Source organism: Aquarana catesbeiana, linkage group LG02 (genome assembly GCF_042186555.1).
Source record: "Aquarana catesbeiana isolate 2022-GZ linkage group LG02, ASM4218655v1, whole genome shotgun sequence".
In the NCBI taxonomy this organism is placed as follows: domain Eukaryota; kingdom Metazoa; phylum Chordata; class Amphibia; order Anura; family Ranidae; genus Aquarana; species Aquarana catesbeiana.
Window position 1 is genome coordinate 403,165,977 of NC_133325.1, and position 72,089 is coordinate 403,238,065.

The following is a 72,089-nucleotide window of genomic DNA, read 5'->3' on the forward strand; positions in this document are numbered from 1 at the left end:
TGGGTGTGAATGCCCATGTGATCAGATTCCAGTGCGGACCAAAACATTCTGCACTATTTTGGTGCTAATGCGATTTCAGCTATACAGTTTCTATGGCTGAATTCACATCGCATGTGATCTGCACAGCAATGTGCGAATCGCATGCGAGGTCTGTGTTCGCACCAGTGTAAAGTAAAAATCTTTTAAAAAATCGTTTAAAAAAAGGTAAAATCTAGCTTTAGTACTCCCAACTGCTTATGTGTTGGGTGCCTGGTCCCCTGCTGTGGTGCTTCTGCAAGCCCTTATGTTGTGGTATCCGGAATTGATGTAGGTGGCTGGTGTAGAAAACTTTTGTGCCCCAGGGGAATGGGTATTTAGCACTCCTGCCAGTGTTAAGCTGCCCAATGCTGCTTTTTTTTTTTTTTTTTTTTTTTTCCTTCTAGGTGATGAAAAAAAATATCTAACAAATGCCTCTCTCCATACTTGACAGTACTCAAAATACAGTGCCTACATCTGATTGAATGCAGGAGCTGTTCAGTTACACTTGCTTCCTTTCACTTTATCAATGGAAGGATGTTCGATGGAGAGGTACTACAAGGCCACCCACAGTGACTTTGGGTGGCTCATTAGGAACTGGCAAAATATGCTTAGTGTTTGTCAATCCCTAGAGGTTATAGGTTAAGTTCATCTTTTGCAACATGTATGCCATGTATTTAGGATGTAACATGGTGCAAATGCTTCCCCTTCTGCAAGCAGGTGGTGGACTTCCCCATAGCTGCTGTTGCATTTAAATTGCAATGGCTATGTGGAGCTGCTCTTGCACATCTCTGTCATTTGTTCACGGGGATCTGTGAATGAACTACAAGTCTTGTTTGCCACTGCTACAGATATGGCTTGTAGTTCTCAATGTACTAAAAGTGTGGTAGTTTGCCCGCTTCTTTGTTAAATCCTCCTCCAGGTCTTCAAGTGACAATCTGTACAGCGGTACACCTGGAGGAAAAGTTTGCAAGTGCCTGCTGTTGCACCTGTCATTCACAAATTGTGTGTGCAATGATTCACATGTTCCATTGGGCTCCATTCACATTTGGGATCTCGGGCAGAATATCTGCAATCCTGCCCATGACCTCCATATAGCAACTGCAAAATGAATGTTTAGGTTTTATTCATTTTCAGTAATACTATAAAAAAAAAAGTGTGGTTTTGCAAATTATTGTGCAGAAAACCACAATGCATGAAGCTTGTCACCCAAAAAATGTTCCCCCTTTTTTTTTTTTTTTTTTTTTTTTTTTTTTTTTTGTGTTGAGCTTCATGTTGTGGTTTTTCTGATAATCACAGCAAAACCTCACCATGTTTTAGTTGCCATGGAATTGTGAAGGAAATGCAAATTTGAGCTTGTGGGTAGACCCCGAATGGCAAAAGTAATTGGGACCTATAAAAAAAAAAAAAATAAAACACCAAATAAAAATAACACTACACGTGCACTTTTTATATAACTTTCTAAGGTGAGCCTAGCTTTGAAAGGTTCTTAAACATCTGCAAGCTTAGATTGGGTGGCTAGCTAGCCCCTTAAAACTGCTATTGGCTCACAATGACTAGGAGCTAAAAGATCAGAGTTCATTCTTTATCACAGAAGTTTTTAAGTTGAGAATAAGTAGTTATCTGCTTCTTGGCTAGCAATGAATGAAACTAACTGCTTCTGCATTACAATAAGGTTCATTCTTCCTCCCTAGGAGGGCTGTTACCTTCTCTTCACTGAGAACATTCATGCCTAAGTCTGGTATTAAGTAAAAAGACTCCCTGCCAAAGCATCTGTTTATAAATATGGTTAACAGGTTCGCTTTAATACGCTGTCAATGAAAAGGCTAGGGGGGCGGTTTGCCAGTACTAAATATGGCAACCTACACGCCTTCCCAGCACTTCTAGGATCAGACACGTCACGTCGCAAGTTCCGGTTCCATTAACTTGGATAGCTGGCGATGCTGGGGAATGTGGATTAAATGTAACTTCCGGTGCGCTTACCTGCCAGTACTAAAGATGGCGGAATCCGTGGTGGAAGTTGTGGAGAAGCTGCAGTCAAGACTCTCGGCCAGTGCTGAGCCTAAGAAGGTAAGATTTGGGATATGTACGGCAGTCCGAGTAAAGGCAGGGAGAGTACGGCAGGATGCCTGCAGTGTGCGTGTATGAGGGATCGTGTGATCAGGATTTGTGTATATGTGTACAGATGATACACTGAGTGATCGGGGGGGAGCTCGGAACACTCCAGCTTATGGCGTGCTGTTACTGGGTAATGTGAGGGTGGTACTACATCCCTATCAGTGTGTGGGGGGGCCCGGAGCCTTGTCATTACACAGAGACCCTGATCCGGCCATATGCTGGAGGCTGACCAGACACAGCTTCTCTGATGTGCCTGGTGAGGGCTGACTTACTAAAGTACCTTCATTAAACTTTATCAACACACACACACACCCTCTCTTCAGGACAACTGCCATCATCCTCTGATCTCCTGAAGTAGAAGATGCTGGCTCTAGCGTTAGATTTCTCTGGGTTCATGTAAAGTGTTGGGGCTCATTCACACCATAGTGCATGTATGCAGCGCCATGCGTTCTTCCATTTGTACTGTAATGTGATTTTATTTATTTGCTCTGCTTAACCCCTTATTTATTCATATTTTGTTTACTGCTAACATGTGACACATTATAGTGTGTCAGAACGCGCAGCCCAAAAAGACACTACTTGTTCTGTTTTATTTAACGCACAGCAAAGTGTTGCTTTGGGCTGAACTGAACCAGATTGCATTGGAATACAGTTGAGTGATGTTGCAGGTCCAAAGCTTAACTCTAGAAAGGAATAATGCATTAATCACATATGTGTGTGTGTGTGTGCGCCTAAGGAGGGCTGTGTTTTCCAGCACTAGTATTCATGCGCCCCTGTCCAGGTGGTCCCATTCACTTCAGTTGGGGCACAGCAGCTGCCCCCAGTTTGACAGCTGTGGTGTACAACCCCGAACGCACGCTATATTCTTCACACAGTTATCAGCTTGGGTCTGTGCAGCCGCTGGGTCCCAATTGAAATGAATAGGACTGCCTGCACAGGGATGCATGGAACACACTGGCATACACTATAGTACGCCTGCGTGGATGAGGCCTAAAACGTCCAGCTTTCCCGCCTAGGTTTTTATTTTTTTTTATTTTTACGTAAGCATAGGTAAAGCCCAACTTTAGACAAAAGAAGTCCCCCATTCCACCCTCTCTAACAAATGAAATTGAATGGTATTTCCACTGGCATGGCTCTCAGCTTGGGTCTGTGCAGCCGCGCCGCTGTGTCCCAATTGATGCGGGGATGCATGGAACAAGTTGGCATACACTATAATACGCCTCTGAGGATGAGACCTAAAACTTCCCAAGCCTCGTTTCCTCCTAGTTTTTAAAAATAATTTTCAGTGTGAGTAAAGCCCAACTCTGGGCAAAATGGGATTTCCACTGGCACAGTTATCAGCTTGTGTCTGTGCAGCCGCTGCATCCCAATTGAAATGGATGGGACTGCCTGCATCGGGATGTATGGAACACGTTGACATATACACTATAGTTCGCCTGAGTGGATGAGGCCTAAAACTTCCAAAGCCCCTTTCCCACCTAGTTTTTAAAAATACATTTCAGCATAGGTAAAACTCAACCTTGGGAAAAAAGGAAGTACACACACACACACCCATATTACCAAAAGTATTGGGATCTCTGCCTTTACATGAACTTTAATGGCATCCCAGTCTTAGTCCGTAGGGTTCAATATTGAGTTGGCCCACCCTTTGCAGCTTTAACAGCTTCAACTCTTCTGGGAACGCTGTCCACAAGGTTTAGGAGTGTGTCTATGGGAATGTTTGACCATTCTTCCAGAAGTACATTTGTGAGGTCAGGCATTGATGTTGGACAAGAAGGCCTGGCTCACAGTCTCCACTCTAATTCATCCCAAAGTAGTTTATCGGGTTGAGGTCAGGACTCTGTTCAGGCCAGAGTCCTGACCTCAGCAAGAAAACAAGGTCTATAAAGATGTGGATGAGCGAGTTTGGGGTGGAGGAATTAGACTGGCCTGCACAGAGTCCTGACCTCAACCCAATGGAACACCTTTGGGATGTGTTAAAGCGGAGACTGCAAGCCAGGCCTTCTCGTCCACATCAGTTCCATGACCTCACAAATGCCCTTCTGGAAGAATGGTCAAACATTCCCATAGACGCACTCCTAAACCTTGTGGACAGCCTTCCCAGAAGAGTTGAAGCTGTTATAACGGCAGAGGGTGGGCCAACTCAATATTGAACCCTACGGCCTAAGACTGGGATGCCATTAAAGTTCGTGTGTGTGTGTGTGTGTATGTACGTAAGTAAAGGCAGGTGTCCCAATACTTTTGGTAATATAGTGTAAGTACCTGTAATAAATAAAGCCTAGGTCACATAATTGTTTGGGTCCCAAGTCTTCTCCTCTCCTGTTTACAGAAAGCAGGGACCGCCTTTGGGCGACTACATGCCTGCCTGTGTGATCTGCACATTTCCAGTGGTGGGATCTCCTCATATCAGTTTTAGGATCATCGGGACAATAAGGGGACTGGTCACCAAAGCAATCACGAGCAGGCAAAAGTAACCAGTGTGAAAGACAGAAAATTTACACTACTGATGAAAAAATTCATTCACATACATTGCACTGTCCAAAATGTAATTAAAGCCCAACTCTGGGCAGAAGTTTATTGTAAACGATCACCTTGTAAAACAACCCATTCAGTTTAAAATAGAAATGAAAGGCGCAAAACCATTTGTGTATAGATATAAAATGACATTATAAACACTTTTTTTTTCCTTTTTTTTTTTTTGGAGGAGAGCAGGCTGAGTACCCAACATAGCTAGAGTACTAAACACGGTGTGCTCAGTTGATAGGAAAGCAGAGGGACAGGCAGGAACACCAGGGATGACAAAGGTAGCAATACAAAGAGAACCAGATACTTTCCCATACAAGTACATGGTACAGCAGGCACATGTCGGGTATGTGAAATTTTGGGTTATCATATTGCTTTAAATCCCAATCACTAAAAGTCTCAGGGAATTTTGAAAATGTATTGGTTACATTTTCAATCTGCAATTTTTTTACTTAAAATACCTGTTAATTTTCCCATGACGTTCCTGACTCGGGCACCTCCTTTTTAAAGTGACAACACTCTGTTCCTGTCTTCCAATTGCTCTCCTGCATTGTCACCCTGCCACATGCGATCAGGGAAGGCTATAAGTAGCTGTGCTAATGCACATGCATATTTATTTAGTCTTTTGCACAGTAAGGAAGGCTGCCCTGAGAAATGCCATGCATCTGCCGCTGGAGAGTATACTTGTAGGCAGAAAGTGGTTGCAAAGAAGCTGGAAGAAATTGGCAAGATTGGGAAATGAAAAACAATTTTGTCTAAAAGGAAAAAAAAAACACAAATGGTTTTAGCAAACTAAATGTCATGCACTTAGGGGTGAGCTGAACATTTAGCCCTGGTGCATGGGGCTCTGGCTTTTAGGCGTGGGCAGAGGGCACTGGTGCCTCGTCAAGCCTGTCAAACTCTGAGAGGCTGACAGCTGTTGCCACTGGATGGGGCAGCTAGTGGTACTTACTCCGAGAGCAGTATGTGCCCAGACATAAATGCCTGGAATGTAAGAAGGCGATAGCAGAGAGATAGACAGGCTGCCAGCAGCAAGGCTGGGCTAGCCATCTGTGCCATCTGCCCATCCACTCGCAGCTAAGTGCCATCAAATAGCTGATGTCATAGCTGACCAGGTGCAACACCATCACGGGCTGAGAATGGCACCTTCCTCGGCTGTAAAGGATTAGGAGGCTTCAAGTCTGCTTTTGGTTGGTCAAAGTGGTCATGTGCCAGCACATGGCCAATCAGAATTGCTCTGATCTTTCTCTGAATCCTTAAAGCTTTTGTTACCCCAATATTTCATATTCTTGATATGTGCCTGCTGTATGAGAAAGTATTCTGTTCTTTTTGTATTACTCCTTTATGTGAAATCCCTGGTGTACCTGCCAGTCCCTCTGCTTTCCTGTTAACTGACCACACTAAGCAGGAGAGCACATCGTGGTCAGTTCTCTAGCTATGCTGGGAACTTGGTATGCTCTCCTCCAAAGATCATACTTGTCCTGGCACGCCTCCGCTCCACATCCATTCACTGCTGCTTCTCCTTCCCTAGCTCTTATGCAGCTGAAAACAAAGGGAATGTGATCACTTATAAAAAAAAGGCCACCCACGGGTATTTACGCCACTTCCCCCCCCCTCCCCTGCTGTATTCTGGGAGACACACGGGTCCCAGGAGGGACGAGTGGGAACGCGCATGCGCAGTAGGGAACCAGGAAGTGAAGCCGTAAGGCTTCACTTCCTGATTCCCTTACCGAAGATGGCGGTGGCAGCACCTGATAGCCGAGGGACAGATCGGCTTCGGGTGCTGACATCGCGGGCGCCCTGGACAGGTAAGTGTCCTTATTTTAACAGTCAGCAGCTGCAGTATTTGTAGCTGCTGACTTAAAAGGAAAAAAAAAAAAACAGCGGAACTCTGTTTTAAGGTTGATTTACTAAGGGAGAATAGGCTGTTCACTTTGCAAGGGAATTTTTAAAGCTTATTGAATGTGGTGAGATTTCACTTTGCCAAGAATACCCAAGCGTGCAAGGAAAGAAAAAAGATGGCCTTTTTATTTGCACATGATTGGATGATAGATTTCGTCAGCGCTCCACCCCATTCACTAAGCTCTGTTGAAAATCCCCTTGCAGATTGCAACTTCCCCTGCAAAGTGAACAGTCTATTTGCCTTTAGTAAATCAACCCCCTTGAGTCACTACCATGGAGCAGCTGTGAATATTGGAAAAGTCAGAGTACAATTTGTAGTAGGAGGGTAGAAGTCCCTTTTTTGCTTACTTTTGCCAGGTCTTTGGTTCAAAGAATTGAAACCAGAAAGCTTTATGGGCATTTGACTACATTTACAGAATGGAAAATGGCAGAGGCAACCTTCATGGTTCTTTCAGAAAAGGTTTGTTAAAAGCCCAACTCTGGGCTCAGCTCCAGGCATCCTTTCTCTTTTTCACAGGAGGGCCTCTGCATATATGTAATACTACTTTTTTTTTATTATTTATTTTTATCTATATATATCTTCAGGCTGGTCGTGTTATGGGCCGGTTCTTCCTTTTTACCTCTTCTCCGGCTTGGGGCAGTTCATTGCTGATGCAGAGAGCGACGCTGAAGTAATGACATCAGTGATGCTCTCTATTTTTAATACACTTTGAAAAAAGGGCGCTTTGGTGATGCCCTTAAAAGGGGTGGGACCATGAAATTCTTTCATAGTATATCCACATCATCTAGGTTGAATGACTCCCTCTGGGATCCTGATTACATCTTGTGGTGAAAGAGAAGTACTACGGGTCGCTGCTTTTGATTAATGGAGAGTATTGCAGTCTGAGCTGCATTTTTTTTTTTTTAAGCTGTGTCTGAAACAGTGTGTTTTGATTTAGTTATATATATATATTTTTTTTTTTGTTTTTGTTTTCATTTTGGAGCTGTAGGTGCCCTTTCATGTGTGGTTTTTTTTTTTTTTTTTTTTTTTTGTTGTTTTTTGTTTTTGTTTTAGGCTATCACTTTCTGCTTTGCTGAAAAAAAGTCTACTTGTGGCGTTAAAATAGCTCAGGCTCCAATTAGCGAACACAGCGGAATCTGATCCCCCTTTCTGCCTGTTCTGTTCAGATTGACAGTACAGTTTCAATTGGAGAGAGGGAGCCTAAAAGTGAACTGCTGCCACTGTGCTCTCTCCTTAGAGCACCATTGCTTGCTATGTAAATCCTGTGAATGCTGCACACTGCTTTTAAGGTTTATTTGTAAAACAAATCACTTATAAAATAGTTGTAATATCTTAAACATAAATTTAAAAATGTAACCTAAAAAAAATCTTCCTATTCCAGCCAAGTGTGGGAAGGTAGGCAGGACTACTCTTCTTCTTAGGGTCACAGCAGAGCCTTCGTTTCTCTCATGCGCTTGGCTGGGTCACTGAAATCAACAGACTGCACAGACAAGAGCTGACATTGTGCCCTTAGTTGCCTGAATGACGATAGCTGGTGGGAGGGCTTGGGTTTGCTCATTCCCAGGCTTCTGTGCACCCAGTACAAACATGACCATAAACAACATATATCTTAAAAAAGCCATGTGACTGTTTATCAGTGACACACAAAAAAGTTCATTCATTTTGGAAAACCGTGCTCTGTCTTTGCAAATCAAAGAAATCTAAGAATAAAGGTGTTTTAAAAAATAAATGTTTATGCAGTAAAAAAAAAATTAAAAAAATTAATGCAAAATAATGGTTAAAAATGAGAAATATTCATTAAAGAAAATCATCAGAAAAATAACGAAGATGAAAGCTATTTTAGAGCAGAGTTAACTAATGGTTAATAAGGGACTATATTTAACAGATTTCTTATGAAGCAACGTAACAGTAATTTTCTTACATGGTGTTTCTAACGGAAACAAATGAATACCCTCTATATGAAAATTTCTTACATCACCTTATAATATACAAAATATAAAAAATTTGAGAAATTGCACATATGATAAAATAACTACTGTTATACAGTGCATCCGGAAAGTATTCACAGCGCTTCACTTTTTCCATATTTTGTTATGTTACAGCCTTATTCCAAAATGAATTGAATGAAATGGTTTCCTCAAAATTCTACAAACAATACCCCATAATGGCAATGTGAAAGAAGTTTGTTTGAAATCTTTGCAAATTTTATTAAAAATAATAAACCAAAAAAATCCCCTTTTACATAAGTATTCACAGCTTTTGCTCAATACTTTGTTGAAGCACATTTGGCACCAATTACAGCCTCAAGTCTTTTTGAGTATGATGCTACAAGTGGGCAGTTTCTCCCATTCTTCTTTGCAGGACCTCACAAGCTCCATCAGGTTGGATGGGGAGCATTGGTGCACAGCCGTTTGCAGATTTCTCCAGAGATGTTCAGTCTGGTTCAAGTCTGGGCTCTGGCTGGGCCACCCTAGGACATTCACAGAGTTGTCCTATAGCCACTCCTTTGTTATCTTGGCTGTGTGCTTAGGGTCATTGTACTGTTGGAAGATGAACCTTCGCCCCAGTCTGAGGTCCAGAGTACTCTGGAGCAGGTTTTTATCAAGGATGGCTCTGTACATTGCTGCATTCATCTTTCCCTCGGTCCTGACTAGTCTCCCAGTTCCTGCCACTGAAAAACATCCCCATGGCATGATGCTACCACCACCATGCTTCACTGTAGGGATGGTCTTGGCCAGGTCATGAGTGGTGCCTTGTTTCCTCCAGACATGACGCTTGCCATTCAGCCCAAAAAGTTCAATCTTTGTTTCATCAAACTGGAGAATTTTATTTCTCATGGTCTTTAGAGTCCTTCAGGTGCCTTTTGGCAAACTCCAGGCGGGCTGTCATGTGCCTTTTACTGAGGAGTGGCTTCCATCTGGCCACTCTACCATACAGGCCTGACTGGTGGAGTGTTGCAGAAATGGTTGTTCTTCTGGAAGGTTCTCCTCTCTCCACAGAGAAACACTGGAGCTCTGTCAGAGTGACCATTGGGTTCTTGGTCACCTCCCTGACTAAGGCCCCTCTCCCCTGATTGCTCAGTTTGGCCTGGCGGCCCGCTCTAGGAAGACTCTTGTTGGTTCCAAACTTCTTCCATTTACAGATGATGGAGGCCACGGTGCTCATTGGGACCTTCAATGCTGCAGTGATTTATTTTTTTTTTTTTTTCGTTTTTTTTATTATTAAATTTGCAAAGATTTCAAACAAACTTCTTTCACGTTGTCATTATGGGGTATTGTTTGTAGAATTTTGAGGAAAATAATGAATTTATTCCATTTTGGAATAAGGCTGTAACATAAGAAAATGTGGAAAAAGTGAAGCATTGTGAATACTTTCCAGATACACTGTACACTTAAAGCAGAGTTCCACCTGGAAAAAAAAAAATTAAGTCAGCAGCTACAAATACTGCAGCTGACTTTTAAAATAAGGACACTTACCTGTCCAGGGCGCCTGCAATGTACTCACCCGAAGCCGACCCATCCCTCGGCTCTGGGTGGAGGCACCGTCATCTTCAGTAAGGGAATCGGGAAGTGAAGCCTCGTGGCTTCACAGCCTAGTTCCCTGCTGCGCATGTGCGAGTCACGCTGCGCGTTCTGAGTGGTCCCTGCTGTCTTCTGGGACCTGTGTGTCTCCCAGAAGACAGCGAGGGGCACGAGGAGGGACCGGACCTGGCGTAGATCGCTGCAGATACTGCAGTGATCTTTCACCGGAAGTGGGAGCAAATACCTGTATTAGACAGGTATCTGTCCGTCCCCCCTCCCCCCTGAAAGGTGCCAAATGTGACACCCGAGGGGGGGAGGAATCCAACAGCGGAAGTTCCATTTTTGGGTGGAACTCTGCTTTAAATAATGCAGTAATTCCTAGTGAAGCAGTACCAGTGGAGTTTTACTCCACTGGTACTGCCATACAGTTCACTTACCTGGGAGGCACCATCTTGGCTATTGATGGCGTATTTGTGAGACTTGCATGGATTGATTTACATGCATTTTAATATTGTTGCATTGCTTATTCCTTGTCCCATTTTTTTTTTACTCCTTCATATACATGTGACCTGGGTCATACCACCACGAGATTTGTATTGAATCTGCCAATGCTGGTTATTAGGCACTTTGGTACCGATACATTGGCATGGTGTTTTTTCTTTTAATTGTTTTTAGGTTTGCATTTCTTTGAGTGCATTACTGCAGTACACCATTTATCATATGTACAATTTCTCTAGTAACTTTTTATATATTATATGGTGGAGTTTTTTTGTATGAAGGGTATTCTTTTGTTTCTGTGGGTTGTGTTTCCCTCCAATGCGTGCACAATCACTGGTGTAGGTTTTCTGTAGGACTGTACATGGTCCAAATGAAGCTTGTGAAATGTTTCGAACACAGTTTAGAAGCTCAGTATTGTAAAGCAGTGGCTGCAGCTGCTGCTGTGATACAAAGCAAGTCCCAGCTGTTATTCTGACAGCTGGGAGTTGCCTGCAAGAGTAGTGGAGGAAAAGGAGCAAGGTTCAATGGTCTCCAAAAAAAATAAAAATAAATGTTGGATGGCACTGCTAGACTACCGAAAAAGATCACACTGCAGCACTATCACTTTTAAACAATTCACCTAGAAACAGGACAGAGTGATTGTCACCCTAGGACAGTGTGTGTGTGTGTTATTGGCCAAAGCACCAGGTGAAAATAAAGGAAATAAAATTTAGAAAAACAGAAAACGAATGCAGCCACGATAGCAAAGGACTGATGGATTGCAATGTATTACATTTATTTCTTTAATAGTACATCACGGGACACAGAGCCATAGTAATTACTATGTGGGTTATAGTCCACCTTCAGGTGCTGGACACTGGCACACCCTAAACAGGAAGTTGCCTCCCTATATAACCCCTCCCACTACTGGGAGTATCTCAGTTTTTTCACCAGTGTCGGTCGCGAGTGAAGATGTGCTATGCTGAGCTCACCTGGAGCAATCCTTGCTGGGGCTAGCTATGCAGCCAGATCCACTCAAAGTGTCTTTTAGGCCAAATTGAATGGTACCCGGGCCTCGTATTCGAAGAAACGAGGTTTTGCCTGTAACGCTTCTCTTTTTAGAGAGCTGGACCCCGGGATCCAGTACTTTTGGTATTAAGGCCATAAAGTTTTACTGGTGGGGTGCTTTTTACAGGTCCGGGATTGTGGGTTCCTCGAGGGTCCCCGGTTCCTGAAGGTTTAACGGAACCCACCGTGAAGGGTGAAGATTGGGTCTGTTGGTTTTACCACAGAAAACCCTGCGACGGGAAAGGTAAGTGGAGTTTTTCTAAGGAACTTGTACATTTTCTTACGAAATGTCTCCTTTAAAGTAAATGTTGTCATGCCTAAGTGTCACCACTGGGGGCCGTATAGAGCACGTACCTTCTCATGCTTTGCTCAGAGTCACGCTGTGTCACAGAAGCAGCAGACTTTTTTCCTCCAGCTAGCAGGCAGACCTCCGGTAAGTTTGGGGGGGGGGTTTGCTTCCTCCAGAGACCCCCACCTGAGCTGAACTCTTCCCCTCTTCTAGAGGCTGAGTATAAGGGAGAACTAAAAATGATCGGCAATGCCGTTTTCCTTCACCGCCCCTACTCAGTGGCAGCTTCTAGGTCTCCTCCACGCCATCTCTCCCTCACTCAAAAGCCGATCCCGTTGCATCGGAGGTCCGTGCTTGCACGGGAAAACTTTTTTTTTTTTTTTTTTTAAAGAGGGGGGTGCGATGCGATGGTGGGGGGCAGGGCCTAGCGCGGCATTTGTGTCCTCTAATGCAGGAGTGTGTTTTTAAAAAAGAGAAACTCCATTTATGCTGGCTGCAAAATTGTCGGAGAGACATAAGAGCAAAGAAGAGTATGAAAGAGGTTTTGGTGATACAGGCATTTCCTTTTTGACACATTTACTGTTTGCATCAGGCTGAGCATTAATAGCAGCGGCAGTAGCTGGACTATTGCTCAAGCAGTGGATGCGATTTCTTCTGGTAGTACCTCTGTTTTGTGCATCGGCTATGGTCAGAAGGTGGGGTTGAAACACCCCCAAAAAAGAGCTAAAAGGGTCTCCCTCAAGCTCTGGAAAGCCTACTCATCTCTACAAATGGCATCCTGCCCTGAGAGGTGGTGGCTGGTCAGAGTGAGCACCAGGGCCATGAAATGTCTACAACTGTTTTGAACACTGCAGCCCCTGTTTAATTTATGATAATTAAAGAAAAAGTTTAGCAATTTTAATTGCATCCCAGAGTGGGTTAAAATGCGACAGGTTCTCTTCCATTACCCAGAACCCACAAACTGAGGAACTAGGGGCAGGAGAAGACGAATTTCCTCAGGGACCGTGGTGAGGCTGATGACTCCTCTTCTGAGGTGTCAAATGCGGGAGAATCAGCTGTTCCAATCTTAAGATTGATGGTGCAAATTCTTGCTGAATGATCGCTCCACATTTATGTACCCTTAATTGAGTGTTTGGGTTCGCTAAAGCCTCCTCAAGCTGTGCATGATTTTTCCTGTCCATTCATTGCTGGAAAAGCTTTTTTGTATCTGAGAGGATCACCCAGAGCATTTTTTTTCCCTCCTAAAAAGTTTTCACACTTTATCCTATGTTGGAGGAAATTCACTAAGTGGGGTATACCGGCAATTAACTCTGCTATATCCTCTGTTATTAAGTTTGACTTGTCCAGCAGACAATGCTCAAATGCTTAGGGATCCAACGGATAAAAAGGTGAAATTCCTATTGGAAAAAAAAACAAACACTTTTTTTCTCTCTGGCAGATTGAGTGTCTCAGCCTGCGCTGACAGTAATTGCTTAATCGTTGAAGGACCAGTTTAAACAGGTGTTCAAGGTTATCTTGCTCAGCAGGCAGCTTTATGTTTGCAATAGTTGCTATGAGAGATTCTATCCTTCAGGCCTTGCGTCCCTCGCCTTGTAAGAAGCTCCTGGCTAGTCTTCCTTTTTGCGGTGAAACAGCTATTGGGGTTGTTTTGGAATACATCCAAATAAATTCTAGTGGAAAGCACCCCTTTTTGCTATTTAAGAAAAGAAGTAAATGTATTTTCGTTTTAAAGCTCCTTCCTCCTGTGCCAGAGGCATCAGCCTCCAGGCAGTCATGGTGGCTTCCACTGTCAGATTCAATCGAATAGGGGGAATTCTTCTGCAGTTTTTAAGGAGATCAAATGTTTCTAAGGATCCAGAGAAAAAGAAAAAAGTGATCATGGGGGTCCCCATGTTAATACAGAGGTTGGGGTTTCATCCAAACCTCTTTTTTTCACGGTGACAAATCTGAATGGACATTCTGGATCTCAAAAATCTAAATTCAATTCCTGAATATAACCACTCTTTTTTTCGTATGGAGTCAATCCAAATCAGTTATCTCCATCCTACAAGGAGGAGAACTTCTGGCGTCAATCGACATCAAAGATGCATACCTCCATATGCCTGTTTCCTCGCTCACTAGTAATACCTACCTTTTCAAGGTGGAAAATCTTAATTTTCAGTGTAGCTCTGCTTTCCGGTCCAGCTACTGCACCTTGAGTGTTTACAAAGGTTCTGGCCCCTCTTCTAGCCAGATTAAGGGCCTAAGGTATAACGAATATGGTTTACCTAGTCGATCTCTTCTTGATAGACCAGTCGGTAGCACGCTTAGACCAAAGTATGGTCACCACATTCAACTACCTGGAATTTCTAGGGTAGATTCTCAACCTAGGAGAAATCTTCTTTAAAACCATGAAGAAGGCTAAAATACTTGGGTCCGATCATAGGTACACCCAGAATAGGGTATTCTTACCCCAGGCAAAGATCAGCGCCATAAAGGAACTGATTTAGGAGGTCGAAGCAAGATGAATTTCTTTTATTCAACTTTGCACAAGGTTATTGGGAAAGATGGTGGCTTCATTCAAGGCCATTCACTCAGTTTCATTCGAGACTGCTGCAAAACAGTATCCTATCGGCTTGAAACAAAAGGTTCAAGCTCTACACTCCCAATCTGTCTGACTCCAAAGCCTATGGACACATCACCCTGATAGCGCCTGATCTCATCTGATCTTGGAGCTAAGCAGGATCGGGACTGGTTAGTACCCGGATGAGAGACCACCTGGAAATACCAGGTGCTGTAGGCTGGGTGCGCCGGAGCCTCCGTTTAGGGTTAATATCCAAAAATCTACTAAGGGGAAAATCCTTCCTTCGGTTACCTGGGAAGTGGTAACAACATATGCCAACCTTTTTTGTTTAGCTTGGGGAACAGTCCTGGGAGAGGCAACTTTCCAAGAGAAGTGGCCCAGATCAGAAATGGTCTTGCCCATTGACATTTAAATTTAGGCAGAACTCTTGGTCCTGAGGGCCTGAACATTCAGTTTACGGTATTGTCCTGCCAGGATTCAATACGACAATGCCACAGCAATGGCCTATATTAATCACCAAGGGGGCACAAGAAGTTGTGCGGCCCAGAGAAAGGTGAATCAGAAAACAATGTACTTTGCCTATCGGCAGTCTTCATTTTAGGAATAGAAAATTGGGAGGCGGACTACTTGAGTTGCCAGCAGTTGTTCCCGTTAGAATGGTTCCTTCACCCCGATATCTTTTTGTCAATATGTCAAAATGGGGGATCCCAGACATCTTTTTGCATCCAGGCTCAACAAAGAAATCGACTTTGTGTCAAGAACAAGCATGCGGAAAAGATGCCTTGCTATTCCCGTGGAATCGGTTCTCACTAATTTATGCATTCCCTCCTATTCTGCCTGTGTCTACGACTTCTTTGCAGGATCAAGCAGGAAGGGAAGTCGTTGACTCTTGTGGCCCCCAGCGGGGCCCAGGAAATCTTGGTATGCAGAGATTGTAAAGATGGCAGTAGGGGACCCATGGACCCTACCATCATGGCCAGACCTTCTCTCGCAAGGTCTGGTGTTTCATCCTACTTTACAAACGCTAAATTTAACGGTCTGGCTATTGAGACCCATACTCTGAAAAAGAGTGGGCTGTCAGGTTCAGTAGTTTCTACCTTGGTTAATGCAAGGGAGCCGGCCTCCATAGTTATATATTATGGAGTCTGGGAAACCTATAACTCCTGGTGTGAAACCAGGGGTTGCACCCCAGGAAATAGGTCAAAAGGTAGAATCCTTGACTTTCTGCAGATGGGGTGAGAATTAAAGCTGGCCTTTAGTGCTTTCTAAGGACAGGACTCGGCCTTATTGGTATTATTTCAACGACCACTTGCTTCTCATTCTTTGGTTTGTATCTTTATTCAGGGGGTAACACGGCTTAATCTCCGGTTAGGTAACTCCTGAACACTTGGGACTTGAATTTAGTTTTGTTGGCATTACAAAACAGCCTTTTTTTTGGACCGATACGACATATTCCCTTGGTCCTTTTTTTGACAAGGAAACTATTTTTTTCTGGTAACCATATCTGCTGCAAGAAGGGTATCGGAATTGGCTGCTCTTTCTTGTAAAGAGCCATATTTTTATTGTTCACAAGGATAAGGTAGTATTGCGTCCTCATCCTAACTTTTTACCGAAGGTAATATCAGGTTTTTATCTAAACCAGGATATTGTTCTACCTTCATTTTTCAAGAACCCTGTTCTATGGAAGAAAAATCACTACATTCTCTTGATGTGGTGAGAGCAGTTAAAGTCTACTTAAAAGCAACTTCGGAAAACTGATGTTTTGTTCGTGTTGCCTAAAGGTTCTAAAAGAGGACAGGCAGCATCGGAATCTACTATTTCTAAGGATTCGACAAGTAATCGTTCAAGCTTATGGTTTAAAGAGGTAGTTCTACCCTCTCAAATCAAAACGCACTCCTCTAGGGCTGTTAGTGCTTTGTGGGCAGTGCATTACCAAGTCTCCATGGCTCAATTCTGCAAGGCCGCAACTTGGTCTTCAAATCCATACATTTACCAGATTCTGTCTGGTGGATGTAAAAAGACATGAGGATGTCGCCTTTGGGCGCAGTGTACTGCGGGCAGCAGTGTAAATCCTCTGAACTCATGGTGCCCTACTTGGTTGTGTCTCCCTCCCCTCAGTTGGCATTGCTCTGGGACATCCCACATAGTAATTACTATGGCTCGGTGTCCCGTGATGTACAATTAAAGAAAAAATAATTTTTTAACGGCTTACCTGTAAAATCCTTTTCTTTTGAAGTACATCACGGGACACAGAGGTCCCGCCCCTCTTTCTAGCACCTGAAGGTGGACTATAACCCACATAGTAATTACTATGGCTCTGTGTCCCGTGATGTACTTCAAAAGAAAAGGATTTTACAGGTAAGCTATTATAAAAATCCTATTTTTTGAGGGGGGTTAGATACGCTTTAAGTTCAGAGATGACCAACATTACACCTCTGAGCTGAGGATCCAGCTATAACCGTGGTCACAGTGAAGGGAGATGTAGTTTCTAGGCACCATAAATCTTACAGGATGATAACCTGCAAGTGCCACAGGGGACCACCTAAATATACATGTAGCTTAGTAAGCGGTAGTAGATCTTATAACCACTAAGGATATTGAGTAAAAAAATATTATTTATTTAGTTTTTTTTTACCAGTCACACTTTTTTTTTTTTTTTTGCCATGCAAAAATGCTTTTTAGGCTCCATGCACACTAGCATGTTTTTTTAAGCTCCTAGCAGCTACTTTGAGTGTGTGTTTGTTTTTGTTTTTTTGTTTTTGTTTCTTTGTTTTTCTGCCCCTAGAAGCTAATAGTGTGCTAATAGCATTTCTCAAGCTTCTAGGAGCAGAAAAAAAATGTTTTTAGGAGTGATTTGCCAACAGAAAAAAAGCTGACAGCTCCTAACTGCTGCTAAGCACCGGTTTCCAGCATTTTTTTTTTTTCTTCTATCCTAGCCAGGGGCCCGCTAACGTCCTTAACAACCAGTGTATAGCTGGTTGTTCAGGAGTGGGCCGGCAAGCTGTGTCCTTAACAACAGATGACTCTTTAACTGTCAATGGTGTTCCCTACTGACAGCTGAACGTAAACCTTTGCCACCAATAAAAAATTGAGACAAAAACAGTGTGGATCCCCATCCCCCTCAATCCATACCAGGCTCTTCGGGTCACTATGTTGAGTGAATGTGGCCTGGTATAGTTCATGGGGAGGGGAGGGGGGGTGCATGCTCAGAATAAGGGTCTGGTATGGATTTTGGGGGAGACCTCACACCATTGGGAAAAAAAAATTGGCTTGGGGTTCCCCTTAAAATTCGTACCAGACTTGAAGGGCCTTGTATGGATTTGGGGGGGAGGGGGCACCCCACGCTGTCTTTTTCTAAAAAAATTTATTGCTATCAGTTGTTTTTAGTTTTTTTTTTTTTTTTTTTATTTAAAAAATAAAAAACAAAAACAAATGCTTACCTGCTCTGTGCAGTGGTTTTGCGCAGAGCAGCCCTGATCCTCCTCTTCTAGGATCCCCCACTGGTGCTCCAGGCCCCTCCCTCCTGCCTAGTGCCCCTATAGCATGCAGCTCCAGAGCTGCTGCTCCATGTGTCCATCCACACATGGAGCGTAGCTCGGTCCTGCCCCTGCTCTCTCCTCATTCAATCACTGGCTATCATTGACAGTAGCGGGAGCCAATTGCTACTGTTGCTGCTTCAGCCAAAGAGAAGGGAGAGACCCAAGAGAGCCGAGGCACATCGATGGATCGAGATGGGGCTCAGGTAAGTTTTGCACACAGAAGGTTTTTTACCTTCACGCATAGAATGCGTGAAGGTAAAAAACCTTGAACCTTTACAACCACTTTAACGAATTGTGCGACAATGTGCAATAACACAATGCAAAGTGTGAATTGGCCCTGTATGTTTTCACCTGTAGCTTGACTAGTTCCAGCCATAGGCAGTTCAAAGAGTAAGTGACATTGACCAAATGCTAAATGCACTCTTTTTCGCTTTATTTGCAGAACAGCACATCATGTTGGAGAATCCCTGTTACTAATTTTGTATCAATCTCATTTTCATACATATGGGCTAGCAATATTTCTTCATGATAATATGTAGAGATTGGTTATTCACTGTCCATTTGGCAACCTCTAGACATGTGTAACAACTACTTCCATTTTTTTCATTTGCAGCTTCTGAAGACACTGAAGAGATTATCAGAACTGCCCATTACATTTGACATATTGGTGGTAAGGTTATTCATATTTTATGCTGCTTTTTGTTATGTAATGTATACATTAGTAAAATAATAATTGTATTGGTTACATGAGCTGTTAATAAATTATTGCTCTTCATACCTTTCAGTGGGGACTGGTGTTGGTGACCTCACTTGAAAATGCTATTTGCCTGGTTGTAATGCTTATTTTCTGGACCCTATACTTTCTAAGATCAAGTATGCAGACAAGGTCTTTACTTGCTGCAAAACTTTTTTTTTTATTTGGGTGGGGGGGTGGGGGGCAGTAAAGCTTTTAGACATACCCAGTCAAATAGCATATTTAGTAGTTACTGCTTCCATATTTATTTTAGTACAGTAAAAGTCTTAACAGGGGACTTTGTGTTTCTGTGATAAAACTGAAGTTTGAGAGGAGCATTTCATCCTATATCTTGTCTGTCATGTGTTTAATTTAATGTAGGACACTGGGATAGGAAAGACGGTTAATGGACTGCGGAAACATGAGTTTGTAGGAGAGCTTGCAAAAAACTTGGTTGCTCAGTGGAAGAAATTGGTGCCCCAGGAGATCCCAAGGTAATTATATATAAAAACATAACTACTATTCTGGTAGCTAAAGAACGCAAGGCTGTTTTAACATCCATACTGTATAATTAACATTTACCTTTCTATACATTTTCATATATAGAACTGCTGAACCTGAGGAGCGGGAGTACATTAAAAGCAGTTCTAAGAAAAGACCCCGATCCCGATCCCCATCACCAGAAGAAGACCTTAATGAATATGAAAATGAATTTGATGACAGTTACAGGTCACCTAGTGGATCAGGAAAAGAACAGTATTCAGACCAAGAGGATTCTGAAGATGGCAGAGGTTATTCTCCTGAACCCACCTATAGTTCACCAAATGTATCCAGGGACAGAGTCCTCAACTATCCCCACAAACTAAGCAAAGATCAGAAATCATCCCATAAAGAAAAGCACAAGTCAGAGACTAAAAGTCACAATCCAGAAAAAAAGAGAGAAAAACCATCTTTAAAGGAAATGCCTGACTTTCCATCCTATTCTGGAAGTAGCCGAGAGAAGCTGCCATCTCCAGAGAGCAGAGAGCACAGCCATAAAAAGGAAAAACATAGGCACACCGTTTCAAAGGACCAATCCGAGGATGCTTTGGATAGTAAAAAAATAAAGTATCATGAAAAAGCAAAATCTGATAAACATAAAATGGACCATGAAAAAGGCAGAATGTCAGAAAAGGATCATGAGCCACCACACAGAGAAAAATCGGAGAAGAGTAAAAATAAAACAAAACCGGGTGAACAAGGATCTCGGGAAAAGAAATCCATCAAGATCTCTGTTCCACCAGCAGAACCAGGCTTGGATGAGGATTTTGAGCAACCAACTATGTCTTTTGAATCCTATCTGAGCTATGACCTGCCCCAGAAAAAGAAGAAAAAAAACATTCAGAAACCGGTAGCAAGTGCACCTGAAAAGAGCAATAAGAAAGTGAGTGATGGCAGAACAGAACGTAAGGAAGTTTCCAAACATAAATCAAAGGCATCCTCTGACAGAAAGGACAAAAAGGAAGCCTCATTAGCCTTTCTAAGCAAGGTCAGATATTATGTCTTCTAGAATACTGCTTTGGTTTTGACAAGTACAGTATGAGAATCCGCTTTATTGGCCAAATATGTACAGGCATACAAGGAATTTGCCTTTGGTTTAATTTTAAAAGTTTAAAATGGCTCTCAGTGTATTTTGCATATGCGTGTGCCCACACACATACACTACTCTCAGTAAAGAGTACCTGTCACTGTCCCCAACTATCACAAGGGATGTTGTTCATCCCTTCTGATAGCAATAAAGTTGTTAAAAAATAAAAAAATTAAAGAGACAGCATGAAAAAAATGTAAATAAATAAACCGATTTAAAAAATAAATAAAAGTGCCCCCCCCCCATGCTCACATGTCGGTCCCACAAATACACTTTATTGTCAAAAGTATTGGGACACCTGCCTTTACACGCACATGAACTTTAATGGCATCCCAGTCTTATTCAGTAGGGTTCAATATTGAGTTGGCCTACCCTTTTTGCAGCTATAACATTTTCAATTCTTCTGGGAAGGCTGTCCACAAGGTTTAGGAGTGTGTCTATGGGAATGTTTGACCATTTTGACCAGAAGTGCATTTGTGAGGTCAGGCACTGATGTGGATGAGGCTTGCAGTCGCCGCTCTAATTCATCCCAAAAGTGTTCTATACGGGTTGAGGTCAGGACTCTGCAGGCCAGTCAAGTTCCTCCACCCTAAACTCGCTCATCCACGTCTTTATGGACCTTGCTTTGTGCACTAGTGCACAGTCATGTTGGAACAAGAAGGGGCCACCCCCATACTGTACCCCCAAACTGTTCGCACAAAGGTGGGAGCATGAAATTGTCCAAAATGTCTTGGTATCCTAACGCCTTAAGAGTTCCCTTCACTGGAACTAAGGGGCCAAGCTCAACCACTGAAAGACAACCCCACACCATAATCCCCCCCTCTACCAAATGATTTGGACCAGTGTACAAAGCAAGATCCATAAAGACATGGATGAGCGAGTTTGGGGTGGAGGAACTTGACTGGCCTGCACAGACCCTACGGACTTAGACTGGGGTGCCATTAAAGTTCATGTGTGTGTAAAGGCAGGTGTCCCAATACTTTTTGGTATTCCATTTATTTGGTTTACGCATATTTATACATACATAAATAAATACATACATACATACACATTGAAACAACTACCTAATATGCAAGTCTCTCAGTGTGAGATCTGTAAACATCTAAAAGCTGAAGCAGTACAAACCGTGAAAAATGACAATTGAGCAGACACGGGAAGTACATTTTTTGCTGGATTTTGTCAGTGTTAGATGTCCACTGCAAGTACTAGGAAATTAATAGGTCCTACAAATCTTAAAGGAGAAGCTTGGGTTTAACATAAAACAAACGCACATACTCACTTCTATACTGCAGCATTGGTGTGATGCTGCAGCAGTCCCACACTGGCTCTAAGAGTGAAGAGCAGTGATCATCAGTCACTCCTCCGTTTTGCCCCTCCAGCACACTTGGCTGGGGATGAGGTAGGTTTTCAGCCGTGCGCTGAGGGGCAGAGCCAGCTGTCATTCGGGCAGCTGGCTGGATCTTGATGTTATGGTCGGGATCCTTCTAGAGCCTGGAACAGTTATGCCACTTCAGCTGATAGCAGGTATTATCAGTTGATTCTAAGTCACAGAAGATCAAAAGTAAGTGCACTTCTGTGACCCACAGGGGCCTGTCAGTTTTTAAGGCGGACCTGATCGGACCAGCCATTATCCTTTTAAGGATCAGTGGATGTAAAGGAACATATGTCTGTTTACACCAGTCGATATCTACTCCAATCCGCTAAAAATAGACATATTGGTGTTCCGTTTACCATCCATCGATTGGATTAGATAAGTCAGGTGTAAACGGACAGGGGGTCCGTTTACATCCGACCACCCATAGAAAAGAGAGCGAGCTGTGTCTGCATAATCAAAGCAGACACAGACCAGCCATCTCCCTGCTCAGCGGGGATCAGTAGACAGATTCCCCACTGAGCAGGCGGAGTCCACCCTGTGTGGGAGGGACCTTATTCTTCTATCTGTGGACTGCAGAACACCTGCAAGTATATTATTGAGATGAGTTGTCCCTGTATTTCCGATACCTCCTTTTCTAAGGGGACAATGCTGCTTCCTCCATAGATACAATTAGGGTGTGTTGTCACCATAGGACAGGAAGTTTGTTACCAGAAGAATTACTTGGTGAAAATAAAGGAAAAAAATCCTGAAAAATCTAATGTAGCCACATAGTTACCTGTCTGCTGTAAAGATCCTACTGAACCTGATATTTTTCTGGGTAGTTGCTTCACAATACTCTCCTTTGTGCCATACTATTCAGCAATCATCATAGTTTTGTTGTAGTGCTTTGCAGGATGTGAATTTGGTTTGTTTGTTCTTCTACCTGTTAACAAATGGTTTTATTTTTGTGAATCATACCCCGAGCTCCCACACAATGATCTCTTAGCATGGTAATCTTATGTTCCCTGTACTTCCCAATCCGTTTCAGCTTAGTAAATCTGTGTGATTAAAAATATGTGCCATTTGAATATTGGACTGGCACAACATATCTTGAGCATCTGATTGGTTCCATAGATTTTCCGTATTATGCCAGTACTGTTAGGGTGTTATGCCTGATAATGTTACGCTATATTGTATTTATTAATCAATGTGTATTGCTATTCAAACCTGAAATGTAATGTATGGGTAGAATCAGCAGGTTCAGTCAGCAGCTTCTGAAATTCTCTACAGCAAACCCAACAGTAAGCTGACCTTAACGTGTGGTCCAAGTGAGCTGCAACAAGAGGCTAATCCAGTACATTTCATATTGCCATATATCAAAATGTAACTTTTGTTGCTATAGCTTTATATTCTGTATGTGTTATAATGCAGATAGACGAGGTTCCAGTTTTACCTGACATTCCACTACCTATGATCCAGCCAAATTATCGTCCTCTTCCTTCAATCGAACCTGTTCTGTTCTCACCTCAGAAAAAGAAAGGTAACATAGAATAATTATGTAGCTAAATGAAACTAAGTTTGCATTTGTGATGGGTATAAATGTATTATGAACCAAAACCTAATTTCTGTATTTCTTTTTAGCTCCACTTTTGTCCATTAGTGAAGAAGACGAGAGTGCTGGATTTACTGGCCGTAGATTAAACTCTAAAATGCAGGTGTATTCTGGATCTAAAACTGCCTATTTGCCGAAGATGATGTCCCTTTATGAACAGTGTATCCGTGTTCTGGCTAATAACATAGACTGTGAGTACCGTGTGAGGTTATTTATGATGTATTGGAGCCTTATAGAGACAGCATACAGAGTGGCTTTTCTGGGAAAGTAGATTTAAGTCTGGGAAAATCATGTTTTGTTTTTTTTTTTTTTTTTGTTTTTTTTCTGAAGGCATGAGGGTGCCCTTATGTAAATGTGATGATCTGCCATCTCTATGTGAATATCTGATTATCACTGTGATGAGCAGAGGTTACTGTAGTTCAGCGGTCCCCAAACTTTTGGCATTGGGGACCGGTTTCGTGAAAGAAAACTTTGCCAAGGGGCGGGAGGGCACGGTGGCGGTTGAGCTCCCTTTTGCCCTTAGCAATTGCTGGTGTTAGCGCATCGATCATCACGACACCATGGTTGATATGGTGTCAGGATGATTGAAGCGCATTTATTTATTTTATTACATTGTAATATAAAATGAAGTAGTTTAACTCACCATAATTCATCAGTTGGAACCCTGTGTCTGTCACTTGCCATTGTTGCCTGCCACAGATGCAGCTTGTCACTTGCCTGAAAGACTCACAACTTCTCTCTGCCTCCTCTCAGTGCATGAGTGGGTAAACCGGCACATGCTCAGTTGCTGGGTCCTATCCCAGAGTGAGGGCGGAACAGCAACGATGCAGACCGCGAGAGATGATGTTATCTCTCTGCTCGCCACAACTCTTAGGCTGGATTCACACCTATGCAGTTTTAGTGCTTTTTGCATTTTGCAGATTTGCATTACAGTCCATTTAACATGGTTTCCTATGGAACACGTTCTGTAGTGCAAATCTGCAAAATGCAAAAAGCACTAAAACTGCATAGGTGTGAATCCAGCCTTACAGTGCAGCCTTTGCGGCCCAGCTGCAAAGAGGGTCTGCAGCCCGGGGGTTGGGGGCCCCCGCTGTAGTTGATATGGGCTCATGTATTAGCAGACTAATAAGGCATACGTTTTCCGCATAAACTGTTACAAATTGCAAGTATTTTCACTACTCACATCATGCATTATTTACTCTTTTTTTTTTTTTTTTTCCAGCTATCTATGAAGTAGGAGGTGTACCGTATTCAGTGCTTGAGCCAGTTTTCGAGAAGTGCACCCCAGAGCAGTTGTATCGGATTGAAGAATGTAATCACGTGAGTGCTTTCTTGAGTGCATTTTAGATTATACTATGTAAGCTCGTAGGTGTTCACCTGAAAATTGGAAAACGTGGGAAAAATGCAGTCAGATAACAGAGCACGCAGAAGAATGGGTATAGTGGAAAGCTTTTGTTGAAGTTAACCAATGAACACAAAGGAAACAGAAATCTGAAAGAAAGCAAACCAATATGAGATGTATTCTGTATTTATTCCTTAGTTGTGTGTGTGTTTTTTTTTTTTTTTTTTTTTTTTTTTTTTTTTTTTGCAATGCCAGGGAAATCGATACATGCACACAAATAGTCACTGAGAGAAGTGGAGCACTGGGTTTTTATTTAAATAAGCATCTTAGAACAACAAAAATGCCTTCACATTTTTAGTACTATGGTGCGTATATGATCTTCAGGTCTGCTATGTAAAAGATTAATTTATTTCTAGCACCATTCTTATTCCTCAAATTTTTTTTCATCAAACTCTTTTCTACATTGCTGCTAGAGCTGCTTTCTTTGATTGTAGCTATCCAGCTTGGCCATTCTCAGCATGGCCTTTTGGAGTGTGATGCTTAGGTCCTGCTGGACTGGACGTTGCAGGGATAGTCTAAGCGTGACCTTCGGGCATTGGGTTCCACATAGAGCATTCTCTAGACTCTGTTCTGATAACACATTAGCTCCTGAATTGTTTTCAGAGCTGTTGGTTTTACCTCAGTGCTTGCCCTGTCTTTGAAGTCTCTCTCTGTGAGTATGCCAGTCGGTTCGAGCATCGGGAGCTACCTCATTTACCTTAATCGATGGGCCCCTTTGAATTCTCCACTTTCTGCCAGTTTCCATCACAGGATGAACTATTGTGTGGGACTGAGCACTGACAACATCCACAGGGTGCAGTATCATGCTTTCACTCTTTCCTTCCATACAGTGTCAAGGAAGCATATCTCCACTGCTGCTCCCGCTTGCAAAGAGCCATCTTGAACTCTGATGTTCTGTCTATTCTTGCTGCCTGCCTACAGTTACTTTGGTCATCTCTGGCCATCTGATCCTCATCTGCTACCAGAATCCTGGTGTATTCTGTCTTCTGAGTGCTCTTGGGCTCTATCAGGTATGGCCATTTCCTCTGCCCTTTCAGTCGAGGTTTTCACTACAGCCAAGCAGGACTTTTTTTGGCCCAAATAACCCAGTTATTTGCTGAGTCTGCAAAGGCCACAAGCGCGCTCCCCTGCTTTTCTCTGCAGATTCTGTTTGATTTAGAAGTTTCTACACAGAGAATCTGATTTTGAGTCACTCTAGTATTTGCCAGTCTAGCTTGTCCTGGATGAGTTGCACTTATCTGCTAATACTCCCAAATTAATAGAGACCATCTTAGCACTTTGTGAAGCGCTATGCACAACTCTGAAACTGGAGAATTCACCTGTTGCTTCTGCCGGTGTTGTTTCCAATCTGGGCCTATCCCCACTGTGGATCCAGCAGTGTTCTGCCTTAATCATGCAGCCAACACATTGGTGGAAAATGCAGCGGTCTTTAAAGGACCTAACCTATAAGCAGTTGGAAGCCATTTTGTGAACACTGCTCTTGCTGGTGGGTCCTGCTCTTCACCTCATGTTGGCTGTGATTTTAGTTTTGCAGACTATGGTTGACTGGTCAAAATCTCTTTAAAGGGATCTTACCACTGCTGTGGTTTGGTCTCACTATAAGAATGCTTGGAGCAAATGGATGCACCCTTAAACTTCAGTTGTGATGGTTCCGGCTTATCTCCCGCATAGGTCTTGTGTCATTACACATTCATAGGAAACAGTGGTTTAAAGTGCTGGATTGTGAAACCTGCATCTAAAAATTGTCTGGTCCGCATGGCCTTTGAGAAAAAAAGTCTGTTTGAATCTACTCTTGATATAATTGTTAAGGATGCTACTGGTGGCGAAAGCCACCATCTTCCTCAGCGGAAGAAGCCCAAGGAATAGACTGCAAAGTCTAGAAATGTCCTAGTAGTTAATCCACTCTCAGGCCTTCCTCATCAAGACTACCCAAACTTTGCCCCCAGTGGGGCTCAAAATCTAGCAAATCCTCAGACAGGTAGACATGTCTTCCTCAACATGAAGATGCCTACAATGTCTACAATGGAGGAGAAGTCTGTTGACCTTTTGTGGATGCTTGGACAGCTTGTATTTTAGATGTGCAGATGCAGGAGGTTGTATCTTAGGACTACAAAGTGGAGTTTTGCTCCATGTTCTATTCTCAGTTTCTCACTTCCAAACTCCTGTGTCACCGAAAAAAATTAGCAGATTTCTATTGAGCCTTTTGGAGTCTCCTGGACCAAGTTGTCATTACCCCAGATCTGTGATAGACTGGTTTAAATGATTTTACTCCAGCCTGTTCACCATTCCCAAACCCACATATCTTTGGATTCCAGTGCTCTGAAGGGTTTTTGTTTTTTATTTTTTGGAGGTGAGAAATTCTGCATAGACTCCACTAGGTCTGTCCTCACTTACCTTCACCAGAGAGACTTTCTGGCTTCTGTGTACATCAAGGACCCATTTTTCCAGTGCATCAGCTTTGCTTAACTGTGGGCCCCCCTATAACTACCAACTGATTGCCCTGCCATTCATCCTCTTGTCTGCACCTCAGGTGTTTACCAAGGAGTTAGTCCTAGCATTAGGTCTACTGCAGTCTCATAGTATCTCCATTGTGTGATACTTATACGATAATCTGTTGAGGAAATAGTAGGTGCAGGCTCTGTTGGACAACATAACCTTGACTGTCAAGATGATGCTGCAGTTTGGATGGTTTCTGAACCCTCAAATTGGCACTGGAACCGACTCCTTGTTCTGAGGATCTGGGTCTAGTCCTGGACACAGTTCAGGTCATTGTTTCTGCCACAGGAAAAACTTCAGATCTCAGGTTCAGGCTCCCCATTCCAGGAGTCATGCGATTCTTTTTGTATGAGAGCCTTGGGCCTGATGGTAGCCTCCTTTTTAAGGCAGTCCCATTTGCACAGATTCACTCCAAACTTCTATAAAGAAACATTCTGTCATCGGGGGGCAAGTCTATCAAGTCTTTGGACTGCCCGATATGTTTGGCACCCTGTCCCTCACCCTTTGGTTTCCCTGCCTTGGTGGCTCAGGAATCCTGCTGTGGAATTGGAATGCTTTCTGTCCAATCTTCTGTAAGATTCTCTTGAAGGATGCCAGCCTGTTGGGCTAGGGAGAAAGGAGTCCTGGGCTCCCTGTTTGTGCAGGGAGAAAGGATACTACAACCTGACTTAAAACAAGTTAATGGTACCTTTCTATTATTAAAATTACTCCCTATTTATATTACTCCTATACTAACCTGTGCTGGCACTCTCCGTTCCACACTCCCGGACACACAGAGAGCCCTGCGGGGAGCAATGTAGACTGAAGTCAATACACGGACACAGAATAATGCATCACTCGACCTTTATTTCCTGCTTCAGTATCTTAAATACAATATATTATCAAGATCTGACCGGGCAATGTTTAGAACATTAAAACCAATAGAAAAATGTCCACCCATTGCTTGTCATCATTAAAGACAAACCCACTTTCATAGAGTGGTTAATATACACTAACACCCATTATTAATTAATACACATCTTCATAAAGTATATATGTGTGTATTATTGTACAATCTTAAAGCGTAGTTCCACCCAAAAGTGGATCTTCCGCTTTAAGCACTCCTCGCCCCCTTACATTTGGCCTTTTAATTTTTTTTGGGGGGGGGGGGAGAGAGTGGGTATCTTCTTTTTAGAGGGACTTCCTGTCCCACTTCCTCCTCCTGCTTCTCGGCCGCCTAGGCGACTCCTTCCCTTCCCCTAGGTGGCCCCTCCCTCTCTGCAATCTTCTGGGACACATCACAGGTCCCAGAAGATTGCCTGGCAAATAGCAGAGCGCAAGGCGACTCGCGCCAGGCCATGAAACCGTAAGCTGTCACGGCCGGGTGTCCCAAGTTGCTATGATGGCACCGCAGAGAGGAGGGGGAGAGGAGCGAGGCTCTGGGTGGCCGCATCGCTGGACCATGGGGCAGGTGAGTGTCTTGTTTATTAAAGTGTAGCTGCTGACTTTTAATAAACTAAAAAACGGGTGGAACTCCGCTTTATGGTTTCGATTTATGTCCCAGATATATTTATCAGTATTTATAATTATATTTTGTAAACATTTCTTTTTCATACCTCCATAGTCAATGGAGAGTTAGGCAATATTCATTACCTACTGGGTTATACGCCATCTCTAGGTGAATGGACTCTGGTAGACAAAGTCTTAGACAGGAAGTGATCCACTATATAACCCCTCCCATACAGGAAGTACATCAGTTTTTTATCAGTGTCTGCAAGGTGGATGGGCACATTTGTTTGAGCTCTCTGAGCTCCAGGTCTCTAGTCCCACGAACAGTTCTTAAATGAATCAAGGGATTAACCGATCGGATCAATTTGACACAGGCTCTATATGCTTGGATAAATGGTACCCAAGCCTTGCAAAGAAGACACAAGATCCTGCAAGGTTTTGCCTGTAATGCGACCTCCGGGTGCTGGAGCTTGCTAAGTGGAATCCTGGAAACCACAGCGCTAAGGCATTCCTGCAGGGTGCTGTACAAGTCCAAGGGAGTGGACCGTAACATGAAAAGGGTACCCAGTCATTGAAGGTCCTCAAGTTACAGGAACCCGCCATGATGGGTGAAGATTGGGCTCTTATTTCCTAAGCTGCCCTGCGCCTGGACGAGTAAATGAAACTCCCTTATTTACTTATTGTGGGGTGTCCCAGTGATTGTAACAATCAGTCAAGCTAGCTAGAGGCTGGACACCTGTGTGCGGTGACCATACAGGGGAGTTTTGGGCTAGCTGTGGGTGTACCTTTTTTTTTTTTTTTTTTTTTTGCTTGAGTCTGGCTGTTTTTTACCTAAATGATGGCACACATCGGTGCATTTCTTCTCTTGGTTCGCCAGGTCCATTCTCAAAAGTCTGTCCTGCTATGCTCAGCAGTTTGTTTGGCGGCCATGTTACACACAGCTTCGCCATAGGCGTTGTGCGCACTCCAAGCCACAGATGCGCCGTAGCCTAATTGGGGTGCACAGAGATTTGCATCATATGTGAATACAGCCGTCAGCTGTGCACACGCATGCGCAGAACATTCCGGCACACAGCCAGCTTATTTAAGCTGTGTGTAGGCCAAGCATGCAGTGCTTCCAGAAGGCAGCTGTGGGACGCAGAGCAGGCTCTGAACCAGGCATTTGCAGCGGTTCATTTCTCCTTACCCGGGTCACGTGAGTCACAAGGTGTTGCTTGGCAGGCTAAGGTGCTTAGCAGGATTGTTGCATAGGGGCTTGGTGAGCCCTATTAAGGGGTCTATCTTCTGAGGTGTGTTAATACTACACCCAGGTACTCCCTTTTTGTGGCTTGTAAATGTCTTCAGAAACGAGGAGCGGGACTAACACTACAGCAAAGGGCACACCTATGTCGTCAGTAGCTCCTGATTAACCTAGTTGTATCCCTAGTGTTTTAATCCTGACAACAGGATTTTTGTTTCTCCTAAGAGGTTTTCCCTTTTATATCCATGGATGAAAAGTTCATTAAAAAGTGGAGCATGCCAGCCGTAGATGCAGCAGTCTCCTCCTTAAACAAGAACTTAACTTGTCCGGTGGATAATGCACAGGGCTTGAAAGACCTTGTTGACAATAAACTGGAGTCATTATTAAAGGCTTCCTTTTCTTTGGCTAGTTCAGCTATTCAGCCCGCTGTTGCAGCAATTGGTATCTGCCAAGTCCGTAAATCAGGTCAGAAGAATGATCTTGTTGAAAATAAATACCCCTTTCACACTGAGGCGCTTTACAGGCGATATAGCGTTAAAAATAGCACCTGTAAAGCGCCTCTCATGTCACGCCAATGTGAAAGCCCAAATGCTTGCACACTGGAGAGGTGTGCTGGCAGGACGTCAAAAAAGTCCTGCAAGCAGCTTCTTTGAGGTGCTTTAGGAGCGGTGTATACACCGCTCCTAAAGCGCCCCTGCCCATTAAATTTAGCAGCGCTTTGAATCCTTTTTCGCCCATTAGCAGGGGTTAAAAGTGCCCCGCTAGCGGCCGAAAACGCAGCTAAAAATAACAGCGCTTTACTGCCGGCACCCAGGGGCTGTGAGTGTGAAAGGGCTCTTAGACAGATATTTCTCAAGCGCTGTTTTTTGCTGTTGATGCCTTAAAGCAGTGGTCATCAACCCTGTCCTCAGGGCCCACTAACAGGCCAGGTTTTATGTATTACCTTGGGGAGATGCAGACTAGAATACTGCAATCACTGAGCAGCAAATGATATCACCTGTGATGTATTTCAGTTATCTTGCAAACCTGGCCTGTTAGTGGCCCCTGAGGACAGGGTTGATGACCACTGCCTCAAAGGATTCAATACAGAAGGTTTGTCGTTTGGCTCTCTTGTCTGTACATATGCGCAGACTTTTGTGGCTTAAGAACTGGTCAGCCGAGCTTCCTTGTAAGAAGTTATTGTCAGATTTCCCCTTTCATGGGGAACGTTTGTTTGGTGATGATTTGGACAAATATATCCAAAAGATTTCTGGAGGGAAGAGTTCTCTACTTCCGGTGAAGAGAAGCACCAGGCGTCCCCCGTTTAAAACCTCAGGGACTGCTTCCTCAGGTGTCTCAGCGCCAAGGCGGTTCCGCCGCCAACAGGGTGCTAGAGCCAGGGGCAGGGCCAGAAAAAGCCCTGGGTCCAAAGCTCTTATAAACCTGGCACCAAGCCCTCCTTTTGAGGGGACGCCCCCACTCTATCGGGTGGGGGGGGGGGTGCTGCACTTTGCAGACATTTGGAGAACAGTGGTTCAGGACGAGTGGGTCACTTCGACTATATCCCGCGGTTACAAGCTGGAGTTACGGGGGGGTTCTCCCTCAGAGGTTTCTAAGATCCAACGTTCCCTCGGATCCTGCAAAAAAAGAAACTTGCTGTTTCAGGCACTACATCAAGGAGTAATTGTACAGGTTCCTGTATCCAAAAGGGGCGCAGGGTTTTATTCAAACCTGTTTATGGTTCAAAAAACAAACTGGGACACAAGGCCCATTTTGGAACTAAGATCCTTGAAGCAGTATCTATCTCCTAATCCAGTCCTTTTCGGATGGAGTCTGTCCGCTCAGTTGTAGCCTCGCTCCAGATGGGAGACCTTCTAGCCTCCGTTGATATAAAGGACGCGTATTTACACGTACCTATCTTTCAGCCTCAGAGGTTCCTGCGATTTGCAGTAGAGGAACGTCATTTTCAGTTTGTGGCTCTACTCTTTGGGCTTGCCAAAGCTCCCTGGGTGTTCACAAAGATCCTAGCACCAGTACTGGGTATTTTAAGGGCCCAAGGGATCTTGGTGCTCGAGTATCTGGACGACCTCCTGTTCAGAGATCACTCACTACAAGCTCTAGAACAGAGCATAACCTGCACAGTGCAGTATTTGGAAAACTTAGGCTGGGTCATAAATACCGGAAAGTCAACCTTGAGACCAGCTCAAAGTCTGAAGTATTTAGGTCTGATCCTAGATACGGTCCAAGGGTATTTTTGCCACTCATAAGAATCTGTGCCCTGAAGGATCAGGTGCGTCAGATAAAGGGCACCAGACAACACTCCATTCGGTGCTGTATGAGTCTTCTGAGAAGGACAGTGTCCTCCTTCGAGGCAGTGCCCTATGCCCAGTTCCATTTCAGGCCTATACAACAAGACATCTTGTTGGCTTGGAACAGAAGAGGACAAGTCCTGGATTATCCAATGTTCTTATCTCCTCGGGCACGCTTGAGGCTAAACTGGTGGTTGCGGGATCAGAACCTGCGAAAGGGAAGATCCTTCCTTCCGATAACTTGGAGAGTACTGACTACAGATGCCAGTCTCTCAGGCTGGGGAGTGACCCTAGAGGGGCTCACAGCTCAGGGGAAATTGTCAAGGACAGAACAGATCCTGCCCATCAATGTCCTGGAGTTACGGGCAGTACGTCTGACCCTACGGTCCTGAACGGTGGAGCTTCAGGACTGCCCTATCAGGGTTCAGTCCGACAATGCCACTGCAGTGGCCTATATAAACCACCAAGGCAGTACCAGGAGTCTTTCAGCTCGGAAGGAGGTGAACCACATACTAGCCTGGGCAGAGGGACATGTGCCGATTCAATCGGCAGTCCAAATCCCGGGAGTAGAGAACTGGAAGGCAGATTATCTCAGCTGCCAGCAGATCTGCCCGGGGGATCTGTTAAATCTGTTTCCCAGACATGGTAAAATTCCACTTAAAAGTGTACTTGGTATAAATTACACAAAAGAATGTTATTCTTTGATAGTGGAAACAGTGCATTTAAAAAGAAAGGGAATTGTTATTATTGAAATTAGGGTGTGATATTGAGATCACTTGAGTATTTCTGATATGGGGTTACTTTAAATTAGGATGAGGTTGCTAATTATAATACAGCTGCCATAATACTTAGCAAAGCCAAGATGGATGGAATACATGAGAAGTTTTTCTACAAAAAATTAAACTTAGGTCTGATAACTTGATGTGCGGTCCTGTTAGGATGGATGCCACCTGCAGCCAGCTGTTTGATAGTTTTGATCTGGCTGATTTTTTAGTTTTTTCATATACAGTGCCTTGCAAAAGTATTCACCCCCTTGGCATTTTTCGTGTTTTGTTGCCTCACAACCTGAAATTAACATAGATTGTTTGAGGATTTGCATCATTTAATTTACAGAACATGCCCACAACTTTGAAGATATTTGTTGTTTGCTTCACAATAAAAAAAACAGGACAACATAACAGAAAAAGTCAATGTGCATAACTATTCACCCCCCTAAAGTCAATACTTTTGTAGAGCCACCTTTTGCGGCTATCACAGCTCCAAGTCTCTTTGGATAAGTCTCTATGAGCTTGCCACATCTTACCACTGGGATTTTTGCCCATTCCTCCTTGCAAAACTGCTCCAGCTCCTTCAAGTTGGATGGTTTGCACTTGTGAACAGCAATCTTTAAGTCTGACCACAGATTTTCTATTGGATTAAGGTCTGGGCTTTGACTAGGCCATTCCAATACATTTACATGTTCCCCTTAAACCACTTAAGTGTTGCTTTAGCAGTGTGTTTGGGGTCATTGTCCTGCTGGAAGGTGAACCTCCGTCCTAGCCTCAAATCACACACACACACACACACACACACACACACACACACACACACACACACACACACACACACACACACACACACACACACACACACACACACACACACACACACACACACACAGTAGTACAGGTTTTGCTCAAGAATATCCCTGTATTTAGCACCATCCATCTTTCCCTCAACTCTGACCAGTTTCCCGGTCCCAATTGCTGAAAAACATCCCCACAGTGAAACATGGTGGTGGCATCATCATGCTGTGGGGATGTTTTTGGTGTTCTTTGGGTGATGGGATGTGTTGGGTTTGCGCCAGACATAGCGTTTTCTTTGATGGCCAAAAAGTTCAATTTTAGTCTCATCGGACCAGAGCACCTTCCTCCATACATTTTGGGAGTCTCCCACATGCCTTTTCGCAAACTCAGAGCGTGCCATTTTGTTTTTTGCTGAAAGTAATGGCTTTCTTCTGGCCACTCTACCATAAAGCCCAACTCTATGGAGCATACGGCTTATTGTCGGCCTATGTACAGATACTCCAGTCTCTGCTGTGGAACTCTGCATCTCCTCCAGGGTTACCTTAGGTCTCTATGCTGCCTCTCTGATTAATGCCCTCCTTGCCCGGTCCGTGAGTTTTGGTGTGCGGCCGTCTCTTGGCAGGTTTGCTGTTGTGCCATGTTCTTTCCATTTGGTTATGGTAGATTTGATGGTGCTCCTAGGGATCATCAAAGATTTGGATATTTTTTTTATAACCTAACCCTGACTTGTACTTCTCAACAACATTGTGTCAGGGCTGGGCTCAGCCCTTCCTTCTCTGAGCTGGCCGCTCAGCTGTCGGCTAATTGCCAGCTCCCATCTCTCTCCACAGTTACTCAGCTGTTGTTGATATCTTGCTCGTCAGTCCTGCTTACTTAAGTTGTCCAGTCCAGAGGAGCTCTGCCTTCGCCTTGGTCAATATCACAAGAAACATCTCCTGCATTCCTGTTTAAAGACTGGCTTTGCTGACATCCCCTCTGGCTCCGGATCCTGCTTGCTGTTCCACTACTTTGATCCCTGGCTTATGGCTTGGCTGACTATCCGCTCCGGTTACTGAACTTTGGCTATGTTTTGACTACGTTTGTTCTTTTTACTTTTATTATTAAACAAGTGTGATTTAACTGTACTTTTGTCTCAGTCTAATTTCATGGTTTCTGACACATTGTCCCTTACTTGTTTGGAGAGTTCCTTGGTCTTCATGGCAGTGTTTGGTTAGTGGTGCCTCTTTCTTAGGTGTTGCAGCCTCTGGGGCCTTTCAAAAAGGTGTGTATATGTAATGACAGATCATGTGACATTTAGATTGCACACAGGTGGACATCATTTCACTAATTATGTGACTTCTGAAGGTAATTGGTTGCACCAGAGCTTTTCATGGGCTTCATAACAAAGGGGGTGAATACATACGCACATGCCAATTATCAGTTTTTTATTTCTGAGAAAATTTTTATGCATATATTTTTCTAATTTTAATTCACCAACTTAGACTATTGTGTTCTGATCCATCACATATATAGTTCAGATTTAAAAAAAATTGAACTAAAGGCTGTAATGTAACAAAATAGAGTTAAAAGGCCAAGGGGGGAAGGGGGGGGTGAATACTTTTGCAAGGCACTGTATATCTTCCTATTTTGGTGACAACATTCTCTTGATTTCTTTACCAATGTCACAAGTGAGAGGAACTTATTAGAAATCTTCATAATATGATTCACAGACAGCAATCAAAACGTGATTTTAAACTGATTCAAGGACGCATCCTGAATAGTTCTAGTTTACCTGCCTTTTTACTTCTGTAAGCTGACTATATTTTTTGTAGGTATTAGTGGAAGACACAGATCAACTCTGGAGGAATCATTGTCAGCGAGACTTCAAAAAAGAGAATCCAGGAGAATATGAGTCCTGGAGAGAATTGTACCTTCGATTGCATGAGGCCCGAGAAAGGAGGCTTCAAACCTTAACTGAAAACATTCGCTCTGCCCATGCAAATAAGCCAAAAGGTAATGCAGCTTATTTTAAACTATAGAATAAAATATAATCAGTGCAAATAACGGCTAAAAAATATGTGCAAATATCCCACAATACCTTTTATTTGTTTTGTTTTTTGTTTATTATTTTACTCAGTTACAATATGTATGAGTGATTGTGCTGCACCTGTTATTTGCACTTTATTCTAAACTACTGCATTTAGATTCTGGCACTTTGGCTACAGCAGTTAACACTTTGCTTCTTGCACCTTTTTACTGAATAAGCCCATGACAGAAGAAGTGTTTGCATGCATGTGTGCGCAAGGAACAACAAGCTGCCAATGGTCCAAAGCACAAAATATATGGAATACACAAAACATGCATTTTGACGAGACATATCTCACCTGTTTATCATTTCAGCTGTGCTTTAATGCCAGTCCTGTCCATTTAAAGAAAACTAGCCACAAATGGGCATTTTGTACCAGCTTGAATATTGAAGTTTGTATTCTTAAGATAGTGCAGCTTTAACTCTCAGGGGATAGGTATTTTCCATATTATTTTGTTGTATTTTCTCCCTCTCAGTGAATAAGTTCCACAGCTCACTGTCTAGTTGTAAGGCCCCCACAGAGGCCGTCTTAACTGCTGCCTCAACATTGTGCTGATTTAATACTTTTCAAACTAAGGTACCATCAGGTTTACATGAAAGAAAACTGAAGGCTTTGTTATTCAGCAGCTTTTCTGACTTAAGCTGGCCATAGATGGTTCATTTGACAAGCAGATTCCTCCGTCCACACAAACAAGGTGGATGGAGGTCTCCCAACCACTGAGTCATTCTGTCAGAATACACAGGGCTGCAGCCACTGATCAACAAAGTTTTCCAGCTTCTTCATTTGACAGAAGTCCATTTAACAATTTTATTCTGTGGAACAGGGACAGCCACACACTGATCATAATTTGGCCTCCCCTGTTGAACCAGCTAAATGTCAATCCGTCTATAGCCAGCCCTCTTACAGGGTTCCCCAAAACAAACAATTGGAAGGGAGAGTATGAGGTATGGCCAACAGGTTATATGTAGACCTAGAAATTGGCTGAAAGCTCTACAAAGCTTTCAGGCTCCAGGACTCAGACCAGAATGTATTAACATTGGAGAAAACAAAATTACTATTTCTTAGTTGTACACAGGATACAGAGGACTTCATATTTATGAGTACTTGGGTTATGTTGCCACCTTGAGGTGAGTGGGCACTTGCCAAAAAAGGCAGAAATCCCATCCAGGCATACCCCTCCAGCTCATTTAAACTTCAGTTTTTAGCTGGTGTTCTTACGTGATGAATGGGCCTACAGATGTCTCCTGGATAGCACCTTTCAGGGACTTAGTTCCTGATTTTCTGGCCTATTCCTAATATTCCTGCTGGGGTAGGGGAGGGCTTCATTAAGGTTGGTTGCTACAGTCAGATGGCCAAGAAGGACTGTACCTGGACACTGCATGCAAAAAATTGGGTTGGCCTGTAATTTTGCCAATTGTCACTGACTCCTGCAGGCAGCGATCTCCAAGGTAGTGCATTCAGTGACTTTGCTGACAGGGTACTTTACAGGTCCAGGGCAGTGATCCCCCTGAAGGAGAGTAGAGTTCCCGACAGCCCTGCAGGGCATGGTTGTTGTGAAGGGTGAATATTAGCTCTCCTGGTGGCCTGGTGAGTGCCTCTAATATAGTGGAGCATGTAGCAGTTTTTTACCCAAGAAGTGTTGGGTTTTTTTGTGCAAAGTGATATAGTGTGTTGGTATAGCTCAACAGGGATGGACCGGTCCCCAGGCCACAGAAACAAATGCAACCTGTCTCCTGGTATACAAGGGGTTCGCTGGCTGTTGACCTGGCCATTTTCTACTTGAATAAGACTCTGATGATCCCACTGAATGAGGTCCTTAAAGACCCCACAGATGGGGTTGGTATCCCACTTTAAGACATCCTCTCTGGTGGGAGCAGCTCTGTAGCTTGTGGTGGGTGTTTGACAGACCCTTCAGAGAATCTGACCTAAAAAGCCGGTAAACTACTGTCCTGCACGGGATTTATCTGTTTTGAAAAAACGTTAGTAAGCTCAACTGCCTCTAAACTACTATAAATAACTGAGTGTACATGTACACATAAGATAACATAGAGGAGAGTTCAAGGGCTGCTAAAAAATGCCCTAACTGCTCCTAAAAGTGAGTTTAGCAGCTGCAGTGTACATGAAGCCTAAATTGTGCAATATTTCCTCGCGTTAACCTATCCTACTCTGGGTTAAAACCACAATTCCAGTGCTGTAAATTCAGTGCAAATACAGTGGGTAATAGCAGCAATTCCTGATGTATCCCATATGGAGATTGATACCACACTCCCAGTGCTGTCAATCCAACCATACAGATGCCTTTTTAAGGAGTCCACAACAACAAAATGAAAAATGTCCAACATTCATAAATTTCTTAATCCGTGTGATTCAACCTGTTGGTTGTTCATGCTAATTTTGTGTTGTGGGCTGCATTTTGGATTTTTTTTTTCAGTCTGGTGTAGAGATGTTTCTGGCTTTAAGTGCCATTAAGGAACAAATTTTGGCCTTAGCTTTTCTGTCAGATAAATCCATCTCATTTCATGTCTCTGTAGGACCTTAACTTGGTCTTGTCTATTTTGTAGACTTCTCCTTTTGAACCTTTCTAAAAGATTACCTTTTAGAAAGGTTGTCTTTCTACCACAAGGCTGTCTTTTTTTTTTTTTTTTTTAAGCTGAGTTCACCTTAGGTCACAGGAGCTCGGAGTTGGCTGTGCTTTTTTTTTGTTTTTCTGCAAGGACCCTTTTTTGTGTTTTCCCTAGGATAAGGTGGTGTTGAGGCATCAGTCTGCTTTTCTACAGAAGGTGGTTTCTTTGTTCCACCTCAATCATATTTTGTGTTGCCATCTTTGTGTCACCAATCCTAAGAATCATAGGGAGAAGGTGTTTTCGCTCTTTCAGTGTTCTTCAAGCTGTTTGAATTTATCTGAAGTCTACAGCTTTGTTTTGACAGTATGATTCCCTGTTGGTCCTGCTTGAGGGTGCTTACAAGGTCAGGCTGCTTGTCAATCCACGATTTATTTCCAGGTGGATTTGTCAGCTTGTTTATCAGACCTGATTGCTGTGTTGCCCACCACTGATGTTCGGTGCTTTGGGACCTGCCAAGTAGTCATGAAAATGAAGTCCTGTGATGTTGGAAAAAAAAATAGGATTTTTGGTTTACCTATAAAATCCTTTTCTTGGTGTACATCACAGGGAACAGATCACTTCCCTCATTGCTTGCTACAAAACTGAGGTTTAAGAAGCTTAGTTGAGCTGGGAGGGGTTATGTCTGGGTGGAGATACCTTCCTTTATCAACTAGTGTTCATTCACTTGAAGGTGGCAGCATAACCAAAGTTGTCATGAATATGAAGTCCTCTGTGTCCTGTGATGTAGTCCAAGAAAAGGATTTTTGCAGGGAAACAAAAATTCTAATGTTTTTTCAACATTAGTCCAGTCCCTGGAGCCCCTCACCATGTGCAGAAGAGAAACCTACTGTAGGTGACACACATACCTAGGTGTCCACAATTCTGCAAGCCAGTTTCTCACAGCTATACATACATACATACATACATACATACATACATACATAATACAGTATTATGGAGTCAACTGCAAATAATTCTCTGGGCCTCACAGTGATTTTGCCAGTAATCATAATGCCCCTTTATTGTTTCTGAATACAGTACGACAAGCAAAAATGGCCTTTGTAAATACAGAGGTGAAACCCCCACGAGATGTGCGCAGAAGACAAGAAAAGTTTGGAACTGGAGCGGCAGTTGTCAATGAGAAGATCAGGTATGGGGGTAAAATGATTAGGTAATCAGATGTATTCAGACAGCATAAAGTAAAATTCCTGACCATGATATGTTTATCTCAATTTAGGATTAAGCCGTTTACTCCATTTAGCAGCAGCAGCATTAGTAGTAGTAACAACCATGTGGCCTCTGAGGAGTCACGCTCATATGAAGAACCTAGCACCAGCTGTACCGTGTCACCACCACCACCGAGCAGTGTTCAATCTGGACATCATGATTCACGTAAACCACAAGTCAAGAGTAAGTTCCTATGAGATAAGTAGCGAAAAAGCAAGTCCTACATTATTTTTTTTCTCCTGTTTCTAAGCAAAAATGCATATTTTTAGATTAAAGGTGTCATTATTCAGATTCTGAAAAACAAAGTACTGCTTAATTAAATGTACAGTATATCCTGCTCATTGACATTTATAGATTTTGCTTTGATTTCTTTTTAGCTGCTTTTTTTGTTGAATTGTTTAACTCATAAGTGTGTGTATTGTACCAACTTCTTTTCTTTTATTTTTCAGAAGTTGCTCCAATGATGGCCAAAACAATAAAAGCTTTCAAGAACAGGTTTTCACGGCGATAAAGTACAGGGAAAAAAAACGAACTTTGGTGTTGTGATGGGGGAGGGATAACACAGAATAGGGAGCTGTTGCTTTTATAAGATGGGGCTCCTGGAACAGTGCTTCCCTCCACCCTACCTTTTTCCTTTCCCCAGTTGCCGAATATTTTACGTCTTGGTGACACGTGTTTTACTACATGTTTCATTCGTCATATGTATAGTTCTGCGGAGTATCCAGTTATTCCATTTTATTGACTCTTGTTTAGACAACGACTTGTCCCCTCCTTTTGATGTGCAGAGCACAGCAATAGCTCCTGTTTTTATCTGGATTTTTTCACTCTTGGGCTTTACGAAGAGGGTACAAAGAGCGGTTTATGTGCAGTATCATGTGAAATTCATTAGTGTGTCCCCTCAAATCTTGGAAAATCTTGTTGCTCTGGATTACTGCATACCATTTCCCAACGGCCTTCGATATAAGCCCATCTGTGATTATAAGCCCATCTGTGATTGCAAACTGTATTTGACAGATATCCACGAGTTATTAGAGACATTAGTGTCAAATGTTTATTGGCAATGTCACTTCAACTGAGTCTATAATCCCAATAAGATAACTCATTTAAAGTCAGTTTATGCACTAATTGGAAGAAAAAAGGTTTCAAAAGTTTAAACTCTTAAATCTGTTTGAAATGTCTTCATCCCTGTAGATGATTTGACCTCTGTCTTAGGTTCCTTTGAAAACAAATGTAGCTCCCTTTTTCAAATTACATTTTTTGGATACCCATGTACTGAGCGTTCTTGTCATGAAACTAATGTTTCAGTGTTGCAGTGTCATGTATTGATAAGAATTATTTTACAGAGACCTTTTCAGTGACATAGGATTTTATGACATGCATCCAATACATACAGTTGTATGAAAAGTTTGTGAACCCTTAGAAAGTTCCTATATTTTTGAATGAATGGATCTTAAAATATGTTGTGATTTTTATTTCAGAACCTTATGTGATTAACAAAAAAACAGTTTACATGTAAAATCATTAAAGGGATTGAAGGGATTAAATAGATAAGTGACTCTGCCTCTTTGAAAAAAAAAAAAAGAAGCAATTAACAAATATAAAGTACAGGCAGCAAGAGATGCCTGGAGCTTTGAGTGTCTCTGCTGTGGCCAAATGGTAGGCTGATCTGATTGTCTGATTGGGCAAAGCTTTGGGATTCCTGGTAATGCTGGAGATGGCCTGCCAGTGGACGACCCATCATAGTGATGGGCCAATAGGGAATATAGGGGTGGGAGCTCCTCTTTGTTTTCTCCTCTCTCTGCTATATGCATGAGTCACTTTTGGCAGTTTTTTTCTGACACCTCAGGCTCCTGAGAGACAGCCCGCCCATCCTCCAGCACACAACAGGTGACTCATAGCCATAGCTCTGTGTATTTTTCTGTGAGCTTTGTAAGCCTGTGTAGAGTGGGGTGCTTACATTCCCTCCAATCAGCTCACAGATATCGGGGAACTCTGTGCTCTAGCTCTGCGGTGTGTGTGACATCAGATCCTCGCCCGCTGCTGCTGGAGCTGTGAAAAAATCCTTTGTACACAGATCAATCTACAGAAGAAATATCTGCAGATAATCAGGTACAACGTGTGTAGGAGGATTTGTGTTCATCTCTGTATCACCTGAGGCTAGTCACTTCACTTAGTATATGTAAAGGTTTATAACCACACAAAGTGATGGGACTGAAAGCTGCTGTGTCAATTGTTTCAGCCAGTTTTTTGAATTTGTGGTTTCCTGCCATATAGGAACAAAAACCTCAACATTTTGGTTACCTGTGCTTGAGAACAGTTCATTATTTTATTTTTTTCTTCACTAGTTATATAGAAATGTTTTATTTATTTGTTCACTAATAGGATACCAAGGTAAAATGTGTGCATTTATGACTTTCAGAAATCCAGAACATTTCTAGGGGTTCACAATCTTTTTTTATAACCTACTTTTATCCCAAGGTTTGTAGCTTGAATAGATTTCAAATTTTTATTTCAATATTTTACTGAACTTTTTTTTTAAGTTTCCATGTCTCAATAATTTATTTTTACTGAAAAATTATTAAAAGGTATTGTGCACTTTGCATCAGTTTAAGTGCAATCGTATTTTCAAACAAAAAGATTTCAAGGGCAGGTTAACTACCACTTTGAAGCCCAAAAACTTCACCTTTGGCCTTGGCATCGGTAAATCTACTGCAACTTTGTAGCTTAGATATGTCGATAACACAGCTGCCTTCTCTCTATAAATGCACATTTTCAATGAGAGACCCCAGTGCAGGGCTGCAGAAAGGCAGGTGCCCTAGAAAGTAATCGGTCCACATGCTAAAGTGATGACAGGACTAACATTTCCTTGTCTGTATTGCCATGCATTGTCCATGCTGAAATTTGTTTTTTATAGAGAGTGGGCTGAGCTGAGCAAACCAAGCAATACAAGGGGTATCTGTCTTATGGATGAATGCATGCAACATTGATGCAGAGGCCATTGCTGAGTTTTATCATAAAAGTAAATCTGTCCTTAAAGAGAAACGTTGGCCAAAACATATTTTCAACCATTTATCATGGACACTGCCTGCCTGTATAACTTATTTTTCTGTGCATCCAGTCCTTGGTTCAGTCAGTGTTCTTTGTGTTCCTTATCATGCTTTCTGACATGCCTGAATGCTTTCTGTTTCCTACAGCCCCTCCCTCATTTCTAACACTGTTTTAGCTTTTAGCTTTTTTGTTTTTTTTTGGGGGGGGGGGGGGGTAGATAGGTACTAAAGAGGCCATTCACCTTGAAATCTTCTGGCTTATTTCACCAACTGAGACAATCCTTTCCACCGTGAATCCAATTTAAAAATAGAGGTTGATGTGCAGGACGTGAAGTTAATTTATTAGGAAGAAGGATTACTTATGATTACACAGTACAGTATATACATAAGTTAAGTTATTCTCTTCTTCTTCTCTGTGTATTCTAAACCTCCACTTTGGAAGTTCTTAGTAATATTTAGCCATTGCTATGCTTACTTCTCCTTTTTAAACAGCAATTTCCGAGACCGAAATGGTCCATTAACCTAGGTCAGCTGTGAATTGATTCTGGATTCTGTAGTTTTCTTGACATTATACGGAAATCAATAGGGAGGGGCTGTGGAGGACTCTTGTATTTCATGTGAGCTCTTGCTTTATGTAAATAAAACAAAAAAAAAACTTAAGAAAAAAAACTCTGGTCTATTGAAGGATCCAGTAAGTCTTAAACCTTTAGGTTCACTGCCACCTACAGGAGACTGGACACTGACAATAAAAACTGCATGCCAGCACAGGATAACCCCTCCCTCTGCCAGCATGCCTCAGTTTCTTGGTGCCCTGGGAGGATGAATGTATTGTTTTTTAGCTCTGTTGTGTAACTTGATTTTACTACCATCACTCTTTTATTTATTTTTTTTATTCAAGACTCTTTGCATTACTGCTAGAGTGCTGGTCTCTGTGATGCATTTCTCTAGTGCAGCTTTCATCAGCCTGACTTTTGGAGTACTGCAAACAGACCCTGCTAGACTGCATGTGCGGGTGGGTTAGCCTGGAAGGGACCTTTGGGCACTGGGTTCTGTGTAAGGTGATTTCCAGGCTCCATTCTGGCACAAGTTAGCTGCAGAGCCCTTTCCAGATCCAGAGCCTTTGGCACTGCCTAGTGCTTGGTCAATCTCTGATAACCCACTCTAAGTAGGCTGAACATGCTGAGATCCAGGGGCTACCTCACTTGCTTAGATTGCCGGGTGCCTTTACTTAATCCGACTTATTGCCAGTTTCTATCATGGAAAGGGTTAATGCTGAGAGACTGAGCACAGAAGTTATCTGCTGGGTGCAGTGTCAAGGGAGCATTCCACACTCTTTCCCTCCATTCCGTGCCAAGGAAGCATCTCCCAGTTGCTGATCCTGCATTGCAATAAGACATGTGGAACTCCTTCCTTTGGTTTGCTCCTGCTGCCTGTCTTTAGAAACCATGGTCGTCTCCAGGAATTCGACCCTCATCTGCTACCAGCTGTTTGGGTTTCATAAATACCTAAGGTCTTGCCTTGTACCCTGAGCTTACATTTCTTAAGTGCCACACGGTCACAATATGTCTGATTCTAGACACAGAGGCCACTTTCACATTGAAGCGGCGGCCGCATAAGTGGTAAGGCGCTGCTAGTTTTAACTTTTAACCCCCGTTAGTGGCCGAAAAAGGGTGCAAAGCACCGCTGCCGAATCGCTTTGCAGGCGCTTTAGCAGTGCTGGGCATTGATTTCAATGGCGGGGCGTTTTGGGAGCGGTGTATTCACCACTCCTAAACTTCCCCAAAGATGCTGCTTGCAGGACTTTTTCTAGTGTCCTGCAAATGCACCGCCCCAATGTGAAAGCACTTGAGCTTTCACAGTAGAGTGACAGGAGAGGCGCTTTACAGGCGTTTTGCAGGTTTTTAGTGCTAAAACGCCTGTAAAGTGTCTCAGTGTGAAAGTGGTCAGAGGGAAACATACTCTACTAATAGCTCTGGAGTTGCTTGCAGCATGCCTAATGATGTGGCCAATATCTTCAGCCTTGGAATCATGTTGCCTTCTGCTAGAGTATGTTCCATCTTTGGAATCTTCCTTAGATTTGTAGGATGTCCTAAGCTTTTCTGCCCTTTCACAAAATGTTTTTACTACAGTCGTGCAAGACATTATGGTCCAAATCACCCAGCCATTTACTGACTGTGATGGCAGAGGCCACAAGCACGCTGCTGCATTTTCACCGGTAGACTCTATCTAATCTGCCCATGGCCTCAGCCATCGGGCACCGAGACTCTTGATTCCAAGTCAATCCAATCCTTGCTGAACTAGCTTGCTTCTGAATATTTACAGTCTTCTACTTTAACACCCAAATTAAAAGACTGTTTTGGGCACTTATTGATGCAGTGTCTGCCACTCTGAAACTAGAGACCAGCCTGTTGCTTTGCCACGGCTATTCCCTGTCTTGAGTCTTTTAGAACCCCTGAGACTACAAAGAGTTCCCTGGTGTATACACTGTTCCAAGCTTTCCTCTGCTGAGATTGAAAAAACGTTTAATCCTTCCCCATTATTTGCCCTCTACTTAGTTGGACACCTTCTCTAAAGTTCTGTTCATGCTGGCAGGTGTTGCTCTTCATCCTGCCTTAGATTTGACTTTGCATTGCCAATCTTTGGCTTTCTGGGTAAAGCCTTTTCAAAGAGGATCTCATCTCTGCTGCGGTTAATCCCTTGGCCATATAATTATGGAGCAAACGATTGTTGCTTTAAGCTATAGTTGTGGCTGGCTGCTGAAAATTTCCCAGCTCATCTCCACCACAGAACTCCTGTCTGTACACCTGCAGAGGAACCAACGTCTAAAAAACGCCTGCTCCACATGGCCTTCAACAGACAATGTCTCTTCAGATCTACTTAGGATACCATTATCAAGGATACTACTAGCATTCATCTTCCTCAGCTAGAAAAGCCTAAGGCACAGCCTAGGAGGAGGGATCCCTCACTGGAGGTTTGGAAAATTCCTTTGTTACACTTGCTCTGGCAACCTTTTAAGTCCAAGCCCCCAATGCCTGGCTCCCTATCTACTCACAAGGTTTGGAGCTCAAAGTCTGTCAAAAACAGACAAACCTTCTCAGTATGAAGGTGTGCCCCTGCTTTCCAATTGGGGGGGGGGGGGGATGTTATTCTTGTGGACACTGGCAGCTTTCATCTCAGATGCTGGAGCGCAGTGAGGTTACCAGGAATCGCAAGCTAGAATTTCGCTCCCAGCCCACTCCTTGGTTTCTCAGTCCTAACCTTTATGTGTCACTGCACTGATTAGCAGATCTTCCAGCCCCTCGGGTCTTCTGAGCTGTCATAGCCCCATTTCCTGTTTTTTATCAATGTTACTGCAACCTGTTCACAGTTCCCAAGCCCAATGTTCCCCATCTTGGCTCTCCAAAGCACTGAATGTAGTTGGTCATCTTCACCCTTCACCAGGAGGACTTCCTGGCCTCTGTGGACACCAAGGTCACATACCTGGTTGTCCCCATTTTTTCAAGCACACAAGTTTTTCTTACACTTTGCTATGGATTTTCTGCACTTTCGGTTTGTGGCCCTGCCCTGCCTCACTTCTGTACATCGGGTGTTCACGAAGGTTCTAGCCCTGTTGCACCCTCATGGCATCCTCTTTGTGGGATATTTGGACAACCTGTTAAGTAAACAGTTGCAGCAAATTCTGTCAGACAATGTAGCCTTGACTTTCCAGTCATTACAACAGTTCAGCTGGATCCTTAACCTTCAGAAATCAGTGCTTGGTTCAAATCATCACTTGGGAGTATCTGGGTCTAGTCCTAGGCACAGCTCAAGCCAGAATATTTTTCTCTCAGTAGAAATTTAATTCTCCACTTCCTGACACATGCTTGCCATTCAGGAGTCATTTACGTTTCTGCTTTTGTGCGAAAGTCCTGGTTTAGATGCCACCTAGACTCCTACAGTGCAATATTTTGTTGTTGTTGAGACAAGTGAAAAAGCCGATCAATTAAAAATTGAAGACCAGGTTGTCGCTTGATGGCACAGGAATCCGGGAAATCCTTTCATCCCATATTTCGAAAGATTCTCATGATCTGTGCCAACCATTTGGGCTGGAAGGAGTCTTGGGCACCATGTCGGTGTAGGAGACTTGGTCATTAAAGATCAAAGTTCTGGGACTTTGAGTGATTTCAGTGTCCCCCTGTGGTGTTGAAACACCCTGCTGGAGGATCACCCGATCCTGTTTGTGTCAAACAATGCCACAGCAGTGGCACACATCAAGCATAAGAAAGGAACCAGAAGTCTCACTGCGACAGCTGGTCTTTCTGAGCCAGCAGTGTCTGGACCCGTGGCAGTGGTCCCTACAGCTGTAGGTGTTCCAGAACTTCATCTAGTGACTTCCTTGCTTCCAGTTTCAACTACAAACTGAACAGGTTTGTCTCCAGATACAAGAATCCTCTAGCATGAGCAATGGATGCTCTGGTGGCTCCATGGAATCAGTACACCCTGATCTGTGCCTTTTCATCCCCTGATACTTCTAACTTGTCTGCTTTGTAGGATTGAGATTCCAGTGGCCCTCGCTATTCCAGATTAGCAGATGTGGGACTCTGACCTGGTAAGCCTCATACTGCTTGCTTTGTGGGCTCTTACAGATTGACGAGATCTTCAATCTCAAGGACTAAATTACCAATCTGCTTCAAAGTCACTGGCTTTAAATTGTATGGCTGTTAAAGCCTGAGTTCTGGGATACCATGGCATCTCTGAATTGGTGATTCACACAAGGTCTCAAGGTTTATCATCATACATGGAAGGCATACTGTGCCTGGTCTTTGATTCCATCTTAGGAGATTCTTTAGGAAATAAATGATCTACCTACAGATGGGTCTCTCAGCATCAGCAGTGGTCAGGTCTCTTCTCTCAATGTCTTATTTCAGAGACTTTTAACCTCTCGCTTCTTGATTAAGATATTTGTAGAGGGGGTCTCCTGTTCCTTCCACCTTTTCGTTTCCCTTTTGACTCTATAAGATTTTAATCTGATTCTATCTGTGTTTCAGAAACCACCTTTTAAACCAATTAGAGACATGGGTCTAACGCTCATCCACGTTAGTTTTTTGGGTTTTTTTTTAGCCCTCTGCTCTACATGGCTGGTGTATGAACTTGTGGCTTTATCCTGCAAGTACTTTTTTCTGGTCTTGCTCGGGGACAAGGTGGAGCTGAGGTCCAGCACTTCCCTCCTAACTAAGGTAGTTGTGGCCTTTCACTTCAACCAGGACACCGCTCTTCCATCCCTCCCTCCAGCTTGAGTTCACCAGAAGGACATTTCTCTCCATTGCCTGCATGTGGTTCAGGACATGAATATCTATTTCTGTCACTGCTTTTTTCAGACTGATGGCCTTTTTGTCATCCCGAATGGTCCTGTAGGCGTGCATCATGTTCTCATTTCACCATCTCTAGGTGACTCGGACACACCATCATTGAAGGTTATGGACCAATTTTGGACACCAGAAAGGTTAGACTTCCCGTGGCCCTCAATTGTCAAGAAATAGGATTTTTGTACGCACAGTAAAATCCTTTTCTTGGAGTCCATTGAGGGACATAAGTTCCACCCCTCTGTGTTTATGACCATGCTTTGTTACAAAAACGGAGATATGCTGGAGGGTTTATCCTGGGCTGGCGAACAATTTTTTTTTTTTTTTTTCTGAGTTTCCAGTCCTCTGTAAGCAGCACTATAACCAGATGGTGTAACACTTTTCTGTGTTCTTTAATGGACTCCAAGAAAAGGATTTTTACGGTGAGTACAAAAATCCTATTTTTGTGGTTTCAAGGAGATTAAATATTTTAATTAGACTTCTGTATGCAAATACTTTTATCTGGCTCTTAATAAAATGTGAATACTGCAAAATGTATGTGTCTTCATTGTTTAGTAGTTTCAAGTTCAATGTGAATTTCTTTCTCTACACAGAACAGACCTGAAGTAAGAGCTTTTGGTGCTAATTATGTAGATACTGTAATCACCTTTATGTGACAGGCCAATGCAGTTTTTGCACCTTTTGACAGTAAGATAATCTGCCAAGGATAAAGGTGCCTATACAGCTATAGACTGAGTTGCCCAAGGCGACTCTCTTTTCAGTGGTGTATGTCTCAGTGTGCATCAGATTTAACCTTTCCTGGTTATGGCCACATTTTGAGAGTAATGATTATTCCATTTAGTTGCAGACAGCCTATGTCGTGATGGGAACAAGAGGAATGGTTATTTAAGAGCTGCATAAAGTTGCAAATGCAGCCTTTAAACTGTTGCACCTTCCATCCTACTGAACAATACCCAAGTTAATAGCTATCAGGCAGAAATGCATTGTTATATGTAGTGTGCATGGCAGGGATCACGCATGAAGTCGAAATTTCAACATTTAGCACACCCAGTTTGATTAGCTCAGGAAGAGCTTTTAGTAGCTTCAAGATCTCTTTGTGGTGCTGCTTGTTGGTGACCTACGTTAGTCAGTCTGTTTATGTTGCATACCTCACTTTCATATTACATGGGCCTGTCCTGTAGTGAAGCTACAGTATCTCACAAAAGTGAGTACACCCCTCACATTTTTGTACATTTTTTTTATATCTTTTCATGTGACAACACTGAAGAAATGACACTTTGCTACAATATATAGTGAGTGTACAGCTTGTATAACATTGTAAATTTGCTGTCCCCTCAAAATAACTCAACACACAGCCATTAATGCCTAAACAGCTGGCAACAAAAGTGAGTACACCCCTAAGTGAAAATGTCCAAATTGGGCTCAATTAGCCATTTTCCCTCCCCGATGTCATGTGACTTGTTAGTGTTGCAAGGTCTCAGGTGTGAATGGGGAGCAGGTGTGTTAAATTTGGTGTTATCGCTCTCACTCATACTGGTCACTGAAAGTTCAACATGGCACCTCATGGCAAATAACTCTGAGGATCTGAAAAAAAGAATTGTTGCTCTACATAAAGATGGCCTAGGCTATAAGAAGGTTGCCAAGACCCTGAAACTGAGCTGCAGCACTGTGGCCAAGACCATACAGGGTTTTAACAGGACAGATCCCACTCAGAACAGGCCTTGCCATGGTCGACCAAGGAAGTTGAGTGCACGTGCTCAGCGTCATATCCAGAGGTTGTCTTTGGGAAAAAGACGTATGAGTGCTGCCAGCATTGCTGCAGAGGTTGAAGGGGTGGGGTGTCAGCCTGTCAGTGCTCAGACCATACACCGCACACTGCATCAAATTGGTCTGCATGGCTGTCGTCCCAGAAGGAAGCTACTATCTTCTAAAGATGATGTACAAGAAAGCCTGCAAACAGTTTGCTGAAGACAAGCAGACTAAGGACATGGATTACTGGAACCATGTCCTGTGGTCTGATGAGACCAAGATAAACTGATTTGGTTCAGATGGTGTCAAGCGTGTGTGGCGGCAACAAGGTGAGCAGTACAAAGACAAGTGTGTCTTGCCTACAGTCAAGCATGGTGGTGGGAGTGTCATGGTCTGGGGCTGCATGAGTGCTGCCGGAACTGGGGGAGCCACAGTTCATTGAGGGAGCTATAAATGCCAACATGTACTGTGGCATACTGAAGCAGTGCATGATCCACTCCCTTCGGAGACTGGGCCGTAGGGCAGTATTCCAACATAACGACCCCAAACACACCTCCAAGACAACCACTGCCTTGCTAAAGAAGCTGAGGGTAAAGGTGATGGACTGGCCAAGCATCTCTCCAGACCTAAACCCTATTGAGCATTTGTAGGGCATCCTCAAACAAAAGATGGAGGAGCGCATAGTCTCCAACATCCACCAGCTTCCCGATGTCCTCATGGAGGAGTGGAAGAGGACTCCAGTGGCAACCTGTGAAGCTCTGGTGAACTCCATGCCCAAGAGGGTTAAGGCAGTGCTGGAAAATAATGGTGCCCACACAAAATATTGACACTTTGGGCCCAATTTGGACATTTTCACTTAGGGGTATACTCACTTTTGTTGCCAGCGGTTTAGACATTAATGGCTATGTGTTGAGTTATATTGAGGGGACAGCAAATTTACACTGTTATACAGGCTGTACACTCACTACATTACATTGCAGCAAAGTGTAATTTCTTCAGTGTTGTCACATGAAAAGATATAATATACAGTATTTACAAAAATGTGAGTGGTGTACTAACTTTTGTGAGATACTGTATATTGATTAGATGTCACTAATTTCCTCTGAAGTACTTGCTGGTCTACCTACAATTTTTGTTCCTTGTATTGGATGCAGTCCAATATGTCACTACAGGTCACAGCTTGACGTGGGCCTGGCTAATGGATCCAGAGCCCATGGCGAGAACGCAATACCCAACAATATCGTATGTGAAGATTGTTATAGGCCATAATGCAAAGATCAGAGGTTTAACTGGCAGGAGAGGTGAGTATTAAAGAGACTCCATCACCTTGCCCATGTATGGAAAAGTGACAGTGTTTGTGTAAAGATCTCAAATCCTGATCCCCCTGAGACTCACCTTGTTAGCGCTCCCATGCCAATCATGCTTCTTTTGCCACTGGCAACAATACCTGGTATTTTCGCATTCATGTGACCTCCTCCCCTGTGACAGTGGCCAGGTTAGACCTGAGCACTATCACATGACTGAGGGAGTAACGTCACTTCTCCCCTTAGCATCCACCCCCAGCAGCCATCCAGTTTTTTTAGCGCCAGCCGCAACAGAAAGCATATGAGCAAATAAAGATCCAGATAGCCGTACTCCAAAAATAGTCGTTTCCTTTATTGAAGATACGGTCCATACAAACACAGATTAAAATTGAAAACAGCTAACGCGTTTTACACCGCTCTCACTGGTGCTTAATCATAGCTAATGCAAACATTCGCAGTTTGCAATTTTAATCTGTTTTTGTATGGACTGTATCTTCAATAGAGCAACCGACTATTTTTGGAGTGCGGCTATCCGGATCTTTATTTGCTCATATGCTTTCTACATGCTGAGCCAGCACCCTTGGCAAGGAAGGTGTTATTCAGGTACAGATGCCTAGAGCGAGTTCTCTCTTTATTTAGCCATCTGCAACAGAGGCAGGATCTGGAAGGAAGCAAAGACAAGGTGAGTTTCAGGGGTGCAGGACGTGCCTTTTTCAGTTACTGTCACTTTGTCTTGTAAAGTCTCTTTAACCACTTCCCGCCCGGCCTATAGCAAAATGGCGGCCGGGCGGTGGTTTAGTTATCCTGACTGGGCGTCATGACGTCCTTCAGGGTAACAGCTGCCGCGCGCCCGTTGGGGAGCGCATCGCGGCGATCGGTGGAGCAGTGTGTCAGTCTGACACACCGCTCCACCGATACCGATCTCAGTAAAGAGCCTCCGGCGGAGGCTCTTTACCACGTGATCAGCTGTGTCCAATCACGGCTGATCACTATAAACAGGAAGAGCCGTTGATCGGCTTTTCCTCACCCGCGTCAGACAGACGTGAATAGAGGAGAGCTGATCGGCGGCTCTCCTGTCTGCGCTGATTGTTTATCAGTGCAGCCCCCCCTCAGATGACCACCAGGGAAGTGGGCAACATGTGGATGGCCAGGTATGTACCCCATGGCCATCCACATGTGCAAATGATGCCTGATCTGTGCCAATCAGTGCCCACAAATGGGCACTGATTGGCACCAGTATGTACTAACAAGCATCAGTGATGCCCAGTAATGCCACCCATCAGTATCAGTGCCACCTGTCAGTGCCCACCCATGCCCATCTGTGCCACCCATAGGTGGCCATCAGTGCCACCTATCAGTGCCCGTCAGTGCCACCTCATCAGTGCCACCTCATTGGTGCCCATCAGTGCAGCCATATCAGTGCCCATCATTGACATTTTTAACAGAAACCAAGAAAAACCTGTTTTGTTTTTTTAAAAATTTTCGGTCTTTTCTTATTTCTTGCGCAAAAAATAAAAATCCCAGAGGTGATCAAATACCACCAAAAGAAAGCTCTATTTGTGGGAACAAAATGATAAAAAAAATAGTTTGGGTACAGTGTAGCATGACTATGCAATTGTCATTCAAATTTGCGACAGTGCTAAAAGCTAAAAATTGCCTTGGGCAGGAAAGTGTCTAAGGGCCTGGTATTGAAGTGGTTAAAGCCCAATTTACCGTTTAGTTTAAATTGGCTAAATAAATTCCAGGTACATCAAAACAAAAGTTGTTAAATGTCTTAAGACCCCATTCACACGGATGCGCTTTTCAGGCGTTTTAACACTAAAAATAGCGCCTGTAAAGCGCCTCTCATACCTCCCCAGTGTGAAAGCCCGAGTGCTTTCACACTCAGGCCGTGCACTTTCGGGACGGGAAAAAAGTCCTGCAAGCAGCATCTTGCTTGAGGCGGTGTGGGAGCGCTGTATACATGACACTCCTACAACTGTAATGTATTTAGCCTATTTAAATTAAGAAATAAATGGTGACAGGATGCCTTGCTTTCCAGCTGGCCTGCAGTATACACAGCTGAATTATAAAACCTTTGAAAGGGAAGTCAGTTCATCTATATGAAATTCTTATTCAGACAGTATTTTTATCCAGGCCAGGTAAATGACCAGTTTTCTCTAATACAGTTAGAACAATACAGCCTGGTCACTGACTTAGCCCCAGTCTGCTTATTTAACAACTAAGGAACAGCTCTTTTCATTTGTTAGAAAGCTCCCAGATTGATTTTAATGTGAAATGTAGTAGAAATTGGCTCACAGTGCTGGCCATTCCTCTCCCAGTCAAGTGTCATACTGTGTGCAAGATTACTGAAAGCTAATATAAAGAGCTTAAAATACCCAGTTCTACAATAAAACCATTATTCAATACTAGGCAAAACATAATAAGGGCGGCACAGTGGTGTAGGGGGTAGCACTCTCACCTAGCAGTAAGAAGGGTCGCTGGTTCGAATCCCGACCACGACACTACCTGCCTGGAGTTTGCATGTTCTCCCTGTGTCTGCGTGGGTTTCCTCCGGGTACTCCGGTTTCCTCCCACACTCCAAAGACATGCTGGTAGGTTAATTGGATCCTGTCTAAATTGGCCCTAGTATGTATGAATGTGAGTTAGGGACCTTAGATTGTAAGCTCCTTGATGGTGTAGGGACTGATGTGAATGTACAATGTATATGTAAAGCACTGCGTAAATTGACGGCGCTATATAAGTACCTGAAATAAATAAAATAAAAAAATAAATAATAAAGGAGGACAATGTAAACATTTAAATGGCTGCGTAATTACCGGTACTTACAATATGTATTGGCCAAGATGTCTGTAAAAATGTTGTCATCGTCCAATTTATACCATAACATAAAACTGCACAAGAAAATGTTAACGAGACATGATAATGCGCAAAGAAAACGCCAAGATAACAGTAGTGTTCTGGACTGGAAAAAGTAAGCAGATATAACATTTTGACTTTTCTGAGCTGCAGGCTTATTCAAGGTCTGTGCCTTGAAGTGTCCTTTCTTAGTGATATTACGACAGGAGAATGTGTGCATCAGAAATGTCTATACTAGCCACGATAACTACATATTTATTTACATTAACCTACAGAAAAGTGACTGTATACCAATCTTGTATATACACAGATCGGAAAGTGGGTATGATATATTGGGCAGCAAGTGTGATAAAAGTTGATGTGTTGAAAGTAGAAAAAATGGGCAAGCGTAGGAATTTGAGTGACTTGGACAAGGGGCAAATTGGAATGGCTAGAGGACTGGGTCAGCGCATCTCCAAAACTGCAGCTCTTGTGGGATGTCCCCAGTGTGCAATGGTCAGGATCTACCAAAAGTGGTCCAAGGAAGGGGAACCAGCAACAGGGTCATGGGCAGCCAAAGCTCATTGATGTATGTGGGAAGCGAAGCAATAGAAATTTCTGAAAAATGTAATGTTGATTTAGATCGAAAGGGGTGTCAGAACAGACAGTGCATTGCAGTTTCTTGAGTATTAGAATGTGTATCCGCAGACCGGTCATGGTGCCCATGCTGACCTGTGTCCACAGCCAAAGGTGCCTACAATGGGCACGTGAGCATCAGAACTGGACAACAGAGCAGTGGAAGAAGGTGACACCCTCAGATGATGTTGATGGTGAAACGCGTCAGTTTGGGCCAAACGACTGCCATTTGTGACATCGGCACGCATATCGGGACACGGCTTTCGCTATCGCTAAAGAGCAGAGCAGCGTGTGGTAGGAGAAACCGCCGGTGTTGTTCCCCGTCTGGGTGTACGCTGATTCTACTGATGTACTGCTGATATGTGTTTGGAGTAAGTGCAATTCCTAAAAGGGGGGCGTTTTCATTTAATAAAACTTTTTAAATGGAATTGCGCTATGGAACTTTTTTTCTTTTGCTTTGGAATGAGCCAATTAGCATGAGATCCATCCCCTGGTCTGTGATCAACTAATAAGGTGAAATCCATTCAGAGTGAACATCCGTGATTGGTGTTGATGCCTATTTTCCAGCATTGTTTGGTATGAGTTAAATCACAAGGGGGCTCATCTATAGCCCCCTTCTCACGTGTGGAGTTGTTGGTGGCAAGTTACTACTGCAATGTGATAAACAAGATCTATTTTACATCTGACTGGACTCTCATTTTATATATATATATCTATATATATCTATACCCACCTGATGTTCATTTATTACACTCCCAGTGAGTAAGTTACCTTCAGTCGAGATGGATACCAATGGAGCTACATTTTCATACACCCAAGAAGAGACCACACAGATCATGTCTCAGATCTCAGGATCCAGAAATTTCCTGACGGGCAATACCCCGGTCTACAATTCTCGTACATGGGAGAAATTAAGAAGGAAACATACATCTTTGGAATTGCACGGGCTTACTTTGGCCAAATACCATCGAGTACAACGAATCCCTAGAGGCTTGAGGGTACGTTTGGCCCCGACCCTATTCAGCGATAATGATGAGTTTAAGAGTACATTTATGCAGATTCTCAACAAATGTTCATTTGATTTAATGACTTTGACCATTTCATTCATACACAAGGAATTGGCCTCATTGTCGGAACAACTCACCAAGATCGAATCAGAATTGCGTACCGCGATGTCTCTGGAAGAGTTTAACAAATGTAAGGAGATGGCCGATGAAAGTATTAATAAATATCGTTGTGAACTGGAGACCAGAAAACGTAACAAATTTGATCGGGATATTGAGGACTATGAGAGGAACCAGGTATATCGATGGCCAGGTCCATACAACCGACGAGGTCGCAGCGACTATGGAAGCCATAGGAGAGAAATATCTGACAACTCTTCAGCCAATACAGATACCGATTCCTCATCCAATTTTTTACAAACAGATCGCAGAGAACGGTCCACTACTCGGATGCAAACCAGGTCCCGCTACAACAGAGAAGGAAGCCACGACAGATATCGCAACAAACGAGGCAACCGTGGCCGACCAAGGGAGACCTAGTTCATAACATCTCCAGGCGGGTCCTATCATCGGATGAGGTAGGACTTTTTAACCGTGGTTTATCTTACTGTCCTAAAAGTCACCTAGATCCATTTCAGTTAGATCAAGTTCTGTATCGCCTATTTCGTAATATTAGATGGAAGGTCCATTTTCTTCACAAACCATTTGTTCATAATGACATACCTGAAGGGAGACTAAGTAGTAAAAGTCTAGGACTGGTAATGAAATCTAAATCCGTTCCCCCTACTACTTATGTACCTGTTGAGATGTTTGTACAGGAAGTTACCCGAGATGTGAAACGTCTGTTAAAACAAGTGGACTTCAAAGATCATGTACCTAACAATTTGTCCCCTCATGAAAGAGTGACATTGCGGGAACTAACCAAACGGAATGATATTATTTGTAAACCTGCTGATAAAGGGGGTTCGGTAGTCATTATGGACCCTCAAGCTTATGAGAATGAGATCAGGCGACAAGTGGATGATGATACAGTATACAAACCTCTGCAATCGGATCCCACATGGAGTATCAGAAAGATCTTGGAGAGTATTGTAAAACCGGCATTAAAAGAAGGACTAATTTCACATGATTTATGCGAATTTTTGTTACCAACACATACCCGTATTCCGGTCCTGTATATACTCCCCAAGATCCATAAGGACAAACATTTCCCACCGGGATGCCCGATTGTATCGGGGAGGGATTCGATCTTTGTACCCACGGCCAAACTACTGGATAAAGTACTATCACCCTTGATAAAGGCCACCCCATCCTACATCAAGGACTCCGGTGACTTTCTAACCAAAATTAGGGACCTACCACAAATTCAAAATGAATATATCCTGGTCACTTGGGATGTAACAAGTTTATACACATCGATTCCTCATGGGGCTGGCATTGAGGCAGCGCTAAGCCTAATTAGGAATTGTCAGGAGTATTCGGAAGCTCAGATTATTTTTTTTGAGAAACTGTTCAGATTTTGTACAATAATTATTTTCTCTTTAAGGATCGGTACTATGTGCAATTGACGGGGGTAGCCATGGGTTCTAATGTTGCCCCGCCATATGCCTGTTCATTTATGCATGATTTTGAGCAAAAACATATTTTTGTGAATGACCTTTTTCGGGAACATTGCGCCACTTGGTGGCGCTATATAGATGACATTTTTGTCATATGGCGGGGCAACATTGAATCACTCAAAACGTTTGATGAGATGATTAATAGTATTTCACCAAACATTCAGTTCAAAATTCATATTGGCGGAGATTCGGTCCCCTTTCTAGATATACGGGCATACATAAAACAGGGACGGATTGAAACTGACATATACACGAAACCCACAGATAGGAATCAGTTATTGAGATATGACAGCTATCATCCCCCTCATGTCTTTAGCTCTATCATTAGAAGCCAGCTTCTCAGAGTGACGCGAATAGTGAGTGATACTACAGTTAAAGATGAAAGATTAGATGAAATGTGCTGCAAGTTTAAGGAGCGGGGCTATCCAGAAGATATAATCCGACACGAATTAAATAAAATTTTGAACCCTATTGAAATTCCCAATAGGAAGAGATACTCAGCTGATAAACCTAGAATTCCATTTGTCTTCCAGTTTAACAGTTATAGCGATAGGATCTTTAATGTATTGAGAAAACATTGGACGATATTGAAACGATCTTATCCTCACATAGAGGAGTTTCAGTTAACTCCGATGAAGGCATACCGGCGCAATAAAACCTTGCGCGATCTCTTAGTGCGATCCGAATTTAAACCAGAGAGGCAGGATGAGAAAAAGATGACTTTTCTTGGCAGCAAAAGAAAAGGCTGTTACCCTTGTCTAGTTATCAAAGGGAATAATTTTTCTCATCCTAAGACTAAAAAGAAAATAATAATTAACGGCTTCTATACCTGTCAGTCATCATATGTGATTTACATTCTCACATGCCCTTGCAATCTCCTTTACGTGGGGGAAACAACCCAAAAAATTAAAGACCGTATCGCACAACACCGTAGTACAATTAGACATCCCCAATCAAGTTTACCTGTATCGCGTCACTTCTCAGAAATGGGCCACAAAGACACCGATCTACGTTTTATGGTTTTAGAAGAGATTCCCCATGATAAAAGAGGGGGTGATAGGATTTTGAAACTAAAAAGACGTGAAGTTTGGTGGATTAACAAATTACAGTCCCTGCACCCTGATGGTATGAACAGGGACTATGATTTATTTTTGTTTGTTTAGAAATTTACGGTGCGAGATTGATTAGAAGGTATGACTATTTTTGAATATGTTATATTTTCTTTAGATTGATCACAAAGGCTCCCGTTGGAATTACTAGATAGCAGAATATCAACTGGAATCCATGAAGAATTTTGAGACATGAATAGTAACATATGTATATTTATGAGAAATATTTGCAAAACACCGAGCTAATGAAATGAGATAATATAATTGGTTCACAAGTGATATGATGATGACATTTGAGATATAATATGATGAACCTGTTTTGTAAATTATCCCCTATTGGGGAATTTAGGATGGTTTTAGGGTAGTAGGTTTATTTAGTAGGGTTAAATATTAGAATGGTTTTAGGTGTTTTGTATATGATAATTGATTAAGTGATACAGGTGTGTATCAGACTGGGTGTGGATAAAAGAACATAGTGTGGTTTGGCTTTTCACACACAGCCTGAAAAGCCTGACGAAGAGCGATTTGTGCTCGGAACTGTACAGTGGCTTGCTTGTATTTTGAAATATTCAATGGATTAACTTTTCAGTAAAAGGACACTTTTTGGCATCAAGCATCGTTCCATGTGTTTTTTCTATATATATCTATATATAGATATATATCTATATATAGATATATATAGATATATATATAGTTTGAAATGACCAATAAATTGCAGATCAGAACAGACTTTTTTTGCACATGCACTTTGTATAATAAAGCACATCTGTAATAAGTATATTGTGTTTATATGTAGCGCTGCTTTGTTTGTGTCATTTTATGTATGTACTTTTTTTTTTTTTTTTAATATCTATTGTGTTTTAGACAATACAATGGTATAAAACAGAGTACATAATAGCCATAAAGCATGTACATGCAAATTTTCTAATCAGTAAGATAGTTTCATACCTAAACCCAGGTGGGGGGGGGAATCAGTAATTCACATTTACCATCGTAACAGTGGTATTAAACAATATAGTGCCTATAAGGCTGATGTATGTACTTTTGATACTTGTTGTACAACAGGTTGAGTGGTAGCAGCTTCAGCCTTAATTGGCAACGATCTTTTACCCATTAATGTTTTTTCACGTGTTTCACCTAATCCATAAGCGCTTGTGTGTTTGGAAGGGCTGGTTTTGGAAAGTGGAAGAAGGTGGTCTGGTCTGATGAATTCAAGAATTGTTTGAGCAACACAACAATGAGTTTGTGGGGTTAACTCCAGATCTCAGTCCAAAAGAGCTTCTGTGGTAGGTGCAGGAAAAACATGTCCACTCCATGGAGGCCTCACCTTGCAACTTACATGACCTAAGGGATCTGCTGCTGATGGCTTGATGCCAGATACCACAGAATACCCTCAGTGGAGTTCATGCCTTGATGGTGGGTGGTCATCATGCTATGGCTGATCAGTGTATAAACTTTATTAGGGCCAGGACTAAAAAATATTTTCTTTTTAAGTCCACTATATACAAAATGCTGGATATTATATGAGGCATTTGTATTCTCTGCCAGCAGGTGGAGCTTAAGATACCGTTTCACACTTTCCAACTCTCCCCTTTTCTCTGTTCTAAGTAAGTGTGTTTACAGGGCCAATAACAATCTAAACTTTTTAAAGCTAAGTCCTGTCTACCTGCACTCCCTCCAGCATCACCTACATATTATTGCTCTGGACTGGCTTACTGATAGTGACAGTCGTGGACCATGCCTGTGCAATGCAAGCCCCCACTAAACACCAATGTAAAGGGGAAAGCCAAGGTAAAAGGGTGGTTCCGTTGAGCACTAATGGAAATTAAGCTTTTAATAGGGTGCAAAAGACCAAAAGTAAAAAAAAAAAAAAAAGGGCTATTATTACGGTATGGTTATAGAACAGGCTGCTAGCACCAATTTGGCAATGTGCTGATTACTGCAGAAGGAGACTGCTGGTGGAATGCGGGGGGGGGGGGGTTCAGTTTTTCTAGGGCCCTGGTTTCAATTGCATCTTTGATTCCACTGGCACAGTGAACAGCAAGGAGAGACCAGAACAACAAAGGAGAACAGTATCTGCACAATGGCACAGTGTCTGAATCTGGAATAGCGAGAGTGAAAAGGTGCTTGGGGGGATGTTTACTGAATATAGGCCAAAGTGACTGTGGTAATAATAGTGATTGTGTGTGGTTGTAATTAGATGGTTTGAATGTGCTTTTGCTATTGTAATTATTAAACTATAGCCTTTTAAACTGGACTCATATGTGAGCCACTCCCTCCTTATCAAATATGATTATATATTTGCGTTCTGGCTGTGCAGGAAAAGAAGCTTGGCCTTCATCATATGTTAAAAAATGCAGCAATCAGGATTATGTAATATGTAGCATTTAGAGTGCTGCAGTCGGGAGCATGTAGAGCGCAGTGGTCAGGATTATCTATAGTACAGCACAATTTACAGAGTTCAGTTGTCAGGAGTATATATATATCATTTACAGTACAGCTTGCAGAGTGCAGTGATAAGGTGTTTGTAATGCACAACAGTGTTGACAGAGTGCAACAGCTAGTATGTAATGTACAGTTTACAAAGGGCATGGGCTAGGGGTATGTAACATACAGCACATTTAACAGAGCTAAGTCATTAGAAGTACAAACTTACAAAGTGTGGTAGCGAGGGGTATTTAATGCACAGCACAGCTTACAGAGTTTAGAAGTCAGGAGTATGTAGAGAGTGTGCACTGTGCAGAGAGCCATACTATATTGATGGTTCTGTGGTATAAGCACCCTGTGATCCCCAACATTTAAATGGCCAGTATCTCCCTATCTGATCATTTATACGAGCATCCTGCATCTTCATGCACCAAATTTCACAACCAGTGTGGTGTCTAGTTAAAGAGGGAGCAGAAACAGGAGTAAAATACAAATCAAGGGACTCCCCGTGCCACAATTTTTCAGTGAAATCTCTGCAGCCCTAATAAGAAACCTCTATCTGCTGGTTCTCTGTGGCAGCCTTCCCTTTTTTTTTTTCTTTACCCCTTTACAGTAGCAGTTGGTGAACATCCCCTCTAATATAATCCCCATATACAGTAGTTTCCAGTAAAAAAAAAAATAAGACTCCCTAATACAATTTACATTGACGGTCATTGTACATGAACTTGTTGCACTAGCGGTCACTTTAAATGCCCCTGTTATACTGTGGTCAAAGTTATTGCCCATATTTTTATTTTATTTTAGACTTGATTTTCCTGTTACATTAATGATCAGTGTCAAGGTCCATTTTAATGTCCAGTGGGGGTCAAGGGAAAGTGCTGCCCTATGTTGGTAGTTAATACAGAAGTACCTCCTGTATTGATGATCAGTATAGTTCTGTGTACATTGGTGGTCAGTGAGAGGAAGAATAACACCAACATCTGTGATCAGTGGAAGAATGCCATCATACATTTGTGGCCAGGGAGAAAAAATGCCCCCCTTAAATTGGCGGTCAGTGGAATGTAGAATGTCCCCTTAACCTGGCAACAGTCGCAGAAAGAATGTTCCCTTACACTGTTATTCAGTATAAGGAAGAGATGAGAATAAAGAGGGTTCTCCAAGTGTAAAAATATTTTGTCCTTTTAAAGATAATAGTATTCAGCTTATGGGGGCAAGAGGATCCCAGGTGTCTGAGGGTAGGCCTTGTGCAATTTTTGAAGACACAGGTGTGCCCAGCCTATTGCATTAGGGTGTGCACTGCAAAGCTCAAACACGTGTACGTGTGTATATATATATATAGAGATATATCTCTCTCTCTCTCTCTCTCTCAATATCTCTCTATATCTATATCTATATATATCCCTGTCAAATTTTGTGTTTATGCCTTAAACCTCCCTGGCGGTTTTCCCTAGTGTGGCTCAGGGTTAAATTTCAGCACCATTAGTGGTAACTCCGATCCACACTCGAGATTGCATTGCAGGATCCTGGTATGGTATACTTACCTTGTCCCAAGGATCCTGCGATGTCCCCCCCGCTGTGTTCGTGGGCTCTGTCCTCTGCCCTATGCCTCTGTGTACCGGGCTTCATTCCCTGTGAGCGTCGCACCACTTGGGGGCTGAGCCCGGCAGCAAATTCAAAAAAGTGAAAAATCATAATACATACAGTACAGTGTAATCTTACAGATTACATTACTGTATGAAACCATTTCACATCCCTTTTGTCCCCAGTGCTTTGTCCAGTGCACTGCATGCAGTTTTATATGATATATACTGTTCTTTCTGCCTGGAAAATGGAGATTGTCCATAGCAACCAAAAAGTGTCCCTTTACATCAAAAGTGGTTTTAGACCAGCTAGAAAACAGCGATAGTAAATTAGAACACTTGCAGAATTGAGCGATAGTGAATCGTGGGGAAATTCATTATATTATTATTTTTTATAATTATTTATATTTATTTATAATTTTGTGTTTCAAACTTCATCATAGCCGGGATATCTACTAGACTCTTGGTGGACTGATTTAAGTGTGTTATTGCTAAGAATTACAGGTCTAGAATATAAAACACCAAATTTCTATGCAAAATAATTTGATGCGCAAAAATCTGACATAATCATACCGCCAGGGAGGCTACATATATGTATTGTTTTGAAAACTCTTAATAAATATTCAACTATATATATTTACACATACACAGTGCACTGAGGGAAAGTAGGTGGGGATGAGAGAGACCATACCTGCATTCACCAATTATGGCTGCAGGCTGGTCTCCACTAGGCTCAGGCAGCCAGGATCTAGAGCTACTGTGTGCTCTATAATTAAATCTGCTGCCTCCAGAGCAAGCCCTTTCACAGCAGTGTGTGCAAGTTGGGGGGTGGAGGCAGACACAGCAGGGATGGGGTGGGAGATGGAGCAGATTTAGACTTCTCGGTCCTGTTCATATAGCACACTGTGCCAGCACTGACGATCGTTTGTCTCAATATCTCACTCATAAGATTCCTGTGAGTGCGATATTACAGGATCAGCACAGCACAGTGCACCTGCCCCTGTCTCACAGGCAGAAATGCCCCGGTTGGCAATGACCGGGAGTGAGCAGCGCTGCTGATAAAATGGGATGGATTACTCGGGGTGTGTAGTGTGTGACAGGGCACAGTGTTCCCCTGCACACTCCTACACACTGGATTATATGGCATTGCAGATGGGGTGATTAGGGTGTGCCCAGGCACACCTGGCACACCCCCTGCGCATGACTATGTTTGAAGAGAAGTCTGGACTCACCCGGCTCTCTATCTTCCTATTCTTTTGGGAATCTTCCAGGTACAAAAAGGAGAGTTCTTTGCTTAAAAAAACTAAAATCCTTAGCCATCTTGGACCTGCTCTTAGGCAAGACCTTTATCTTTAAAACATCAGAGAAGCTGACAGGCTCACTTTAACCTGGAATGCTATCTTTAACACAGAAGAACACAAGTTAAAGTGGTTGTAAAGGCAGGTTTTTCATCTTATGGCATTCTATGCATAAAAAGCCTTCTGTGTGTAGCAGCCCTCCTAATACTTACCTGAGCCCCATCTCTGTCCAGGGATGTTCATGAGTCCCTCCGCCGTCCAGGATTCTCCCTTCTGATTGGTTGAGACACAGCAGCGGGGCCATTGGCTCCCGCTACTGTCAATCAAAGCCAGCCAATCAGGAGAGAGGTGGGGTGGGACATAACCACAGCTGTGTGTGTCTGAATGGACACAGAGAGCTGAAGTGCGGCTCAGGGGCCACCATAGCAAGCTGCTTACTGTGAGGGCACTTGACAGGAGGGAGGGGGCAGGTGCACAGAAGAGGGACCCAAGAAGAGGAGGATCTGAGCCGCTCTGTGCAAAACCACTTCACAGAGTAGGTAAGTATAACAAGTTTGTTATTTTAAAGAAAAAAAAAACAGACACTACAATCACTTTAAGTTAGAGGGTAGGAAAGCAGAGGACCAGAATAAAGGCAAGAGTAAAAGAACTTTAAAATGTGTGTTAAGATAGCCCTTTACAATAAAAGTGGACCTGACACTTTTTTGAATGAACACAATGTACAACAATAATAAATGGCCTTGAGTTGTGCAGTACGCTGCATCCTACTGTAACAGTGAATTGATATGCGATTCAAAATTAATCGCACTGTCTCAACACCACAACACCTCATGGTTCACCCATTGCTCATCATGTGCTGCAGTAAGAAGTGTTCGACAAACTCAACCCCTTTCATGGTTTACAGGCCAGAATGTATCCTCCTTGACTCCCTGCAATCAGTCAGGGCCCAAGCGTTCATACTTTCTTAACTGCAATCCATTATCCAAATAATGATCTGAATATGAATGGGGCAGCAATTGCAGCCTGTAAATTAGGGTGGAACTCCGCTTTAAAGCCTAACTCCAAGTTTACTTTCACATTAAACAATTTATTTGAGCCAAGCTTGCCCTAACAAACTCTTTTCTTTTTCAGTTGCTGGCAGCGCTGTATGTAACATCAGCTACACACAGCATTCAGCACTGTGTTCTGGCAGCAGTACAGGGTCTTTCTGCCTGTGCCGGTGTCTTGCCATAAAAGTTCCCCTGGCGGATAAGGACCCCCCTGTACTGCGCAGGCGCAGCGCTTGCGCAGTACAGTGTCTTGCCGAAAAAGTTCCCCCGGCGCATAATGACCCCCATGGACTGCGCAGGCGCAGCGCTTGCGCAGTACGAAGCACTACTTAGCCGAACATACACAGCTGAGCGTCAGTTGTACACCGCGCCTGCGCACATTTAACACATTCTACCACACGCTCCCGATGCTACCAGACAATGCCGCACACTCTCGATGCTCGTGCTACTCTGCAAGGGGCGGATAATAAACACATTATCGCAGTAATACACCCGCCCCTTGCAGAGTAGCATGAGCGTCGGGAGCGTGCGGCAGCGTCAGCCACAATGTCTTGCTCACTCACAGCTGTTCAACTTCGGATATTTTCGGCGGCTCCCTTGTTGTTCGTACTGAGCAAGCGATGCATCTGCGCAGTACAGGGGGGTCATTATCTGCCGAGGGGAACTTTCTCGGCAGAACACCGGAACAAAATTGAGTAGGGATGGGCGCATCTCAACCGTTCACAGTAGCCTTTGTATTTTTAGCAATGACTACAAGGTTTCCTCTGATTGGCTGAGGTGGAGGTTGTGAAGTATTCCACCAACCTCAGCCAAAAAGGTAAAAATACAAGGCTTCCTATAAAGGCCTGAGAAGCACTCAGCCAGATTGATTTGTACCTTTAACAGCACACAGCACTGTATGTAGCTGATGCTACAATGCCTACCCCCCTTCATCACGGGCCATTATTTGCTATATGGCACGGTATTGCTTTAACTGACAATTGCTCGGTCATGCAGCGCTGTACATAAATGAAATTTGTGTCATTTTTTTCCCCCACAATTAGAGCTTTCTTTTGGTGGTTGAGCACCACTGCGTTTTTTGTTTTTTGTGCTATAAACAAAAAAAAATTTGAATTTTAAAAAAAAAGAAAAAACTTTATTACTTTCTGCTATAAAATATATCCAATAATTTTTTTTTAAAAAAAATCACATTTCTTTATAAATCTAGGCAAATACGTATTCTGCTACATGTTTTTGGTAAAAAAAAAAATCCCAATAAGCATATTGGTTTGTGCAAAAAATATAGCTTCTACATACTATGGTGTGTGTGTGTGTGTGTGTATATATATATATATATATATATATATATATATATATATATATATATATACACACAGTGGGGATGGAAAGTATTCAGACCCCCTTAAATTTTTCGCTCTTTGTTATAATGCAGCCATTTGCTAAAATCATTTAAGTTCATTTTTTTTCCTCATTAATGTACACACAGCACCCCATATTGACAGAAAAACACAGAATTGTTGACATTTTTTGCAGATTTATTAAAAAAGAAAAACTGAAATATCACATGGTCCTAAGTATTCAGACCCTTTGCTCAGTATTTAGTAGAAGCACCCTTTTGACCTAATAGAGCCATGAGTCCTTTTGGGAAAGATGCAACAAGTTTTTCACACCTGGATTTGGGGATCCTCTACCATTCCTCCTTGCAGATCCTCTCCAGTTCTGTCAGGCTGGATGGTAAATGTTGGTGGACAGCCATTTTTAGGTCTCTCCAGAAATGTTCAATTGGGTTTAAGTCAGGGCTCTGGCTGGGCCATTAAAGAACAGTCACGGAGTTGTTATGAAGCCACTCCTACCTTATTTTAGCTGTGTGCTTAGGGTCATTGTCTTGTTGGAAGGTAAACCTTCGGCCCAGTCTGAGGTCCTGAGCACTCTGGAGAAGGTTTTCATCCAGGATATCCCTGTAGTTGGCCGCATTCATCTTTCCCTCAATTGCAACCAGTCGTCCTGTCCCTGCAGCTGAAAAACACCTCCACAGCATGATGCTACCACCACCATGCTTCACTGTTGGGACTGTATTGGACAGGTGATGAGCAGTGCCTGGTTTTCTCCACACATACCGCTTAGAATTAAGGCCAAAAAGTTCTATCTTGGTCTCATCAGACGAGAGAATCTTATTTCTCACCATCTTGGAGTCCTTCAGGTGTTAGCAAACTCCATGTGGGCTTTCATGTGTCTTGCCCTGAGGAGAGGCTTCCGTCGGGCCACTCTGCCATAAAGCTCCGACTGGTGGAGGGCTGCAGTGATGGTTGACTTTCTACAACTTTCTCCCATCTCCCAACTGCATCTCTGGAGCTTAGCCACAGTGATCTTTGGGTTCTTCTTTACCTCTCTCACCAATGCTCTTCTCCCCCATAGCTCAGTTTGACCGGACGGCCAGCTCTAAGAAGGGTTCTGGTCGTCCCAAATGTCTTCCATTTAAGGATTATGGAGGCCACTGTGCTCTTAGGAACCTTAAGTGCAGCAGAAATGTTTCTGTAACCTTGGCCAGATCTGTGCCTTGCCATAATTCTGTCTCTGAGCTCTTCAGGCAGTTCCTTTGACCTCATGATTCTCATTTGCTCTGACATGCACTGTGAGCTGTAAGGTCTTATATAGACAGGTGTGTGGCTTTCCTAATCAAGTCCAGTCAGTATAATCAAACACAGCTGGACTCAAATGAAGGTGTAGAACCATCTCAAGGATGATCAGAAGAAATGGACACCACCTGAGTTAAATATATGAGTGTCACAGCAAAGGGTCTGAATACTTAGGACCATGATATTTCAGTTTTTCTTTTTTAATAAATCTGCAAAAATGTCAACAATTCTGTGTTTGTGTCAATATGGGGTGCTGTGTGTACATTAATGAGGAAAAAAATGAACTTAAATGATTTTAGCAAATGGCTGCATTATAACAAAGAGCGAAAAATTTAAGGGGGTCTGAATACTTTCCGTCCCCACTGTATATATGTGTATATATATATATATATAAATTTTTTTTTTTTTTTTTTTATTTTTTCTTTTGTTATACTAGTTATGGCAGCGATCAGCAAATTATAACAGGATTGCGATATTGCAGCAGACTGTCTGACACTTAAGACGCTTTGTGGGAACCAGTGACACTAATCCAGTGATCAGTGCTAAAAATATTCACTCTTACTGTACTGACACTGGCCGGGAGGGCGATCAATAGGTTAAATGTGTGCTTAACCAGTGTTTTTGTGTGTACTATGTGGTGATTTTACTTAAGGGATGTGCTGGTTTTTATGCCCTGCTTTGCAGGGGAGAAAAATCCAGCACATCACTGCTGACAGGACAGAGCCCTGCCTTGTTTACATAGGCAGAGCTCTGTCCTGTCTTTGGCCTGGTTCACACCTATGCAATTTTTAGTGCATTTTCAGTTTTGCAGAAACATACTACAGTCCATTTAACATGGCTTCCTCCGGGGTCACGTTCACGTCTGTGCATTTTATGGAAAAGGCCAGGGACTTTTTTCTGGTTTTAGGTTCCATAGAATTCAATGGATCAAAAATGTGTATTTAAAAACGCAAAATGCACCTGGAATATGCAAACTGCAACCTGCATGGGTGTGAACCAGGCCTTTCTCCTTGCTGATTAGCAGGTGCCAGCAGTCATCCAGTGGAAGAACAGAATCATGTATGTTTATGTGATTCTGCTCAGCCAGCCCGCACTATAGCACTAAGGCTGCATTCACACCTGAGCGTTTCAAAGTCGCGCGTTTTTACCGCGATTTTGTTCAGGTCACCAATGTACAAGGCAGAAAAACACCTTTAATCTGCCCCAAAGAAGCTCATGTTCTTTTTTGCGCTTAGGGCGTTTTTCAGGTGTTTTGATTCAGGTGACAAAATGCTCAGATGTGAACAGGTGCCATTGAAATTAATGGGATTTTGCTTGTTGGGCGTTTTACGAGCTGAAAACACTCAGGTGTGAATGCAGCAGCTACAGTGTGCGGTTGGCAAGTGGATACAGTTTATTCAGCACAGACAGCAGCAACATTAAGTAAAGGAAATGGTGCTGACTTCTGGAAAGGTAGTCAGATGATCAGGGTGATGGGATATTTAGAAAATTCTAAACATAGAGTAATGCCGCCATGTTTGTAACAAAGAGAAAACAGCATTTTAGGCATGAAGACAGCTTTAGGCCTGGTTCACACCTATGCGTTTTTTGGTGCTTTTTGCAGAAACGCAATACAGTTTATTTAACATGGTTTCCTATGGGACACGTTCACATCTATGTTTTTTTCAGCCACTGTGTTTTTGGAAAGGTTCAGGGACTTTTTTAAATGGCAAACTGGGCTTTTTTGGTTCACTATACTTCAATGGAGAAGCTGCAAAAAGCATGTAGTGCGGTTTTTCTGCGATTTTAATCTGCCCAACAACAAACTGGCCAAAAAAAAAAAAACGCATATTTTGAGTTTTTTGCATTTTGTTTTGACCAACAATTTTATGTTTGGGCACTCCCACTACCTCCGGGTGCAGGGTGTTGTGATGGCGACTCGTCATGCCCTGTCGTATACAAACCAGTACTTGGGGGGGAGTGCAACCTGTTTTCTCATGATGACCTGCACAATAGCCTGAACAAGGTACTTGTTGGGCGCAAGTTTATAGATGACATTTTCATCATCTGGACAGGATACAGAGATGAGGTACTCTCTTTTCTGGATATCCTTAAAACAATTTCAATCTTAAATTTACCATGACCAGCCATCAACATAAGGGACGGAGGTGATGTCACTGGGTGGCCACGCCCCATGGCTATATAAGGGATGGAAGACAGCGGAGATGACACGACGGAGACCAGTGTCGGAGGAGGACCGGGTTGGCAGGGGACAAGACAGGAGGGGGGAGAAGACCAGAGGAAGAACACATCACCGGAGGAAGAACTCACTTGGAGCTACAATGGGGGACATTCTTCATTTTTAATAAAGGACTTGTCAAAAACCGTCTCTTGGTTTTATTTACACTACACTTTTTTTGGGGGGTGAATGGGTAGGGGTATAATGTACCCCATACTTATTCACACAGGGGGGGGGGGGCACTTGTTAAAGGTGGCTTTAAAGCGGAGCGCCGCCGAAAATTTTTTTTTTTAAAAGTCAGCAGCTACAAATACTGCAGCTGCTGACTTTTAAAACATGGACACTTACCTGTCCAGGGCGCCCGCGATGTCTGCACCCGAGGCGGAACCGTCTCTCCGTCCTCGGGTGCTGCCGCCTCCATCTTCGGTAAGGGAATCAGGAAGTGAAGCCGTGCGGCTTCACTTCCCGGTTCCCTACTGCGCATGCGCGAGTCGCGCAGCGCAATACGGATGGTCCCTGCTGCCTCTGGGACCCGTGTGTTTCCCAGCAGGCAGCGGGGAGGGAGCAGGAAGTGGCGTAAATAACCGCAGATTCTGCGGCTATCTATGCCGGAAGTGAGTACAGATACCTGTAATATACAGGTATCTGTACTCCCCTCCCCCCTGAAAGGTGCCAACTGTGTCACCGGAGGGGGGGAGGAATCTGATGAGTGTAAGTTCCACTTTTGGGTGGAACTCCACTTTAAGATTACAATAAGCCCCCTGCCCGCAGACCCTCACAACCACCATCCAAAGTTGTCGGGAAGAGCCCCCGCCCCAAAGCACCCACACCCCCATGTTGAGGGCATGTGGCCTGGTATGGTCCGGAGGGGGTTGCTCGCTTGTCCCCCCCCCCTTTCATGACCTGTCGGGCTGCATGGTCAGATAAGAGTCTGGTACAAATTTTTTTTTGGGGGGGGGGGACCTTGTGCCATTTTATTTATTTATTTATTTCTATTTTGCTATGAAATTTCTGCTCAAGATTCATACCAGACTCAAAGGGCCTGGTATGGTCAGATCAAAGTCGAAACCCATTCATTGAAGTCAGACATGAAGCCGTCTAGGGTTGTTACCTCATCCCTTTAAAATTGAACACATATTAATTACACAGGTTCAGGGGCTAATTTAACCGCTTGCCGACCAGCCGTCCTCATACTGTGGCAGGTTGGCATGGCTGCGCAAATCGCCATAGGTGCATGTTGGCCGCTTTAAGAGCTATAGGGGGCACGATGCCCGAGCCGATGCGTGTGGCCGGCGGCCGTATTGTCTGCTGGCGACCCGCGATCGCTCCTCAGAGAGCCAGATCGGGAATCTGTCAATGTAAACAGACAAATCCCCATTCTGTCAGGGAAGTAGAGAGAGATCTGCTGTTCCTAGTGATCAGGAGCAGCGATCTCTCTCTACTCCCTGTCAGTACACTGCCCCCACAGTTAGAAACACTGCCATTACTAGTAAAAAAAAAAAAAATTATAATAAAAATGCCATAAATCTATCCCTTCATTTGTAGACGCTATAACTTTTGCGCAAACCAATTAATATATGCTTTTTGCGATTTTTTTTTTTTTCTACCAAAAATATGTAGAAAAATACATATTGGCTTAAACTGAGGAAGAAATTATGTATTTTTTTTTTTTTTTTGGGATAGCTATTATAGCAAAAAATAAAAAATATTGTTTTGTTTTTTTTAAATTGTTGCTCTTTTTTTGTTTGTAGCGCAAAAAATAAAAACTGCAGAGGTGATCACATACCACCAAAACAAAGCTATATTTGTGGGAAACAAAGGACATCAATTTCATTTGGGTACAACGTCACACAACTGCGCAGTTGTCAGTTAAATCGACGCAGTGCCGTATCGCAAAAAATGGCCTGGTCATTAAGCGGGTAAATCCTTCTGGGGCTGAAGTGGTTAATGCAGGGAAGGCACTAAAACCCCTTTCACACTGGAGGTGTTTTTCAGGCGCTTTAGCACTAAAAATAGCACCTGAAACAAGCCTCATCTGCAAGCCCAGTGTGAAAGCCCGAGTGCTTTCACACTGGGGAACTGCGCTGGCAGGACGTAAAAAAAAAGTCCTGCAAGCAGCTTCTTTGCAGCGCTTTAGGAGCAGTGAATACACCGCTCCTAAAGTGCCCCTGCCCATTGAAATCAATGGGCAGCAGCGATTTGCGGGCGCATTTAACCCTTTATTTGGCCGCTAGCCGGGGTTAAAAGCGCCACAAAAATGACGGTAAAGCGCTGCTAAAACTAGTGGTGCTTTACCGCCAACGCCCGGGTGCTGGCACTATGAAAGTGAATATTATGAACACCTTAATTAGCCACACAACCTGTGTAATGTGTGTTCAGGTTTAGGCTGGGTTCACACTGAGGAACGAAGCGGCTCGCAGCAGGAGTCCGGTGCGTCTCCATTCACTGTTTCAGGTCCAATTTCAGCCCAAATTTTTGGCTGAATGCGGACCTGCAATTCGCACTGGAGATGTGTG

The 72,089-nt window shown here is 43.1% G+C and overlaps 1 protein-coding gene across 1 annotated transcript; it reads left to right on the top strand.

The window, feature by feature from the left end:
- Positions 1-1,933: 1,933 nt before the first annotated feature.
- Positions 1,934-48,639, top strand: ELOA (elongin A). The gene is made up of 11 exons (XM_073615298.1): positions 1,934-2,085; positions 18,630-18,686; positions 19,131-19,243; positions 19,356-20,277; positions 23,162-23,270; positions 23,372-23,533; positions 24,565-24,662; positions 35,633-35,813; positions 39,529-39,640; positions 39,728-39,900; positions 40,167-48,639. Exons 1-11 carry the CDS (start codon positions 1,966-1,968, stop codon positions 40,226-40,228), a joined length of 2,109 nt encoding a protein of 702 aa, XP_073471399.1. The 5' UTR covers positions 1,934-1,965; the 3' UTR covers positions 40,229-48,639.
- The last annotated feature ends 23,450 nt before the right edge of the window (positions 48,640-72,089 follow it).

Coding starts and splice junctions, on each gene's coding strand:
- ELOA (XM_073615298.1), top strand. CDS start 1,966: ATGTGGATTAAATGTAACTTCCGGTGCGCTTACCTGCCAGTACTAAAG. Junction 23,271..23,371: donor CTCACCTCAGAAAAAGAAAG/GTAACATAGAAT, acceptor ATTTCTTTTTAG/CTCCACTTTTGTCCATTAGT. Junction 24,663..35,632: donor GGATTGAAGAATGTAATCAC/GTGAGTGCTTTC, acceptor TATTTTTTGTAG/GTATTAGTGGAAGACACAGA.